We start from the raw sequence: 72,089 nt of genomic DNA on the forward strand, positions 1-72,089 counted from the left end.
CGGCGGTCGATGGAACGAGAGGGACAGGCTGCTAATAAATACGGGAAACGCAGTGCCGTGATGTGAAGCCATACCGGTCGTTCCACATGTCCTCGCTCTCACGCCTAGCTGCAGAAACTCCAGGTCTGCCCAAGGTGCCAACGCACCTGTTTTATATCTTCAACTGATATACAAGTGTTTTCCTTCTATACATACGCTGGGTGAAACCGGGTAGGTTTATTTATAGTTGGTTTCCTTCCTGCACCCCCAATTTTTTTATCCTTACTAAACTTCCAGCCTTTCAAGCCTTTCATGAATCTTGGGTGTGAATAAAAAAATGGCTTGAGAAAGCAAAAGCTTTGCCCTGATGAAAATCGTGGTGTTACTGATAATCATACTTCAGTTTTGGTGAGATCCTTGAAGCAGGGACAGTATCAATTTTTGGCAATGCCACAGCCTAGTGCTTCTATCGTGCTAAATGCAATCCTGCTATATTAAAGGACCATTTTTTCTGCTTTGAGCCTGAAGAAATTTTCTTATAATAAATAACTCCTCAGGGAGGTGACACCGGCCTAAGTAACTCGGAGAGAAATCCAGTTTCTGCTGCTCCCCGAATGTGGGAGTGCTGGCGCTGAGCCACCTCAGAGATGTGAGCTGTACAGAGGCTTATCTGAACTTTCCCCAGTGGAAAAAATGCACTTCTTTGCTCCTGCTTAATAAAACGTACAACGCGAGATGTTCAACAGCACTAGCAACTTGGGTCGCATCTGAGGGAATAACGACGCGTTCGAGCGGTAGCATTGTGCAGCTACTGGGCCAGAGCTTCAAAAACTCAAGTGCCCAAGGACGGACCCCATCTCCCCCCAGGACAGGGACCAAACTGCTCCCCAGCCACGCTCGGCACCGTGCCTCGTGAGCCAACGTCTAGTTTTAAGGTGTTGAATAAGCCTCCGGGCTTCAGCGAGGTTGTTCTGAGCACGCAGGTGAAATGCCTGCTCGTGTACCTCGACGCAGAAGGGTCCTGGTTTCCTCGGGAGCTCCCATGGGGGAACTGCCGGAGAGCGCGTTCACGTGTGTTAGCGTTGGGTGGATCCAACACCACGGACCCACCGCACGCCTGCCTTTCTGCAGCGGCTCCGCCGCTTGCAAACTGCAGTAGAGAAGTTTTGTAAGGGCAATGAATGCCCTCCAGTGGCGGAAAACAGGGAGATAGGTTGGTTCAGTTTGCTTTCTGTAATTGTTACGGAATTGGCGGATGTAGTTCGATTTCAATTTATAGATGTGTCCACTTAACGACGCAGCAATGCGGTATGAGGAGCACCCTTGTCTCTGGTCTTGCCGTTCACAACAGCGCGCAGCAAAGAGCTAAACCTCAGCTGAAATCTTTAACAATAGTTACTTTTATAAAAGGCAATGGACCTTAGGATACTCTTACTAACAAACTTGTGTCGGTAAAGGTCACATAATCGGATTGTCCAGCTTCATGAGCTGCCAGTTGATACGGTTGTTTGCTGGAGCTTGTAGCAGAAGTGGGGCATCCAGGACGCTGCAACCACCAGGTAGCGATGGGGAGAATGGGAATTGTGGGGTCTGAATGCGTGAATCTCTTGCACAGCGAGGTTCTATGCAAGTGGTGGGTTTTTTTCTGTCTTGTTCTTGTTTGTGTTTTTGCTTTTTAAGCAATGCTGTCATAATGTGTACAGGCATATTTGTGGGCCAGAGAGATGAAGGTATTTTTTTGCTGGTTTATAATGTGAAAGCATCCTTTAGAGGGCATCAAGTGTGCTGCAGCCTATTTCCATGTTTGTTATGGAATAACCTTCTTGTAATAAAGAGGTGATGTGGGATGTAAATGTGCTCGAGCACTCGACTTTCCAAATTCGGAACAGGTTTATAAACAGACGAGAAGCTTTTATAACCAAAACCCAAAGAAGGGCTTGAATACCACCACGGTGCTGACCCCGAGGTGCCGGTTTGCTGAAGTGGCTTCCCCAGCCTGCAGATACCTCCTGGTGTGCCAGCACCGGGGAACTGCAGGACGCGCAGCAGGACCAAACAGTCATGTTTATGTCAAAAAGTCTACAATGCTTCAGTGTTGTCTTAGGACAAACGGTTGTCTATGGGTTCATTGGAGAAAGCAAACCCATAAGCTGTTAGCTCTGTTGCTTCTGCATCCCATGTTCACGTATGGGAATAAATCAGTGTGATCACACTGTTTGGTGGTGGGAGCTTTTTCTTGTTCCATGTTTTAGCTTGTTTTGATAGCCGGGCATGTAGCGCGCAGCCGACTCCCAGTATAGGCCGATAGCCTGGAAGCAGAAATTTGGCCTTAAGGACCAAGTCCTGCCCAGCGTATTTTCACTCCGAGTTGCCCCAGAGTATAAACATCTGGAGATTGCATTACCACCAGCATCTTTAAAAAAACAAAATAAAGGGGCGCATATTTCTTTTTGCCGTGTGAAGTGCAGCCCTTACAAACGTTCTGGAAATATTCCCCTGGGAAAGGGCTGATGCTCATGCCTTTTCCCTCTCCGGTTGCCCTCTGCCGTGCCCGCTCTGGCCCTGCTTGATTACTCTGCGGTGGGAAGACAGTGGTCTTGATCAAGGGCTTTTCGGTTGTCTTTGGTAGCATTACCTTGTTATTTGCAACGCTTAAAGTAAGTCTTCCTTCCAAACAAAAAGATGATACCCTGAGCTCTAAAGTAATATTTTGGGGCGATACAGAGACCGCCCTTTTGGAAAAGAGATCAAACATACGCTACGTGAATATCGGCACAGGTAAAAGCAGTAATTTGTACTTTAAATGACCCTGGGTGTTGTCTCTGGAGACGCTGCTTTTCCAGAAAGAATTCTCTGAGTTCATCATCATTTGGTGACTGCCCAGGAGGGAGTGAGATCAGAAACTGGTGCAAGCGTTAGTGCAAGGCACGTCAGTCTCTTGTAAACCGTGGCTGGTTTGCTACATAAGCTTAGTACAAGTTATTTAACATTTCCCGCATGTTCTTGGGTGCCTTTGTATAACCAATTACATAGGTGTTTACTCTTTAACCATGCATGGCTTGTGAGGATTACCCTTAAAATATCTACAGGAAAGAGACTAATAGTGGTCATGTTATTTATGTTAGTTCTCAAGTGCACTAAGAGGTCTGTTTTCCTTCCTGATTTCGGCAGATCATTGATTTTACACTTCAAATATTTTGCTCAGTTCAGCAAGCAAATATCAAGAGGCATTTTTTATTTTATTCTGGGAAATGCAATGATCTATTGGATGAAATAAAAGAATTACCAGGGATATTAACTAAAAGCACTGGTTATCCTTTTGACTGATATGACTTAGCAAAGTTGATAAAGATAGTAAGAGTTGTATAGACCTAATCAGAGCAAAAAAATGGTTTTGGTTTTTTTGAAAATAATTTTTTATTACTTTTTCTTTTTTTTTTTTTCCATTGAGGCTACTGTTATGAATACACACATAAATGTATATGAAGACAGTATTGTTAGCAATTCAAGAGCAGAAAAGACCCTCAGTTAAAGAAAAACATATTTTTCTGCTTTCTTCAGAGTACTTTCCAAAGGCGATTTCCACCTTGATCCAAATGATATTTGTCTGCTGTTGACGGCTGTCACATTAGAAGTCATAAGCAAAAATATTCTTCACAGGTTGTTCTGATGGAGCCGACTTTGTGCTTTCAGGTTGCAGCTGAACGTTAAGTTTTCAAACACCGGTTATAACAGCATGTTCGTTCTGCACCACTCAAATAATACAAGTGTCCAAAAAAGCAATTCCTGTTGACTTTCCTGTTGAAAACTCGTGTTCTCAAACTTCATCAGTCAATATTGCCTCGTGTGCGTTTGTGTGTATCGACAGGGTGTCGGGCTAAGAGCAAAACGCGAGCTCGTGTTGACACAGCGTTACTCGGAGGAAAAGGTACATATCTGCTGGGAGAGTCGTGTTTAACAAGAGAAGTGGTGTTCGACACCATCACTCATGTGAAATCAAGCACCGCACTTAATTTGTTCAAACAGCAGACCCGCAGTCTCCTGTGGAGTCCTGCTGCTCCGTCAGCCCCCTCTGACCGGGCTGGGCGAAGTAGCAAAAGTACTAAAACCAGGAATCTTTGCCTTGTTTGGTCCCAGTAAGCCTGCCCAGGGCCTGGCTCCAGCGGAGACGTGGTGCAAAGCTTTCAGGCGGTGGCATCCCTGGAGGTTGCTTTGGTTTTTCTTGGGGAGCGTTAGCACCGCTGCCTCTGCTCCCCGCAGCCCAAGGGAAGATGGGGGCTCTGAGCATCAGCAGGACCGGGATCCTAGCATCGAGCTCCTGGTGACAGGGTTATCCTCTCGCAGATACACCTTTTGCTCAGACAGCAACACAAAGTTGCTGCAGCTGCCCCTGTCTTCAGACACACCGTACCCTTGCATTCCCTGTCAATGGTGATCGCTGGGATTAGTAAAGTCTAAGCGAGTTTTAGTGAGCGCTTCCCTGCATATCTAGCCAGCTTCAGGGTCACGCTGGCACCCTGATGCCAAAGGTTATGTTGACCCAGAAAGGAACTGGAGTCCATCCAAACTCCTCCGCACTCAGCTCACTGATGTATTCAAATTAATAGGGCAGCTGCGGCAAGGCTGAGCTTTGAACACAGGGGTTTTCATTCCCGGTTTCATGTCTGCGCCTAAGGCTGCGATAGCCATCTCTCGCACAGTTTTGTGGTTTGTGAGGTTTCCCTTGCCCTTTACTGAGCAGCGTTGTGGCCCTTGCACAAGTCCTGGGGTCAGTGTCTGTGGGCAAGAGCACGCAGGGGATCTGGAGTGTGAGAGAAGGCCTTGCTGTTTCAGATCTTTCTTGCCTTTCGCTTTTTTTTTTTTTTTTTTTTTTTTTTAATGTTCTGAAACATGCCCTGTGAAGGAAAGGAATCCATGAGCTCATGCCACTTCTATGCGCACCAACCCTTTTTGAGAGAGCACTGTTCCCCCTTCAGAAGGAACAGTGAGGGATGTGTTTATGAGCGAGGACGGTCGTGCATGGCAGCAGAAAATCTGAGCTCATCCCATCTCTCCTTTCCTAAGAAAGAGCCTAAAAATACTGCCAAAATCGCTCGTTGCAAAACATAGAATATGGCTCCTTGGCCATGTAAAAGCTGACTGGAGCTATGCCTCTGTTCAAAACACTTTCAGATTTATACGCCGTGTGGACTAAATGAAAATACTTGGAAGGAAAAGGGAGGCTTTCAAGGATTACTGATTCTTTGCCTTATTCTGGACAAATAAACCCGTGGGTAAAAAGGGAATGAAATGTGTTTACCCAGATGAGACATTTGTTCTGATGGGGGAGGCAGTTGCAGAGCCAAACCGGCCCTACGTGCCGTCTAATCTCCAGGAGGTCTGGGCTGCAGATCAGACCCATTAGTCAGTCCATAACCCCAGCGAAGCCTCCCGTAGAAGGTAAAAAAGGTCAGACAAGACTGTGGCAACGCTTACTAATCCTTAGCCTGCGCTATGGTGATTTTTTTCAAGTTGGGTCCACGACTTGGAAACCCTATTTCTAACCTCTGTAAGCCAATGCTAGTACACACCAGGTCACCAGCATCTTCAGCGGCTCTGGGATTTTGTGTGCCCTGCGGTGGGGACCGGAGCTTTTTATGCCCAAAAGGCACGAGGAGCAGAGCAACGCAGAGATGGATACCAGACCCTCCCCCCCCCCCCCCCCCCCCTTTTAATTAGAGAGAATTAGTGCCTAACACGGGTTTCTTCTCCCTGCTGGGGAGGCAGCAGCAGGTATGGATGGTGCTTTGAACATCTGCCTGTGGGTGCACGCCGAGCTGCTGGGGAGGTGTCTGCTGGTTTCGGCCTCTGGGATGATGCTGGTACCACTGTAGCAGCTGTGGGATGCTGGCGGGTCAGACGGGTGCCGGCAAAAGTGGTCCTGGGTATGCGGGGGGGCTCAACTTGGGAGCAGGTGCCTTGGGAGCTTTGAAGTCAGAGAGTGGGATGGGTGCGTCGCGAGTCTGGGCGCCCTCCTGTATAGGCAGAAGTGGGGAGGTTGTTAATCAAAGTTCTGGACTCAGGACTTATCTCAAGGGGAAATCCATATTCCTAGCCATATTCAGGCTGAGAGGGGCATTCAGCAAGCTTTGTGCACGCCCCGAATCACTACCAGACTAGGAGGAGAACTTTGCTGCTAATGCAGCAGGTATAACCAAACCCGACCTGAAGAGCTTGGCTCCGCAACAAATACCGCATCCTTCACCATACTGTCATTTGGTTGACTCCTTCCAGCTATAGGTTTCTTAAAATGTTAATGTCTGAGGTTGCCTGCAGCGGGGTAATGGAGTTTCTCAACTCAAATGCATCTGGGTTGCTGAGGCTGTGGGCTTTTCCTGGAGCTGCTCGTTGGAGGTCCTGTCTCCTCAGCTGCAGCTAAAACTGAGGAGGTTCCCTTAGTACGGGAGAAAGGAAACAAAACGGGTACTCAGACCTTGGGAGGTGATCCAAGCGGTACGTAACATTAATGGGAGTCTTGTCCACTGGCACTGGTGGCTTTGGGTTTGGCCCCACGCAGAAGAAGTCCAAGTTGCTCTTTTTTTCTTTTTTTTTTTAATTTGCCTAATGCGTTGGTCCCGGGAGGTCTTTCAATGCCTGCTCTGGTGAAACAAAATATTTTCAGTGCTGTGCACAGTCCTTCCTATCAGCCAAAATAGGCCGCTCCACTGCACTTTTCAGGAAAAAAAAACCACGTCTAAGCTACTGAAAGCATGTGTATTTCTAAGTGGCTATAGGCTTTTCGTTCTCCTTTAGCTATTTTTAAGCATTTTCCCTTCAGGTCATCAATAGCACTTCATACTCGTGATTTCTACAGAGGTACTAGAGGCTTGTCCTGGGCTGGACGAGCCTGGTTTCCCTGTGGGGTAAGGGAGGGCTCGGAAAAGCTGCTGGGAGCCGCAGCCTCCCGCCCATCGCCCCTGCCAGCGAGCGATCCCGCGAAAAGCTGTTGGTGCTAATTTGATTAAAAATCAGAGCGTTATGATTAAACCAATCCATATCCCTTCCTAACTTGGGCCTCTGCTGTTCCTGGGCTCCCTCCACTGTCGCGGCATGAGCAATGATAACGGGAGGGACGCCAACCCTTAGGAGAATCCCAAACCAGAAACCCAGCTGACCGCAAAGGGCGACGTGGAAGACAACCTGCTCCTAAAGCGCGGCTCCCTGGGACCGCTCCGGCCATCGTTAATTACCCCAAAGTCATTTTGCAATTTTTCTGGCTTGGACCTGTGCTTGCGACGGTAGCCGATGCCGGGAGATTTGCTCGCCTGCCGAAGGGAGGATCCTACGAGCATCTCGGGAGCTGCGTCGCTGCCAGAACATCCCCTCACCCCGCGTGGGGTTCGGCTCTGCGGAGGATCCGTACATTGAAACCATCCCGTTCCCCGGTGATGTGGCCATAAATGGAAAAACCTGAAGGGAATGCAGCAGATCTGTCCTAAATTTTACTTGGTGTTCTGGCTCCACTGAGTCATCCTCTCTGCGAGGGTACCGCCGGCAAGCCAGGGGAGGGTGAAGGTTCCGCCCCCCCCTGCTCCGTGAACGGCGTTGAACAATAACATAGAAAATGTCAGGGAGGATCACCCAGCTGGGAACGTTAGTATTAAGTGGAAAACTTTCAGGGGGCTTTTCAGCTCCTTGGCACAGTAATGTGATAAATCATCCGTAAAGTGCTTTTCCAGCAGATGTGGCTGCACAATGTGCGACGCATCTGACAGCAAACATCTGTCCGGGCTGCGGCAACGATGTGCTCTGGTTTTCCTATCATATTGGTTTACCTTACTCGGCTGACGGAGCTGAAATTCCCCTGAACCTTGGCTTCCCCTCGGCTGCTGTGCTTTCCAGCCCAGCGCCCTCCGTCCCGGACACCGCGGCAGGGCTGGTCTTTGCAGACCGAGGGCTGCCGCGGGCACCGGCCGGGGGGAGGCAGGGCTGGCGCGAGGCTTCCAGCCTCAGGGGGATTTGAAGATTAAACTTCAGTTATGAGAATTTAACTTGGCTCGACTTGAATTGGGTTGCGGGTTGCATCCAAAAAGGGAGCAGGATTTACTGTCTTCCTCTGGCTGGGGTAAGGCTGTAATCTCAGCAGCCGCGCTGATTCTCGCTGGACCTTAGCGGACCTCGCACAAGGTGTTGATCTCATTGCCTTTCCACAAATTTCACCTGAATTCCCATAAAAGCGACTGAACACCTGATGCTCGAGCTCCCAGTTTAACTGTAGTCCTGCACGGCAGCTTTTGGCCTTCACTTAGTTCCCATGCAAAGAAAATGGCTTTGTGCTTCAGCTCGTGTTGGTATCAATCACTGCTGCCATGAGGTCGCAAACACTGAGTCCAGGGAAAGAAATTCAACCGGAATGTGGAAACCTGCTAGGCTGGTTAAATCCTACGGAGCGGGAAAGGAGCTCTTCCCGTAGCAGGGGTAGCCAGAAGCGGACTCTGAAATACGTGGGGTTACCCCTCTGCTGCATCTTATTAGTCAAAAAGAATTAATCTGAATAAAAAAGATCCCCAGGAAAGTCAGAAGTAAATCCTTGGGTCTGGAGATGAATGAAGTGCTTTAGAGAAGGCAATGATTTTTCCTCTGACACCGATGGTTCTTTTAGCTTTGATAGCTACTCATGATGAAAAAACCAATTGAATTATGCTATTTAAATCAATAACGATGGAAATAATGGCAATGGATAAAAGTAAATAATACGTAAAGCATATTGCTTACAAATAACAATATCCAGAGTTAAAGGATCTAGCGCGTTGCATGCCTCTGGGCAAGGGGACGGTGTTGTGAGGGCAGGGGAGCGATGGCGTCGAGGAGAAGCTGCAAATGCAACGCACAAAACTGCCTCCGTTTCCTTGCCGGGTGTGCCTGTAAGAGAGCTGCTGCCACGTGGCATTGGGGAAACGTGAAAGGATGAGGAAAGGCTCTTTCGAAGTCTCTGCAGTTGCCAAAAAAAAAAAAATAATAAAAAAAAAATAATCGCGCGATCTGGCTGTGTAGCATTTGTTTTTCTTGGCAATCTTGTAGAGGAGCCAAGGAAATGAATGGGTAGGGTTTTCCTCCTCCTCACCCTGGTCTAGCGTGTTTACTCGTCAAAGCGAAAACAAAGTTGCCAGGGAGCAGTGTGGGAAAACCTAATGGGAACACAGTATTGAAGGCTGCAAGGGACTGGAGGCAGCTATGGGCACGGGCGGTGAGAAGCGGGAGCCGTGTCCTGCCGATTTCCAGACGTGCCGTGGGGAGTTAAGTAGCTCCAACGTCACGAGCAGCGTTTCAGAGGTTCGCTGCAGCAGCCTGCTCCTTTCCTTCCTTTCAAGGGCATTAGATGGCCCTTAGCGCATTCTCATAACAACATTCCTGTCTGATTAAAGACAAAAAAGCAGGCCAAGATTTCAGAAATTGGGTATGACGTGCCGAAAATAGCTGTATCTTCTCTGCGTCCATCGCTCTGTGATCTTTGCTGCTTTGAATGCTTCCAAAAATAACTTGAAAGAGATGCATAGCTCGATCATTGCCAACACGAGCAGTTATTGATCTAAACGACTTCTTGGAAAGAAAGGACGACGATAGAGAAACCACGCTCTGCTATCCACATGTTTAGACCTCCTGCCTCATTTTGCCTGAGCTAACAGGGAAAGACATGTATCGTGGCATGGCAATAAAGAAAAATTCTCTGCCTGCTTTAAAGTTATTGGGCACTTTTACACTTTAAAGAAAAGTCATTAAAAATACATAAAACATTTGACTTCTTTTTAAATATGTTTTGCAAACTAAACCAGCTCGTGGCCTACAAAACACCCCAAAAGCAGCTCCTAGTCCTTTGGTTGACCAGATGCCGTTGACACAATGCAGAGCAGCCTTGGGGCCGCTCTGAATTGCCGTGGGCCTGCTGAAGATCCTTTCAAGTAGCCGGGGAAATAGTAGCTCGTTTCTTGCTCCGGCTGCTTTTCTTATCCCCCCAGCACTGTCCTGCGGGAGATGTTGCAGGAGACGGGGAGACGCGCCTGTCCCCTCCTCCTGCCCGCACCTCGGTCCTCCCAGCACCAGGGCAGAAGGGGTGGCTGGAAAATGCCCTCGCTCCCTTCCCTTAGATCTCATCCCGTGTCCAATAATGAGATTGGTTTCAGCCAGAAACATCCATATAGCCGCCACGTCTATGTTTTAGTTCAAGTTTGGTACTATGGCTGTTTTCTAGCTACATCACCTAGCTCCCTGGGTTTGACAATTTCCTTTCCTAGACTTTAATCAGATGTTGTATAGAAAAATAGGTTTCTTACGAGCAGCTGTGATTTATTTTCATTTTTGCATTGGTGTGGGGTGGATTTTTTTTTTTTTTTTTTTTTTTAAAGGGGATTTTTGTGCTCTTTCTGAGTCTCAGGCTTTACCATCTTTTTTGTGCTACCGGACTGGCATAACAGGGTGGGGGGATCTTTTGCTGTTAGTTTAAAATGCGTGTATAAAATATATTTGTTATGTTAGCTTTTACCAAAAGTGATTCCCAATTTCCAGCATGAAACTTTCAAATATGGACTTGCCCCAAACTGACAGTTAGCTTTATGAATGTGCAGATTAGAATAAAAGCTCATTTGCCTTAGGGAGAATTTGAGACAAGGTCGCTAAGTACTCTCTCTGATTTGTGTCAGAGAAAAACACAGTACAGAATAAATACATATTTTCCAGGAGTAACATATTGCACATGTGATGAAAGGCTGCATTTAATTTGCTGTGAATTTACAGAAGTGTGAATTTTAAGCAGCAGTACGTGCTCTATACGCTGTCAACTTGTACAAATAAGTTAGAAGCTGAAGGTATTTTAAAGTAAGGAAGACTCAGTTGCAAAATGATCGTTCTTTTAATGAGTATAGCTGGTTCTCCAACTTACAGTAAAAATGAACACCGCACATAAACCTGAAAGTACCAATGGAGTTTGAGCCTAAACGCTAAATGCCTTTTTGCATAGAAATACCTGACTGCATCTGCTTGTGCCGCTGGGTAACATCACCCTCTGTGTGTATACTTACACATACATAACACGTTAGATGTATCTGGACGTATATAAAGCAATTATTTCAGCTTGCAAAGCTGGGCAGCTAATCTAGCTTCCTTCCCACAAGAGGCATTTGGAAATCTCTCTGGACACGAGTTTACTGTCCACCCAGCCAAAAACAGTTGGCACGTGCTGCGGGTAGCTCGGCAGCGGCTAAAGAGGAGCTGTGCTGAAGTGATCCCCAGAGATGTGACTGTACTGATACGGCCAAGACGCTGTTTGCTTTCAGCAAGCTTTACAAACTAGTTGGAAATCTGATCCATAAAAAATATTTTAAAAATTGTACGTGAAAACAATTCCATGGGATCGGATCCGACGCCCGTGGTTACAAAATGCAATGGGAGGAGAAAAAAAGAGAGGACACAAGAGAAAAGGCGTTTGCAAATAATAAAACAGATAGATGTCTTCCCCGTTTCCCCACCTGTGCTGGGAGCCCGCGAGATGCAGCCGGCTGCTGACCGCAGGCTGGGCTGTTGATGCATCACGGACAGCACAAAGGTAACGTGGCGTTCCAGCTTCTGGACTACAACCAGCTAAGTGCAATCGCGTCCGTTAGCACCCTCTGGATACAGCCCAAAGCTTCTTCAGAGCTGTCTTGCAAACACCTACTGCCAGCTCATTTTTCTTGCTGCTGTAAGACGGTAAAGTTGGGCCGGGCAGACTGGGAAGGCTGGGGTACCCGCGCGGGGTGGCCGGCGCCTGTCAGTAGTGCAGGCAGAGCAGAAGCTAGACCTAGCCGAAAGCTTCGCAATGTCATTCTTTGGTGTGGATTTGGAGATGAAGGGGAATAAATCCGTCTTGGGCTTCCTCCGTTATTTAGCCTGACCAGGTACCAGTACAGTCATCGGATCTACATTGCCGATAGGTAACAGAAATACTCTCATTTCCCAGAACAACTATAGTAATATGCAAAGGTGTTTAGAATTAAAATTTGTGATATAGATAGTAGCTGGATCTGAGAAGTTGAGCAGAGGGTTTGCAGCCACAAACATAACTTTTGATGACTGTGCATCAGGTTTGTGTGGGTAGCCTGACCCTTTCCCAGTTAAATTGGATATTGTGCCATAGCTCACGGAGGTGTTGCAGGGATTAGATTTCGTTTGTGCAGGACTTCTGCACAACTGCATTTCCACTGATGAACAGTTTTTCTTGTTATTTTTACTCCGTTCTGCGTGAAATACTTTGTTGAATATACAGCAGCTTGAATTACGTTTATATGGAATACTGAAGGCTTTACACGCTGAAAATTGCATGCAAGCAGGGTGATTGTGCTGTTGGGAACCTGGAGCCACAGCACTCCTACACCCGCCCGTCTTGCCTGTGTATATGGCACACGCCTGCGATCTGCAAAGCTGCCTTTTTAGAAATGACTGTTAGTTATTTAACATCGCTACTACATATTTTGGGGAAATAGGGACAGTTCAAGGAGGTGCGAGTATATACAGTACAACATATCTCAGGCATAAAGTTATGAACTTCAGGGATCCCTTGTGTGAGTTTTGAATAGGGCATACTTCACTGCCAAAAAGTCCCAGCAGTGCAAAATTAGATCCACTGAGAGCCGTGATTAAATTTTTGGTTTGGTTTGATTTGGTTTTTGTTTTCCCCACAGCTGTTCAAAGCTATGGGTTTAGTTGTATTTTAACTATATGTTAAGTATACAGGACAAACCTGAATGGATCCAGGTCTAATCATATTTACAAATACTTGTAAATGACAATAATGACTTCATATCTGTGTGCAAGATGTTTTATGTGCGAGATTAGATACGAGCCCCAAATAGTAATTGGTTTCATAATAGCTTTTAATAAACAGATATTTGAATAAAACGGTTTTTAGAAAAGTACAGAATAAAAGCAGAAAATACCTCTTCCCTATTAACCATTGGTATAAATCCCAAGATGTCTTGTTTTAAAGTTATAAATTGCAATCTTCACTCAATTGTTCTATGGAAAATATCACAGTTAAAGCGGAGTACTACTGGTGTCTTACAGAATATAGGTATTAACGTTTCCTCATCCTTTCTCCCTTTTATAGCAAAGGCAAAAAAAATACTTTCTTCATGTTTCCAAAATTAATTATTAAAGGAGGTACTGCGAAATCAAATGACCACTAAAAGCTAGTTTTGTTACGCTATGTCTTAGCTTTGATAAAAACATTTCACTATTTACTAAAGAGGAATGGATTTGAACCGCACTATGCTAGGTCATGACCAAAGCCTGATTTATTTTTATTTGATTATTCAGCTGAGATATGTGTTGACTGTCAATGATGAGTAGAAGCTATGTAAGTGTTTGCAAGCTGATGTGAGGTGGTCACTGATGTTAAGGTTCTTTGTGCCAACAAATTTAATTCTACAGTTCTTTAATTCTCTAGTTTCGGTTCTATTCTTTTAGCCTACTAGGGAGAGACCAGGATTTATTTGACTTTCAAGGAATAGTTTGAAAATAAACAGTTGAACAGAGCAGACCTGAGGGTGGAGGTGTAGTTTTTTTGTTGGGTGAGAGGGCGTCCCGTTAACTCTGCTGCTATAAGGACAGTGAAAAATAAACTCAGTGGACATATTGTTGGGTATAAACCCAAGTATTTTAAAACTCTTTCTCTAATTTGGCATCTGAATATAGGGAAAAAGACTGCTACTTTGGCTGCAGTAATTTTTACATAGCGTAATCTCTATTCAGAATGCAACCTAGAGGAAAACATCCTGCAGACCAAGTCTATCAGAGGTGTGCCCTGGTATTTGGTGTAACAAAAACAGATCCGAGTTCAGTTGCCGCCTCTCTGTCAGGCGTGGAGTCAGTAACCACCTCTTGTGCTTTGCGGTTTCTAGCTGCCAAGCAGCATTAGCATTCCTCCTCCTGACTTTACTCAAAAGTCTGCCTGCCCTGCAGAAATTAATTATGCTGGTGCACAGCATCGGATGGGATTTCTGACCCTATCTGCTACCTCTACACTGAGATTTATTTATATTCCGAATGCAGAGGAAAATTAATATGATGTGTTCTCTGGTAGTTCTATCATTTCTGAGCTTACGGACTTAGAAATGTAGGAAAATTATTTGTGGCTGTGATAGTCATCACATGTACGGCAGGATATACAGAATACAGCATCTATTGAATGACATTTTGTATTAAAGTGGAGGTCTACCTAGAAAGGTGTGTGTATAAAAATAACTCCACAGCAGTGGTTGTTTATTTTGATAATGAATTTTAGTTATGATTTATGCAACTAAGAATGCCTTTCTGAAAATAGAGAAAGGCGCTATTCCTAACCAACCTTCAGTAAGCAATACTTTAAGCTCTGTTTTGATGCTGCCTTCCAAGCTTTCTAGGGAGGGCATGTACATTTGTGGAGGCAAAGGAAGGCATTGTGATACCCAGTCAGCCCAGTAAAGTGATAATCTTTCAAGCCAGTTTGCACACTGATTTTAAAAAGCAAATAAACTGACAGAGGTAGCAATGCATTTTATAGATTCAAGGACCAGGGCACAGATAAATCTTAAAGTGTTATGAACAACAGGTTTCTTAGCTTATGGAACACAAAAATATATTTGTGATGTTAGTTTCTGACAAGAAAATGTGATTTTTTTTAATATTTTTTTTTTTTCCTGAGGTTAGACAATCTAGATTTCGCTCATTCTAGTTAGAAGAAAGCTCAGTCCTTATTCAGGACCCTCTTCCTGAGGAGCCGGAGCCTTGACATGACCACGTCCCAGTCTGCATAGGCACCTTCCAGGTGACGAGTCACTTCTGATCCCGACTGGTAGCTCTGGCGACCATGAAGCACGCGCCAGTTATCAAACGTCACTATGTCTCCTGTAAAGAGATTGCACAAAGTTCAATATTTGGTGTCTTATAGCTGATTCCTTCAAACATGGAGGTAGATTTATATCAACAGTTAGGGAGCAAGAATTTCAAGTAGCTCAGCTGGAGATACACAGCAACGACACAGTAATTTTAATTTAGCTGCTCATCCTCAACCAGAGAGGGCAGGTCCCTTTTGGCCTCTGCTTCTTTTCTGGTACAACCAGGAGTTTAAAAGCAGAGTGGCAGGGGAGTCCACGCTGAGAGAAGCGGGCCTTGAGGGGAAAGGGGACTACAGCAAATTCACCGAAATGATAAAAAGGGTGAAAGCCACTAGGATGAGTTTTATTTGATCAGTCTGGTACTATTTGTACTGTACTCATCCTGCATTACTATCCCTGTTAAAAGAATTTTACGAGAACAAAGTCAAGCCATTGAAAGTTAGGAAATCACATAATTAAAGATAGCACGCCATTTTAATTTTTCTCCCTTGTGTGCCACTGTTATGATAAATCTCTAATTAAATAACCTTATAATCTTTCTTTCCTTCTACCCCTCCCCTCTACCACCATTTTGGTGCGTTAATTGACGGGATGGATGGTACTAATGTAACGTGAGGTACTTTGTTTTACCATTTATTATGTGATCTTATAAATTATTTTATTGCATGTTCCCAACAGAGAGAGATTCATTTCCTCATAGACATTTTAAAGACTCCATCATCATAGTACCTGAGGCAGTCAGATACACTAATGAATTTACTTTTGTAAAATCTCTTGAAAGATGAGGGGACTATTCATATCTTTATTTTATAGCTGGGGAGATGGGAGCTGGAAAGAACAGAAATTAAGGCCAAACGAGTTAAATATATGCACAGACTGACTTTTAAAGAGTAAAGGGCGGTTTTGCAGCATGTTTTATGCTCAAAACACATCCCTGTACAACTCTAGCTGAAGTTTAGAGCACTTCTGCAAGTCTGCTTCCAGATGTCTTGCACAGGCCACCCAGAAAAAGCAGCAGAGCAGAAGTGACCCTCGGTAATTCATCCAGCATTACGCTGGCATTCGGTGTCTAAGCAAAGACAATAACCGAATTCCCCACGGAGCCGTTCAGCTTCCTGCAGCGTTATGCACATTTTGCCTCTGTATCATCTTCTAGATGTTTCGCAACTCCTGCAGCCATTGGGAAGGTGTCCCACTAACAAATTAAAGTGTCATAAAGAGAGATGGATCATTTGGCTTAACATCCGTACTCTGCATCAAACGTAGCAGAGGAAAAAGTATGTGATTGTGCATCATTTAATGACCAGACAGTGAATTGGGATGGCCCAGCAGTCTTACACACGGTATTTCCCATCTGTGGTGCTATTCATATGACAAGTTACAATTTCCTATATGGTATGGGGTTTTGATGTAGTATAAAGATACATTGGACTAATCAATAGATAGACTCTATTCGCCCCACCTTTTTCTTTTTTTTTTTTTTTCCTCTTTGTAGTATAGAAATGGCAAAAGAAATCTATGAGATGAATGTAGTGATGCAGTATGAAATAAAATAGGTGACAGAAGGACTGAAATTTCCTCTCAGAACCAATGCTAACAACGCTCAAGTGTTTTGACTGTTAGGAAAAACATGCAAAAAATCATTGCGAGGAGAAGCAGCTTACTGACCTGGTTTCAGCTTGTAAGTAAACTTGTATTCTGTGCTGTTTAATAAATCATCAAATTCCTTTAGAGCTGCATAAAACGGCCTCACTCTTTCAGCTGGTATGTCAAACACTGTGTCTCTTGTTGCATTATTATAATTGATGCGAACTGCTTGGCCTCTGGAATCCACGCTATGAAACAGAGAAGGAAAGGAAAAAGAATGTATTATGTTGTTACTGAAACATTTTAAGATGGTTAAACAACAACTGAGCTCTGCTGCTGGAATTTCAGTATGTTTCTGTACTGAAGTTCGGATTGTTTTTGGGTTGTATTTTGATAATTAAGCCTAACTAGGAAAAGGGAATAATCAGGAGAAACTGTAGACACTTAATTTGCTCAAAAATCTATGTGCTATACTCTTTAATTGTAGAATCACAAACTTTTTAAATGCAGAAAAGCTTATTAACGTGTGCATTTGATCTTTTTATAGTATATAGTTCTTAATCGAAATGCTTCAAATTATGACCTCTCTTTGGCACGATACAGATGCACATGGGCTGGAATTTAGTAACAGACCCAGCTGCCATTAACCTGTGTCTCTACCTAGGAGTTGCTCTAATTACCACCACTTCTTGCTAGTGCGGCAAACCAAGGAAAACTTTGCTGTGGCGGTACAAAGCACACAGCAAGTCATACACTGGCAAAAAAACCCCCACCAAACACCCCAAACCAAAAAACCAAACCCAATCCAAACACCAGATGCCCCAAGCCCCCAGATAACTACAGACTAAGTTAAACCAGTGTTTCCCCACAAGGTGGCAGGAGCAGACCTTCTCCTACCAACATGAAATCCACCATAAAACAGGGGGTTTATTTTTCGATGTTGTTGAAACTACTCACTCTATAATCCTTTGTTTACATTGCACAGCAAAATCACAGTAGTCCACCCCAACATCTGTATAGTCTACAGCAGTAGAGGACAGGATCTGATATGCTTGAGGGTTTTGTTTCTTCAGCTTGTTGGATACGTGAAATCCATCTACAACTTCACTTTCACCTCCTGAATCTGTCTGCTTTATACAATGGAGAAACTGAACCTGGAATGAATGAACATCTCTTTACGAAAAGAATTAGCCTGCATATTTAACAGTTCATTAGTATCAGTTCCCTTATAGCTGTGGTTCTGTTTTTTGGGTTGGTTTGGGGTTGTTTGGGGTTTTTTTTCAGTGAAAGACTGAGTTCCCATCACTGCAGCTTCACAGCCCTCTGCCACCACTATCACAAAGGCAGCAAATTAAAGTAGCGCATTCATAAATCCATCCCATTTGGGATATCTTCTAACGCTTGCAACCTGCGAGTCAACTGCAAAGCTCTGGTCTCACCTCTTTCCTTTGAGTCCCTCTTTGTGGCAGCCATACAATTTTAAATGCATTGCAGTCTTATCTCAAGAAGGAGGATTAGCTTTCTCTTGCAGAAACAAAACCTGCTGTAAATTATCTGCTCACAGAAGGGGAAAAGGTGGCTGTTATTGAAGGCAACAGGCCCAGCGTCTCTATGACAAAGTAGGATTAAGACAGTTTCATTTCACCTCACAGTGAAAGTGCCAAGGCATAAGACGGAGCCGAAAGCCTAAACCGGGCTCTCGGTTGCCCCAGTGTAAATCTGAGCTACTGACACACGCTGTAAAACTCCCTGTGGCATTAGGGAGTCCAGCATCACACAAAGTGTAAGCGTTCATCTCAGCCAAACAACACAAAATACATCTGTCACACCAAAGGTAAGAGCGTTCATGATGGTGAATTATTTCTGAGACCACGGGGTGGGGGGGGGGGGAGAGACAAAAAAACCCAGGAGGAGAAAAAGGAGCAGAGAACAGGGTTTGTCCCAGAATGTCCTCACCAGCTGGACCTGCGGTCTTTGGTGATGGCGATGAAGGGGGACACTGAAATAACCAAGAGTGCAGAAGGGGGACTTGTTTAGAAAGGACGTAAGGTAGTTTATTCATTTGATGAAGCAGCTTCCCCCGCTCCTGCCATGCTCCTTTTGGCCAACAAGCTGTGGGGAGGACTCAGGGCTCCCACCGAAGGGAGCGCAAGGCCACGAGCTTTTTTCTTTTGTGGTCACGGCCAGCCTCGCGCAGGGCAAGCACAGCTTGGCGCTGCTAAGGAGGGCTGCAATAAGGTACTTCATGGTAAATGACTCTGGAAAAGTTCAAAGGGAGAATTTAGTTCAAATGAGAAATTAGCTTTATGTTCTGGAGAGATGATGTATCTGCTCGATCTAATCATCAGTAGTTTGTTTTGTTTGGTGTTTTTTTTTTTTTTTTTTTTTTTTTTTTTATCAGGATATCTCCTGGAAAAATAGTTGCCAGATGAAAACCCAGGAAATCCTAAAGCTATTTTTATGGGACAGTTCTGAAAGTAATCATCATCCATTTAGAAACATTTCTTCAAATATTTGTAATAAATACATCTTAAGAATTCAAATATTGTGTAATAACTAGATAAATGAAGAAAACTGCAGCTTGAGGACAACGTTCAAAAATAATTCAATGTGCTTTAATACTTTTACTTCTTACAAGCATGTTTGAATGAAAAAGGTTCTGCTCTTTTTCTAATGTTTCATAGCGGAGTGTGAGCTCTGGCACAGACAAGACAGTGAGCTAATTCACATCTGCTCGCTATTAATGAGGCCCTATTCCATTCTTATTCCACATTAACGAACAGTATCTAAATGATTATAAAAGGTGATGTTAGTGTGAAGTATTTGGTACTTGTTTGTGGATAAATCACATTGGCTTTTTGTCTAATTATAGAAATAACTGATACAAAGTACTCCACAACATTAGAAGGGGCAATTTTATAGATGCCAGCTTTTCCAGGGTTATTGTTGTTCCTTTGTACCTGTTTCTACTACTTTCTAGTTCTCTGGCGAACTCTGTGGATTAGACTTTGATATGACAAGGACTAGGTGAAAACATATTTTCTGTGGTGGCTGTCCAGCTTTTCAGAATGCCCCTTTTTTTTGTCTATTATGAAAGGGCAAATAAGTGTCTAATTCCAATCCCTTCACAGAAAACAGAATCTAACTTCTTAATCATATTTTTTCTAATACGTTCCCCTCCTCAGGTGAACAGATGAGTCCTATAGCATTTAGACACCTAACTTATTGAACATAATGAAAGCAGTACCAAAAGCACATACAGGACTCTACTGTTTTCTCGTATGTGTGAATTCCATTTTAAAATTACAGGACACATAATGGGCTTGTTATACAGAACACACATCAGAATGTACATATTGCATACCCATGTGTATATAGACTGCTACATGCAGATTAATGCATCGTTATTTTTACGTTGCTCTTTTAAGACAAAATTCGGAGTGACTGAATGCTAACCGTATTTCCCACTATAGGAGCATTTCCCTTTCCCCTTTTGTGTTGTGAAAAAGTCAGTAGATTCACCGTACCCCAGGTGGATGCTGCAGAACAGGATAATCGGTGTGAAAACATAGTTTCCCAGTTGTATAAGCCACATTGTTAGCATCTGCTTTGTCTTGCACTTGCCAAGTTGGTCTTTATAATGAAAGGGAAAAGAGAAAACATGTTAAAACAGCCAGCCAGCATGCCAGACAGTACACACTGAAACTCTGAAATCACAGTACAAAAGAGTCAGTCCATCTTTGAACGTGAAAATATTGTAGAATTATCAGGAAATAATGATTTAGCAGTGTCCCCCCACCCCAGGAAAGGCAGCTCATTTCAGCAGTCCTAGATTCAGGCTAGAAACTGAAGAGTGCCAAGGGACACCTGGCCCCAGCGCGGTACCCAGAAGAACGATGGCTTCCCACTTTGCTGAATGCAAAGATCCATTGAAGACACTAACCAAGAGGTATCTGCTAGGATAAATCATCATCCTATTTCTGAGGCTTCAGAAAAAAGAGAGTGGAAGTTGGCCCATTTCTTTTTATCAAACGCCCATTTTCCCCTGCTAGGTGGAGCACATTATCAATGAAATATGGAACTGTTAAAAGCTACGTTACTTTCCCCCAAAATGATTTTTAAAGCTTTATGACCTTAGCAATCTTTCCTGTAACTTGAAGACTTGCCGCTAAAGGAAAATGTCTTGATGAAAGACTTCATAACTTCTTCCCTTTCTCTGATGCTCTTTCTGAGAACTACCCCCCGTTTATTTTGTTACATAGTTTCTGCCTTGAAATTTGACAAAATTCAGTAAGAAAATTTACTGATGACTGCAGGAAAAAAAGTCTTTGTCATATAACTAAGACATGAATATATCACGTTGCAGCACAATCAAAATCTGTTTCGAGTGACTCACCATGCAGGAGAATTTCAGACCAAGAACCACATGTTTTATTTGTATAGAGTTCACATGATTGAAGACCAGATATATTATGTTTCAGATGGTGTGTGTCTAGCATTACTTCTTAATAATAGTTTGAAAAGAAAATAGGCTAAAGAACATGCAGACCAAAACGATTACAGAGCGTATACAAACACTTTTGTTCTAGGAGTGGTATTTAGTATAGAAACTGTGCAAAATGCTAAAACAAAATTTCTGAAATTGCTAGGGGGAAAACCCCCTTGAATATTTGCAAATGTGTTTAACTGCCTGGGAGAAATAATTTTTATTATTTGGTACAGCACATATTCATCAGTATGTGACTTCAGTACTTAAGTATGATAATTTCAACCACACTTCCGTAGTTCCCCATTTTACAGCCAAAGAATAGCCTGTTATATCGTCCTTGTCATTAGTGTTGAAGGTAGCTAGGTTCACTGTATCTTTCATTTAAAAGGCTCTGGTGTCGCTTGATGGTTCTAAAACAATTTAACGTATTTTGTCTCATTTATATGCAGTATATACAATTGCTGGAATGGTAGTACTGTATAAAATCATTGTAAAGTTTTGCAGAAGCAGTCAGTGCTTTCGTGCTGGTACGCTTTGCAAGAAGAGCTGGTCCCCGGGAGCTTTCCTTCCACGCAAGGAGCTTCGGTCAACGCTCAAGTTACTGACTTGAAGTCAGAGATGTTAACGGGGAGCTCGGCGCTGAACGTGACAAAAAAAATCTACCTTACTTTGTCAAAGTCTTAACCGAGCTGAAGTATCAACTCTGTCGTGGGGAGAAGGCACAGAAGTAAAGGAAGAAAAGGTGGGTAATGGCAGAGGACTCTTGGCCCTTAGGGAGAGCAAAGCAGAGTTCAGTGGTTTATGGTTTTGTAATTAGGGACAGATTTCAATATCTGTTGCTCAGGCTGTTTGACAGAGGAGGAAATTTGGCACCAGGCAGGTGTAGCAATTTTTTGCATTAAGTGGCAATGTGGTCTCAGTCTCCTTGAGCAGACAACTAGCCTGCCTCTTACCTCCTGAGCCTGGCAAACCCCCGCACCAGGAACTGAAGCCACACTTGAATCACCTGGTCTTGCCCTTTATTAAACATCCAAGTCTCATTCATAAGAAATTTGGGACCTGTATCCTTCTCCTGCAGCTGAAGCCCACTGGGAGGTGCAGGTGGGAGCGCTGGGACCCCCAGGGACGCCCCTCCTGCCCCCCCAAGCCCTGGCCAAGGCTTCAGCACAAGGTCTAGGGCATGAGAAGTTGGAGAAATGAACCGTGGTACAACTGGAGAGCTCGCCTACGGAGTCGTGCCTCCGTAACATAAAGAAAAAGGTTAATTTAAAAGGGTTGAACCCCTTGATGTTGTTATATGACTGATACAGTCCACTTTTGACAGTAATGACATTTTAAGGAGCATGTACCAGACATCTAGACAAGAAAAAAGGCTTTTGTTTTTCCATGTGTCAGGGTTATATTCATTGCTGTTACATTTCAGTTTAAAATTCATGGCCCTGTTGAGGTAATGTTTTATTTGGCAAGCTTGCCAATTCCAAATTTATCCTTTTATTTATAATATTTGGTAGGCCTTGTATTTGGCTGCTAGTGAAATAGCAAGGGAATTACCCAAAGTTATTATTTTATTACAGTTGTAAAAGCCACTTCAGAATTGGATGCCAGTAAGAAATGAACTTCTGTTTTAAAGGTGAAGAGATGGACTGTAAAATACTGTTCTAAGTCTGTCGTTAAGACTGAAAACTCAATGGAGTCTCTGCTACTACGAGAAACATGTAAGAGCAACAAGACCAGCCACTACAGTAACTATAGCTGAAAACAAAACAGGTAAAATTAGGAGAAAAGGTACTATAGGGAAAGAAGTCTTGTCTTCTCTAGAAAATTTTTAGGCTGGGTTCCAGCTATACATGGTAAAAAAACCCAAACAACAAACAAACACCAAACTTGTTCCTTATAAAACACCTCCCCAAATAGCTTTTTCAGGACTTCGTGTGATGAATTACACATTTACACATTTAGCAAACACTAGGTTATTAAGCTGTTTGAATACAGTTCCCTATTTTTGGATATGTTTAGCATGCTACCACTTCACACACAGCTGTATGAAAACATTTGAAACTAGTTTTGTGACTTAATTTTTTAAAATACTTCATGGATAATTTCTTAAACCACTACAGGTAACAATACAAAGTTTGTGTGTGATCCTGCTTGTATTTTGTAGTATTTTAGGATTTCCTTGTTCTCTCTTCCCACTCCCCCCCCCCCCCCCCCCCAGCAGAGTTCTTAAGGAACAAACATGTTCTAAGGAGTTATTAAAAAAAAATTCAAAGCAGTTCAAATTCAAAGCATTATCATCACCAGTATGGTGATGAGAACAGCTAAACGTTGCTGAAGATGTTGGGCTGTAACACATTTGCATGTGCCCAGGGAGGAGGGAGACTTGGATGATAGTTGTGCAGCAAAATGGAGACCAACTCTTTAGAAAAGGTATAATATTTTGCAACCCTACTTTCTATATACAGCCTTTGCAATTAAAGAAACTCCTCTTAAACAGAGATAAAAGATAAACCAACAACTCCTGACAATGCATTGAGAAGTCAATGCTCAGCCGCAGTGTGTCACTTTTGCCTGCAAACCACACGCACAAATAAACAGCTGATAGTTGCTTTTGTAAAAATGTTTCCCATAGACTTCATCCAATGCCAGAAGAACTCCATGGCGGGGCAGGCAGTATCCTTCTAATGACTCAAGTAAACTTTGGGTCAAGGTTCATCTGTCTGGGTGACAAACTCACCTTGTACACCTCCTCAGCAGGATAATTGTGCTGTACAGTTCTGGCAGCTTACATTTGTATGACTGTGAGTGTTATGTTTGCTTTTACTGTATGGTCTTAATAAAGGAATCCTTACAGTGCATCCTGGAGACAGCTAAACGGTATCTGATCTCTGAACTGGAAAAATGAAAGCCAAGACATAAGCAATATGCCCCAAATCAGCTCATTGAGTCTGGCTCTGAACTCCAGAGCAAGCTGCCTTTGTGTGTACAGTTACTTTCTCTCCTTGCAAGCTGGCAACATATTTTGAAAAAAAAAAAAAAAAAAAAAAAAAAAAAGGTGTTTTCAACAGTTTTGGTTCTTCCCCCAAAAGTCTTGGCTCTGCTAACATGCACATTGTATCATACACATCATACCCCTTTTATAACTGTGCCTTTCCTTTAGCACTGGAGCATACATTCTTTTTTTCAGAGCTGGACATTGGTCTGTACGTAGCTTGTTGACTTCACCCTGTGGCAGAGCTGGTTTTTGTTACTTGAAACCCAGACTAGTCTGCAAAACTGGTCTTTGGATGTCAGGCTCCCTTTGACCTTATGCTCTTCAGATTTTAATTTAATATTGCAGATCAACCCAATCATACACAGAAACGTAGTTAGCAACTGTCAAATGACTTAAATCTAACCATGGTGGCTCAACTGGGAAGATGTCAACCAGACTTCAAGATTTTCAAATACAACAGCTCTGCTTAAAAAGCAAAAAAGAAAAAAAAAAAAAAACCAAACAACTAAACCGAATATTCTAACCAAGTATGTTTTCTTTTAAATGCAGAATTCGTAGTCAATTGGAAAATTTCCATAACATTGAAACCCTCTTTCTGCAGCCTAATACATACATGAATTAACAAATAGGTTTTAGAAAAGCTAGAAGATTTACAGCCTTTTATCCTTCCTTTATTGTGAATGCTAATACTTAAGGAAACATAAAAATAAGGTTTAATCAACACCAATAGTAAATCTGATTTAAACAGTGAAAGGAGCTCTAACCATTATTTGCTCAAATGGTGTGGACCAAGGTCACATTTCAATCTTGATCTTGTGTGGAACATTAGTGGGCAGGAGGTTCTTTGTAGGATGCATTAAAACACTTTTAAATATATGTATATCTATCTAGATATATCTCAAAGACTCAGAACTCATCCAGACAAATTACTTTTATTGAAACCATCCTTCAAGAGAGTAAACAATAATTCAAACTGACTTTAAATAAGGTGAAGCATTTAATAATCATTACTGTTTATAATCGTATTAGGGAAGAGTCTCCGTGAGGGGCAAGACTAACTTTTTTCAACTGGAAAACCCCCCAACATTCTGATGACAACGGATAAACTGGCAAGTCTCCCTAGGGCAGTCTGAATCTCCTTAGCTGAACTCAGACAAGGAAGGTATATCCTAACAGTTAATGCACATTTACACAGTAAGGGACTTTTCAGTCTCTCAAACATAGCAGAGTTATCACAAGCTGGATGTTGCAGACAGTTTCAAACAGACAGTTGGCAGTTATTTTAAACAGCAAGGATGATTAAGAGCTGACAGAGTACCAGGCAGAATGGTAGATTTTTATCTTTCAATGCTGCTGAGTTAAATATCAAAAACTTCTGAATACCTTAGTGAAAAACATGTTACAGGGCTCAGCAGATGGACAAGAGGTGAAACAGTGGGCTGCCATGTCAAGAACATTAGTCTAGAAGATTTAAAGATCATTTCCAGTTTTAGGATCTGCAAACTTCTTTTAGACCCTGCTCCTCATCCCTGAAACTTAGGAAAGCAACTAAAGGTTCTGTTGTAACCCAAGCACTAATCCATGGTGTATGTTGAAGGGGTTGTATGGGTTGGCATTTTTTTGTTGTTGTTTAGTTTTCTTTTTTTTTTTCCTCTCCCCTGAGGTATTTTGGAGATATTATATATTTTCTTTTAGTGGTATGCTTTAACAAAGAACCAACATTTTTTTTTTTTGTTATCTGAGGTTTGTTATATTCGTTCCTAACTCAAAACGCTTGTGCAGCTGTCTGGATACAAACAGAATGAATGTTTTATCCTTCTTATACCAAGGAAAGCTGTGAAACACCCTCAGATATGATCAGGATTGGATACCCCTAAGAATCTCCTCGTTATCTGTTATTAGGATCGCATCAAAACAGAAATGGAAAGCAGTAGTATTTTCATAGTGATGAAAGTTTTAAATTGAGACCATAGAAGTGCTTGACATTAGGAATGGTTTTAGCAGTAGAAAATGTTTCTTAGAACTGGATGAGGTTTCCAAGTCAAGCAGGGGGTTCTGCTCCCCTTTATTTCAGTAGGATTAACCTGACTGAATTCCAGCGAACTTTGAAAACCGCTTTTCCTTCTGGCACAGTAAGCAGAAAGAGGAAACCACACCTTAATGAAAGTACATTATCTTAACTACCCTAGTACATTTATATGTTACTCCCTTTAAAGCTTTACACATATTTATCATGGCAGCTGGAACTGACAAAAAAACTTCATAATGTTAATGGTATTTTAAAGTAGTTATTCTCCATATTCCCTCTTTTTGGAAGACAATTAAAAAAAGATTTATAATGCCATTCTCGCAGGCTGTTCTACATGCTGTGAATTCACTTCAGTTTCTGCCAATTTCTAGAAGATTCCTTGAGCCAGCTTTCCCAGTTTGAAGCATGGGGAAAAATTCTGCACAAACAGATTGACTTCCAACATAAATGAAACAAAAATGGAGGATGGAGATTGGGTCAGAAGCAACTCGTATGCTGCTAGAAGTTGCGAGTATATCACAACAGCTATTTTTCTGCCTCTTAGAAATTGTTCACTAAATCTAAAAGCCAGCAGCATCGGTGACATCTTTTTCTATAGCTGATGATGGAAGAATATTTGCAAAATGAAGATGTAACAGTAAGTCTTAATAAGCATCACAGATTGAAGAAGGGACCTTTTGTTCACCTTCCTCCCCTTCGCCTCACAGTTAACACTCTGAGTTAACGTATTTTTCCTGGTCTCACAGTGCTGCTTTTACCAGCCTCACCTGCACTGCATATTCCAGCAGCGCTCCTATGTGCCTTCATGTAGGAGAGTTAAGGGGCAGAAAATCTTTCTTTCTGACCTGCAGTCTTGAGGGAATGTGATCTTTCTGGCCAAGGTTGAAATTTTTTTCCCAATTCTATTTATTTTAGCCTTTTTTTTTTTTTTTTTTTTTTTTTTTTTTTTTTTTAGACAAAGGAGGAGACACTGGTTATTACCCACATGGTTTGTTTGCTTATGTTCTGAACTAGAGGTAAATCTAAGTGAAGGAGAACTTTTGCCATAATTTTTATTATCTTTTATTCTATTATGGGGGAGAAGGGGCCTTTTCAGATGGGAAACTCTGAACGTTCTGGTTTTGGTGGCTATTCAGGCACCAAGAAATCACAATTATGTTTAAATATTACTATCTATTTTTGCCTCTTTTTTTTTTTAAAGAATAAGCACAAATCCAAATAATAGGGGGTTTTATATGCATTGTAAAAAATTATACCAACAGCTGGGGGTGAGGAACAGGGTAATATCTTAGCTAATAATGCTACTCCTTTCCTTAGCTAGATGGAGGTCACCGACTCAGCTCAGAAAGACATGAGCTACCGTCATCATTCGTTTACTCGCCTAGTAGGGGCTTGAGGAGGTAGAGGTTCAGTTTACCACCTCTTGGCATCAACAGCATGATGTTGATCCTGCAACACTGCCGGCTAAGCTCTTACTTTTGCAAAAACGCAGTCTTAAAAAAATGTTTTCTGGGACTGGTGGCAGCTTTACAGAGCAGACTCAGTTGAAAGCAGAGAAATGGGTACTGTGCCCATCTTCTCGGTGATGTGAGACATAATAATGTCATCTAAGTCTTACCCATTTCCATGGCTCGAAATCAGGCTAAGAAAGAGTTTCAGTACAGACAACTTCCTCTATTCCTAAGGGGACTGGATTAGGGATTTTTTTATTTTGTTCTGGGGTATAGGTAAGTACAGCTATCTTGTGGTTACCTTTTATTTGACATCATCTGTTTTCAGGCATTTTTCCTTCTCTCAGCAGATGTTATAGCTGATGCTCTTTACATACCCCGCCCGTGATAGCAAAACAATCCTCTCCTACAGAATATTGACACCACATTTTCTAAAATGCAGAGAAGAAGAGATTTCCCCTTGTTTTAATAAGTTAATCCACAAAAGAGGTCCAGCAAGCTGAAGTGAAATACATTAGAGGTGATGACATAGCTGGCAAAGCAAGGATATTAAAAACCAAACTCACCCATAAAAAGTGAGACGCAGGAACCCAATCCTGTGGCCAAGTTTAACCAACTCTCCCTGCCTAGTAGCAGCTCCTGTTAGCAGCACAATTCCTACTTTCTTTAGGGTGCACAGCCACTTGTACGCACTTTCATCATTGTACATGATTTCTTCAAAAGGTATTTTGGGAAGCTGCAGGTCTGAGCCCCAGTACTGGAGTTCTGAAAGGGAAAAGAAAATAAGCGCTGAGCTGTTTTAGCATCAAAGCTCAGGACATAGTTGAAGTATGAAGTTAATAGGATTTCTATGCATTTGGGAATACACCCTCAACCCTGCAGTCAACCACCTGAAACTGGGTCTCTGAGTTTGTGTGGGTAACAAGCAATCTTTATGATGAAATTCAGCAAAACGTTGCAGTAAAGAAATTTTAACTCAGAAGTTGAATGAAAGACCATTTGAAAGGGATATTTTTTTGTTAACAGCGCATCAGAAATGTGCATACTCATTTTTCCCTCTGTACTGGTGACACACGAGAGTGAAAACTTGAAACTAAGACTGCTTTGAAAGTTTCTTGTCTAGGGTAAAATACCATGCAGCACCCCAAGATCTCTCTTGGAGAGTTTGCTGTATGGATATACAATAAGGAAAAGACTGTATTCCTGATGAAGGAACAGGAGAAGACACACATCAATACAACAGCTTAGAAGCAGAGTAATTATATCAACTGCATCAGTGACCAATCAATTTTCTTTTGTAGATTTGTCTTCATGAAATCATACCCAATTATGTTAAATTCTGCATTCCTTCTCTTTTCCTCTGCAGGTTTTTTTTTTTTTGTGCAAGCATTTATCTTATTTCAGGAAGACACAAAGGAAAGCCCAAGATGTTAACAAATCCAAGCACTGCCAGAAGGTAAAGAAAATGATGAAAAGATTGGGCATGACATAACTTCTTGCTCATTGCTCAAACTAAATTGATTCTAAGAACATATGACAACAGAAGAGTGTTAGAACTGCTATGCCATAGTCAGACCTTTGCTTGCTGAATAGACCTTGTGATACCAGAAGTGGAAACCTGCAGCCATTTCTTAGAGGCAGGTATAGATTTGTAGGCAGAACGGAAAGGGATTTTGAGCCTGGTTTTCCTTCAGACCTTCTGCTACTCCCTTCTTTCTTTTTGTCCCCTCAAACCAGCAGCAGCTGCACAGCACATCATCCAAAGCTATAAAAGCAGTGAAAATCTATGCGGCTTTAAAATTAAATGCTGCTTAGCCTTATCCTTTTATGTATTTACAGCTGCCCAAATACTGCTAAATCTGTACCTTTCTCTAACAGTATATCTACACTTGTGTCTAGAGATGTGGATTTTTAATGCATGACCAATTCTTATTACTATTTTCTAGTATCACAGTCCTGTAATGGTTATTGGCTTTGATTTAATACTGCTTTTTTAAAAATTTCATAACCTATCCTAAAGCAGTCACATTCCAGTTCAGCTGGAGAGTTCCCAAATAGATAAATCACCTAATGCAGAGAGGGAAAACAAAACTAAAATGCTGGGTCATAACTAGAAAACACCCCGAATATTTTCTCTTAACTGTATTCTTTTCTGAGGAAGAATGTACTCCGGTGTCAGACAACATGGCCTCATATCCATTTGTAAAGATCTACAGAAGAGACAAGCATAAACATAGAGTGACAAAATAAAGTAATAATTAAATATGATCATGAAATCTAGGCAGATGTTTCATTTTATGACGGGTTACACAATCCAAATCTCATCTTCCAACATGATTAAGTTCTAAAAGTTATGTCTACAGTATCCTGCATTCAACAAAACTATACACGCTTAAAATTTTGAGGAGGTTGCACCTGGAAAAGGAAAGGCTTGTTATGTATCTACCCGGGTAGATGGACACTAAGCCCCCAGGCACACCGTGGGAAGGCACAGCGACTGCTCGCAGCAGAAGTCCTACTCTGCCTCCTTTAAGTGCCAGGATACGTCCCTCACCTGATTAGGCGTCCCCAGAGGAGAACACTCAACTCCCCCAGCATTGATCTTGGCATCTGGTCACCACTGAAAGCAAGGTGATGGGTGATTCAGCCACAGCTTCAACTACTGTAGCCAAGGTCTTAGGGCAAAGCCCTTGGTTGTCCCCTCTGCTCTGCAGAAGGACACGCTGCCTGTCACTCCTGGCATGTCACTGCAGGTCTCTTGGGTGTGTGCTGGCAACCAAATCCAGCATCCTCTCAACTGCTGCACTAGACGTGAAGAGGACGGCTCCCACCAGGCAGATGGAGAAGAATTCAGCTGAGGTTAGCCAGCCCCTTCTTCCCAGCAAGTACTTTTGCTCTGCTTTGCTAAAACCCTTGTGTCTGGGCATTAAGGCGTGAGTGCACTTGGATTCTGGCTGTCTGTAATCAGTTTCTGGGCTGTCCGGTTATTTATTAGTTCTTGCTTTTATTTTTCTTCTTCTTGGCTTATTTTGTGTCCTTTTCCCTTCCTCCTCCATGAGGCAACCCTAGATTTTGAGACCTTGACTCAAGTAGAGATGGCAAGTCTGGGATTTTTTTTTCTCTCTCATAAGGTCTTGAGCACAAAGGGAAGAAGGAATTCCTGTTAGTGGGTCTAATGAAGAGTGGCTTGTCCTAGCCTGTGTTGGAGAAACTCTCAGTTCCAGTGTGAGCCATAGGAATGGCCCAAATGTTTACAGAGCTAGGCAGCCCCTTCACATGGACCTAAAAATAGCTTTTCCTTTCCTGCCTCCTTTCTATCTCAGGACGTAAGTCCCACGCCTCCCACTTCATTCCTCCTAATTTCAGGCAACATTCACCTTTCTCCAGGTGAGATACAGACACACCGAGATGAAGGATTTAGAACTTGCCTCTCACTGCTCTTCATTTTCAGGACTTTGGATGGTTCATGGCAAACAGGAAGGGAACGTGCCCACACTCACCCAAGGGTGAGCCAAGTCCTAAGACTAAAGACTTTGTTGCATACAAAGAGTAGAAACAAGTTAAGCAAGAGATAAGGCTTAAACACAGACGTGGGCACACTAAAATAACATAACTAGTGACTGTGTGGAAGCATTTTGTAGCATGGTATAAATTCTAACAGCAAAATCAGCAATTGGCATTTTATGAAATAGATAAGAAAAAACATACACAGAATAAGTAAGGACAAAAAAGACAACAAACGCACGTGTCAAATATCGGAAACAGGTAGAAGTAAAGTGAAAGAGAGAAAAAACACACATACAGTAGGTAGAGAAGATACTAATTGAAGGCAAAGTAACCCCACAGGACAACAGGGAAAAATGTTGGGAAAAAATCCAGAAAGCAAGTCCTGGTTGCAAAAAGAAACCAACTCAGTCAAGAGGAGGTGTGCTGTGCCCCATTCTCTCAAAGGGTGGAAGGAGAAGAATAAACCACCAATAAATAATGAGAAAAAAAAGAAGGTATCATACTTCAGGTCTGGCTTACCTTCACCAAGAAATACTCTTTCCCCGTCACCTCAAAAGCTACACAAACCACAGCACCGACTCCAAGACACAACTACTAAACCCTGGGTGCTGCCTCTCTGCTGTTTTATGCTCATGGCTAATTTAGGACAAGCTTGTTAAGGACTAATTGTTTGCCTGTGTGTTGATGGTGATTAAGAACTAATCCTTGGCCACGCATACTGCCAATGAATGTCAGTCTAGTAGAGCCTTGTTTTGAAGTTTCAAACTGTGCCGATGTCTTTTCAACACATCACCAAATCTGCAACTGCTATAGGTGAAGGTACGTATGGACAGACGGCCGCAGAGATTCAGCTGTACCAGACAGAAAAGACAGAGCTCGAGATCTTTTAGCCTTCTGCTCCAAACGCCGCAGCAGCATCCTCGTGCTCTCCAAAGAAAACCGCGCGCGCGAGGTACTGCGGGGTGGGCAGGAGAGCAGAGCTCCGTGCTGCTTACTGAAGACGTGACGGAGCAAGTGAAGAAAGGGGTTCCTGGAGGTGATACGTAAAAGAAAAGAATAAGTCGTTACTGGTAACAAGCTCCGGTTCAAGCTCTGGGAACTACGCTGGGGTCACCTGGGGACAACCAATTAGCCCATGGGGTTACCTTAGGTCAAACTTCCTCTCTAGGGACCATGCTGGGGTCACTTGAGGTCAACCAATTAGCCCACGGCGTTACTTGAGGTCAAACTTCCTCTCTAGGGACCATGCTGGGGTCAACCAATTAGCCCACGGGGTTACCTGAGGTCAAACTCCCCGTTTAGGGACCACGCTGGGGTCACTTGAGGTCAACCAATTAGCCCATGGGGTTACTTGAGGTCAAATTCGTAACTTGGGACCACGCTGGGGTCACTTGAGGTCAAACCTCCTCTCTGGGGACCATGCTGGGGGGGGTCACCTGAGGTCAACCAATTAGCCCATGGGGTTACTTGAGGTCAACCAATTAACCCATGGGGTTACTTGAGGTCAAATTAATGCCTTGGGACCACGCTGGGGTCACTTGAGGTCAAACCCCCTCTCTAGGGACCACGCTGGGGGGGGTGTCACCTGAGGTCAACCAATTAGCCCATGGGGTTACGTGAGATCAAACCCCCTCTCTGGGGACCATGCTGGGGGGGTCACCTGAGGTCAACCAATTAGCCCACAGGGTTACTTGAGGTCAACCTCACTCTCTGAGGACCACGCTGGGGTCACTTGAGGTCAACCAATTAGCCCACGGGGTTACCTGAGGTCAAATTCATGCCTTGGGACCACGCTGGGGTCACTTGAGGTCAACCAATTAGCCCACGGGGTTACTTGAGGTCAAATTCATGCCTTGGGACCACGCTGGGGTCACTTGAGGTCAACCAATTAGCCCACGGGGTTACTTGAGGTCAAATTCATGCCTTGGGACCACGCTGGGGTCACTTGAGGTCAACCAATTAGCCCACGGGGTTACTTGAGGTCAAATTCACTCTCTGGGGACCACAATGGGGTCACTTGAGGTCAACCAATTAGTTATGGGGTTACTTCAGGTCAAATTCATGCCTTGGGACCAAGCTGGGGTCACCTGAGGTCAACCAATTCGCCCATGGGGTTACTTGAGGTCAAACCTCCTCTCTGGGGACCATGCTGGAGGTCACCTGAGGTCAACCAATTCGCCCATGGGGTTACTTGAGGTCAACCAATTAGCCCATGGGGCTACTTGAGGTCAAATTCATGCCTTGGGACCACGCTGGGGGTCACCTGAGGTCAATCAATTAGCCCACGGGCTTACTTGAGGTCAAACTCACTCTCTGAGGACCATGCTGGGGTCACTTGAGTTCAAATTCATGCCTTGGGACCAGGCTGGGGTCACCTGAGGTCAACCAATTAGCCCACAGGGTTACTTGAGGTCAACCAATTAGCCCACGGGGTTACTTGAGTTCAAATTCGTGCCTTGGGACCACGCTGGGGTCACCTGAGGGTTACCCACTGTCTCATTATTTAAACTTTTCATAACTATTCACGGCGGGGTTGCAGTACAGTCTTGCGTGCACCCAAGTGAGTTTGCCATCAGCACAGTCCTTTCAAACCCACCCCGTAATGATGTGTACGATTTTGGAGGTTTTCACCAGAACAATGCGGCGCTGCCCGCTGTAGTTTGTCTTCTGTTGCTTTCTCCCTAGGAATGCTGTTATTATTTATAGCGAGTTTTTTGTGATTTAATATTTCCATTCCTTTTAATGCAAGTAAATAAGGTTTCTTCTCTGCGTGGCGCTTTCATCCAGCCATTCAAAACTGTCAGCTAGAAGGTGTAGGATTTGTGACAAACTCTGTTTGCCTTAGACTTTCACCCTCAGCTCCCTGAACTACATTGCTGAACTTGATGAACATCGTTGCAGGAAAAAAACCCATCCATTTTGGGGGAAAGCAGACCAGTGCCAAGAACAATAAAAAATTCTCTATGTACTAGTATGAAGAATAAAAGAGTCAGGTTGAAAAAACTTTTCAATATGAAAGCTGTGAATTATGTGACACTTTTTCCCGCCTGAAACTGATTTTTAACTCTTACCGAAAGGTTGCCTCATCTGAAACCAAGGCCATTTTAACGGCCAAAGAAAGATGTATACAGAGAAGGCGGCAGGTTATGGCTCTCCGCATGGCTGAGCACCAACTCCTTATCTCTCAGGCTGCAATTGGAGACATCCAGGACTTCCTCAGTGGACAACTATGGATTTTTCCTCCACCGCCTTTCCGTAGCAAGATACTGCGTCTTACCCATACAGCTCAACATCGTGCATCAAACCTACGGAGTACATCAGAGGAAACCGTTGTACAATTAAAATTTCCGGCAGAGCTCTGTGAAGATGCTTGCTCAATAACCTGAGGCCAGTGGTTTCTGTTGCCCGTGTCCATGAAATATTTTTCATCAGAGAGTCCAACTGGAGGAGCTCTCTACCACTGGAGCTGCCTCACACCTCTCTCTAGGAGTTTCACTTGCTTGTAAACTTGGTAAACCTTAACCATTTGGGCTGAGGTTTTCCATGGCAGTATCTGCTGAAAATAGTTTTGAGAAAGCTTCAGCAACAGCAAAAATGGATCAAAAGCCTAGACCAGTGAAAAAAAGAGTAGTGTGGCCAAGTGAAAATTGCTACATTGGCTTAGCAGAGAAGTTCTAGTGCTTTCATTCTTCCAAGTGTCAAGTTTGGCAAATAAGTCGGTCACGCGTTAGGAATGTACATTTGCCATTCCTGTGAAACTCGTCAAGTTTGGCCAATGCTCACAGCTTTGGAAAATATCACCTTGCTCCACAGGCTTCTTTTTTTTCAGTTTGGCAGTGAAATTGTCCAAATATTCCTTTCACATTGGGTATGCTCCAGACCTTGGGTGAGGGATATAGCAGGACCATTGCAAAACACAGATGAGGAAAGTAATTTCCATGTAAAATTAGCAGACTCACAAGGAACAAGGCCAAATATAGCACCATCTGTGTGCTTCCAAAATTGTGTAATTCTAATCTCAAACATCCTGGGACTTCTCTTGCCTGTTGGATTCAGACTATTCTGAAGAAGTTTGAAAAGAGCCATAATATAATATGATTGTTGTTCCTCAAGTGATGGGACCTGTCACTGACTTTGCCAAACTGATGTGTAACTGAGCTCAATATTCATACTTCCCATGATTCCACACATAATTTTGCACAAACTCAAATCGTGTTCATATCATACCAGTAGCATACAAGAGATCTAGAAAAAAACCTACTGATAGAGTCATTTGTCCACATGGAGAAGGTAGGACAAATCGAAAGGCTGCAGGAAGAACTGTGTTCACCATCTGTATCAAACTACTTCAGTCAGGTATAATTTTAAGATTTTTATACATTTGCAAAATCAAATTTATTTCTTTTAAGAAAAGGCAGTGCTGTAGCCGTTCATTAGTGCAGGCAAAAATATATAATAACTAAACCCTGTGATTATTTTGGCCTCAATATTCATAGGCCAAGGTCACTTTGTTAAAATAATCAAGATTTTATTTTTTTTCCCCCAGACCAATCGTGCCAGGACGAATTTTGCTAGACAACACTGAAACAGATAGCACCTAAGTTATAATGGCTCCAGTGCATTCAGCCAAGAACTCAAGGGATCGGTAAAGTAGACAGAAAGGAAAAAGGCAGGAAATTAATGATGGAGCCCAAAGCACAGCTTCTCACCAGGACGCTTTCTGGAGTCTGCCAGTTGTTAATGCAGTTAACTTTAACGTAAATTGTCTGTGCTACTGGCGGAGGACACTGGACTCCACAGCTGTGGGTCACATTTGGTACTTTACAACTAAGAGTGAGTTTCTTCTGCGGCTGAAAGAATTCCAGAGAAGAATGTCCTAAAATACTGCACAGTGTCCCTGGACTGCTGAACCCATCCTGGTCTTTTGTTTATTTGTTTATTCATGGCGGTTTTAAAATAGTAAAGGGAGATTAAAAGAGTACAGAGTTTAAAGCCCAGTGAAATGGTTGCCTGTGCACCTGAAAAGCAAGCTGCTACAGGGAGTTGGTAGTGATTTTATTGTTACAAATTGCATTTGCAAGCATTGTTAGTACATTAAAACTGAAAGGCCTATGGGTTTAGTAGTGTAAATGAATCTTAGGTCAAGATATAACTATTATTAAGCTGCCTTGCTAGAAAGCATCATCGGTAATTGTCTTCTCCCTTGTATTTGCACTACTGCTGCTTATCCGTGTATATTTGTGATAGCACATACACACACCACACATACCAGTAGCTATATTATTGAAAGAGTTGTTAATAACAGGTGGTACTAAGATTTCCTCAGAAATAGGTTTTTCTATTGTAAAACGCTGGTTTTAATGCTTATAACTTCAGCAAAATATAATGTTCTTTCTGGGCTGACCTTTTTTTTTTTTTTTTTTTTTTTTTTTTTTTTTTTTTTTTTTTACACTGAAGGTTCCCTTACATTGAATTTATGAGGAGAACAGTCAGTCAAAAGGATCAGCTGTATCTTAGAACGAAACGGAGCACGGGAGTACGCTTTTTGCTCATGTTTGAAAAAAATTCCAGCAAAGGCTCTAATTCCTCTCATTTGGGTGACTGAGGCGATGTCAGAAATACGTTTTGGTGAATCCCACCACCACCCCTCCCAAGCTTGTTGAGGTACAAGTCCACGAGGAGACTTGGTCACAGACCGTCCTACAGCTTCACAGCTGAAAGCGTCCCCACCGCTGTGGGAGGTCGCCCACGGCTGCAGCGATCTGGGGAGAGAGACGAGAAGGAAAGATGAGCTGAGCCACTGCCGTGCTCTCTTTTAGAGTCTCTGTCCTGGGCCCCAGAGGAGGAAAGATGGGACCTGGAGGTGGGAGCAGCTGTCAGGGAGGAGAAAGAAATGCATCACCTGGGGAAAAACTCAGGGAAACTGAAGTGGGGACTGGGTGGTAGAAAGAAGGTGGGTCTGGAGACCGAGTTAAAACTGCCGTGGGCTGCCGGGGAAGCTGGAGCCGTGTGAGGGGAGCTGGGGTACCCGCTCGGCAACAAGAGTTAATAGTTTAGTGATAGCAGCCTGGCGCTGGGAGCTGAAAGCAAAGTGGGAGAGCTACAGGAAACACTGCGGCTCTTCTAACCGAATAATCGGAGCGCAGACCCCTTTTTTTCCCCTTCTGTATAAATGGCCAGAAACTGCCAGCAGGGAGCCAGGATCAGTGACCCCTCTCCTGTATCCTCTGGGGTGAAAACACTCCCCCCGGGGAGCAGTGTCGTTTATTCCTGAGGGGTGTCCAGAGCAGAAGGTGCCGAGGGGAGGGATGGCCCAGGCCCAGAGGCACCGGCTGCCGAAATCCCGGGCTCTGCAGAGCCGTACTCCCTGCGCCAGCCGCTCGACGGACCTCTGCCCTGCTGCCGCCTCTCACGCCGCCTGCTGCTGCCCGAAACCTTCACACGGTGTTTTCAATTCTAAGTCAAGGGAAAAAATCATTTTATCATTGAACAGAGAGCATGCAAGCCTTTATAACCCCTGACGGCACTCTGTGCCCTCCACTGATTCCAGCCGGGCTGGCTGCGGTACCACGATCAACTGCTGTGGCTTGGCTCTTTTCAGAAGCAAAATAACCCTGGTGACTGTGATTCCCCAGGCTCTTTGATAGCAACTTTGGGTCTTAGATATTTCAGACTTTTTGTTGGGTATTAATGATGGTACATGTTAACTTGCAGAACGAAGAAATGAGGGGTGATTTACTCACTAGACCTGCAAAGCAGGGCTGGTGGCAGATACAAAAGACCATTTCGACAGATACAGCTGCCTTTCAAAGTTACTGTAACACACAGAAATAGATGTGGGGTAATTACTTTCTGTCCTGTACTAAAGACCTATTTCAGATTTATAGTCCCCTAATACAACACTGCCTGCCTCCTTGCTCTCTTCTCACTAATTTCCACTCATAATATCTCATAAGTTTGCCAGTTTACTGGTTTTGCATGCATAAACGAACACACACACATTCAAACCAAAGACATTGCACAGTAATGGGTAAACAGGACAAAGCTGCTATTTATTACTTTTTTTTGGTGCATAAATTTTGCATTGCTTCTAGTTTTTTGCAAAACTTGAAACATTAGTGTTTTAAGTCAAGCATTCTCTTAAATTTTGAATCAGAGCTCTTGTTCTTACAGTAAAGACATAACTGGTTTCCCTTGTTTTTATGTATTTAGTCTGAAGCTGCTTATTCTTAAGAGAGTGCACAATAAAGCACAAAAAGATTTTAGCTATTTCACAGAATAATCACATCTAGCTCACTTGGTATTTTAGCTAGTACTCAGTTAACTTGTCCAATCATCAATCACAGAGATTATGTACTAGAAATGAGGCCATAGAAATTTGAAAAATGCAGATGGCATCATTTATAAAACACCTATACTTCTTTTTATTCTAATATCCCTTCAACGGACAGGACTGATAAAAACTATTACATAGTCCAAGCAGCTTTCAGAATGGGAGCTCTGGGGGATTTCACCTGATGACTGAGGGCTATGCTGTACTTCAAAGAGATGTAAAGGGCCAGGTTTGGGTTTGGGGTTTTTTTCCCTCTGGATATAGGTAGCAAGTACAAAATGCTCATAATAAAAGCAAATCAGAAACTACATAGTTACAACATTTTTCAATAGTTGCAAAGTCTGCAAATTTCCAGCCGCTACTATTCCTCTCCCCTTTGGCCGGGGCGAGTTAGAGACTGTCCAAGAAACACAACGCACATATCCAAATATAAGCTATCCACATAGACCATCTTTCATACTCTATCCTGTGTTTCAAAGAAGCTGTAGTATGATTGACAAGCTGTTGAATTTCACAACATGTTCACAAAACGAAAAAAGTGCAATCCTTGAGGAGAGAGATATAATCTCACCTCATTAAATTCCTTTTTGAGACCACTCCGTGGCCTGCTACTCACTGCTCCAGTGTGTTTAACTCAATATACGTCCTTTCACACATTTGAAAGATGGGGAAAAAATAAAAAAGGAATGTTTTCCTTTTTCTCTATTAAAAGTTATGAAATTAAAATAATTTTAGGTATGCTCTGTGAACTGCCAAGAGTATCCTTTGAAAGACAGATTTAAGCTTCACTGCTGGTGCGGGTAAATAACCACGTGAAAACTAAAGGAACATTTTAAATTTCAACTTTTCCTTCCTAGTCTTTCTTGCTAATAAATATTTTCCTAATCTTCTTTATATAAAACAGGGAGTAAAGGAATCTTAGTATTTCAAGGAATATACCAACAGATTTTTTTCCCCACATTGGGAAATAAATATATGCACTTGGAATTTAACTGCAACTCCAGGCGCCCCAGGCTTCCCCGACTACACGGACTGTAGAGTCCTCTTGTTCAAATTCCCAATTCCTACTGTGCTTGCTAGAAGTTCCACCTAATACGGGATGCCCCTGCTGCAGCCAACGGACACGGGCCATGGTGTTGGGTTTTGGGGTGGTTTTGGCTTTTGTTGCAAACACCTGCTTTGCCACAGCACTGCAAAACAGCGCACGCTCAGCATACCCGTCTGGGACCGTCCTTGATTTCGGTATAACAAACCTGCCGACCCTTACAGCTGACCTGTGGAGAACATTCAAGGAACAACGACCCGTTTGGTCTTCTTCCCAGCCAGACCCCCTGCAGTGGAGGCCGTCAGCTGGCCTCGCATCTCCAACTCTATGGAGCCGAGAGAGACAAAAGCTAAATTCAAAATATTTCTGTAAGTAACCTGCAAGAGCAAGCTTTTCTCCGTGTAAAAACCATCAATGATGTGAATCCTGCTAATGTACTGGGAATTTATCCTTTCCTAGACTGCAGTGTATCTAGGAGTCAACACCGCCTGCTGACTGAAGAGAGGTTTAATCTTTACAGCACCACTATGATGTGGAAATTGCAAATTTCAAGGAAACTGAACTGTCCACTGATACTCTCCAGGCAGCTACTAAAACTGAGAAATGGTTAAAGTAAAGCAGCTTCTTAGGCTTTTTTTTTTTTTTTTATTTATGTTTAGCTACTTTTTATTAAAAAAAAAAAGAAACAAAAAACCCCCAAACAACAAAAAACAACCAAAGACAGAAGGTGGTAAATATAGTTAAATCCTGCCTGGCAAGGCTACAAACTCTGTCCTTAAAGTTCCAGTTCTCTCACATGAATTCAATTCCAGTGACAAGTGCAGCCAGCATCCTTAGTGGTTTGGGTTTGTTTCTCTTTTTAAAGGTGCAGGCTGGTACACAAATGCTTATAAATCCTACCTCATGTTTCAGAGAAGAAAGGCTCCAAGTTCCCAGCCCTTCGCTGGCATCTTGATGCAGCCAAGAGCTTAGTCTTTGAGCTGCTGCAGGAGTAACCTTTCCCCCTTGACATTTGCCAACGTACTCTGCAATGACACTGTGTAAATATGCCAAAAGCTGGAAAAGCATTGTGTACAGCTCCAAGTATTACTAATCTTGGGAAATGTACAGAACGCAGCAGCAGTTGGTATCTGGGAGGAAAAAAAATCCAGTGCAGCTTGTAAAGTTATTGCTATTAAAAACATGCCCTCACTTCATGTCTTAAAATCTTCCTTTTAATTTGAAACTTTTAATAGTTTGTCTGAGCTCAGATTTTTACCTATTCTGGACAGCAGTAAGAAAACCTGTTCACATATGTACACATGCATTTGTATAGTGATGTATCTACCATCAACACGGAAAACATACGGTTCCTTCTCTCTCTCCCCCCCACCCCGCACTCAATTTATTTGATGTTTCTAGACCACTAATCATCTACAGTGCTTTCCAATGGGCACTCTGTAGTCTTTCCTGATATGTGGTGCCCCAGAATGATACACGCTACAGAAGCCTTACTCCATCAAATGGAGCAGAAGGACTACTTCATCTCTGCTGCACGTTAGACTTCTCTTTGGACTCAGCTGAAAGCAACGTCTGCCTCGATCCTAAACCAGCCTGCCAGCACAGGCTCGCATTCAGCCCACCCAACCCGGGTGATTACTTCCCTACCTTGCACTCGAGCAGCTGCTGAGCTGCAGTCTCCTACAGAAAACCTTGAGGCAATGACTGAGGATGCTGAAGAAATATGAAGGAAGCGGACTGCAGAGAGTGGCTTGGCTCACATGCTTTTACTACACTGCTGTTAGAGACTGAGTATTAGGCTAGATGAACTAGTCACCCGACCCAGTCAAGAATTTTTCATGGTTTTACCATTTCTCCTACTTGTCAAAGTCATTTACAGTCGTAACCCTGGTCCTTCAACACACTTCCAGTCAACCCCTGGATGGTGTCATCTGCAAATTTAATGTGGCTATTCTTTTCCATCATAGTCACTTATGAAAATAAGGAACAGTATTGCATAAAGCACAGACCTTCGCAAAGCCTATCTTGATATAGCATTCTGTCTTGATGGTAAACCATTACAGCTACTCTTTGACTATTTTTTAAAGATGACACATTTCCTTAGCACATTCATGAAAATATCATGTGCAACAGGGTCAAATGCTTTATGTTAAGAATATGAATGTGACCACTTTGTTTAATACTAAATATGCTAAAGAAAATTATGAAAAACAATCGAAGAACAAACTTGCATACTTAGTGCACAAGCCAAACCACTGTCTTTACTGCACTGCATAAATCTTTCATAATATTAGAAAGGCATAATCTCCGTGAACAGAAAGAACCGGAAAAAAAATTTAAAGCCATGACTAAACTAAAGTGATTCATTTGCAGCAATAAAGCTGTACAAAATGGGGAGAAACTTGCAGCTTTTACATACCAGCTCAAGGCTGTATGCATAATAAATGTTTTTACTATTAGCAAAGAGGAAATTGGCTGGCAATCATACTGCCTTTCTGCAGTTGACTATCAGATGATTACTTATACCAGGTGCATATAGTAAGCTGCAGAGAGTAGTTTATATGGCAACTTCCTCATCATATTAGCACAGAATTTCCTACAGCCTTTTTAATCTTTATGCTTTACATATTAGTAAGTGTGGCTTTTTTTTCAGAGAAAACTTAGAGTTTAATTCAAATATATTGGTGACAGTTTTAATCCTTCTAGTAGCTGCAATAGATCTGAGGTCTGATTTCTAACACTTATGTCTGCCATACGCATGAACTACTTTTAAACAACTCATATTTGTATGAAAAACGGTGAAGAACTTCGTCTCCTGACTGGTCCCAGAGACCATCACAGCCAGGTAAGTACAACAGTAGTAGGAGAGAGGCAAGCAATAGGTCTACATTGAAATAAGCAGTATTTATAAAGATATCCTTCTTCTCAGCCCCAGGCGAAAATGTTATCTGCTGTCCAATATTTACAATTTGACAAATTATCAGGTCCATAATTCTTTGGAAAAGAGACAGAAAAGCATATATCATAAACCAAAAAAAAGATCCTGTAATGTGAAGATATTTAAGTTCTTCCACTTACTTAACAATATTTTTAAAAAAATCTGCATGAAAGTCTTAGAAAATTGTGTGCCCCACAGGGCATGTTATTCTCTAATATACCAAATGTCGTGGTTTAACCCCAGCCAGCAACCAAGCACCACGCAGCCGCTCACTCACTCCCCCCCATCCAGTGGGATGGGGGAGGAAATCGGGAAAAAAAAAGCAAAACTCCTGGGTTGGGATAAGAACGGTTTAATAGAACAGAAGAGAAGAAACTAATAATGATAACACTAATAAAATGACAACAGTAGTAATAAAAGGATTGGAATGTACAAATGATGCGCAGGGCAATAGCTCACCACCCGCCGACCGACACCCCGCCAGTCCCCGAGCGGCGATTCCCTGCCCCCCCCCCACTTCCCAGTTCCTAAACTAGATGGGACGTGCCATGGTATGGAATACACCGTTGGCCAGTTTGGGTCAGGTGCCCTGGCTGTGTCCTGTGCCAACTTCTTGTGCCCTGGCTGGGCATGAGAAGCTGAAAAATCCTTGACTTTAGTCTAAAGACTACTGAGCAACAACTGAAAACATCCGTGTTATCAACATTCTTCGCATGCTGAACTCAAAACATAGCACCGTACCAGCTACTAGGAAGACAGTTAGCTCTATCCCAGCTGAAACCAGGACACCAAACAACAGGAACTTTATTCCCATTTTTCTCCACAAAACCCCTTCAGCCTGAAAATCTATCAAGAAGCTGCACTGAACAGGGACTGTGGTCTTTCCCAGTATTTCCTGATGGTAATTGATCCCACTCATGTTCTTCATTATTTTATCATGTCAGCATAGCATGTTTTTTCCCACTGTGTAACCAACAGTTAATATAGTTTCCATTGTACTACAGTAGAAATCTAAGAACATAGGCTCTGAAAGCTGAAGGGGGAAGAAAGATAGGAATGAGCCATTAGTTCCTGGGCAGCCTTAGGTCTCACTTGCACAGCACAGTTGCAGTTGCCAAATTAAAAACCTTTATGTTTACAAATATAGTTGAAGAATTCATAAGGGATAAAAATAAAGGTATGCCAGAATTATTTTGTATCTTCATTGATCATTTACATTATGAGTAATAAAACCCCAGATCTATGTGCTTTTCAAAATAGGAGGAATGAAATACTTTTGAAAGAATTAATGAGTCACTGCCTCTTTCAATTTTGGAACAATAATTTGGGGGGGTGGGGGAAGGGAAAAAAAATTTCCCATTTCTTGGTCATACCAGGTTAGTCATAAAAAGCCACCTACATTAGAGTTTGCACAAAATGAGAAGATGACCTTTGCCCAGTTCCTGCAGATGGTGTGCATGCATCGACAAACACTTGGAATTATTCAGCATTTACTATGCAGGTAGGGACTGTGCTGGTCAAAACTTTCTATACTGAAGTCATGTGGGAAAAAGTCTAGACATCATAGATTAACTTCGTCTAAAATTATTTTGTCCACAACGTGTGTTTCAATATTTGTTGAAGGCCAAGTGTATTTTTGCTGTACTGTGAATTATATATGGCAGCCTAACTCGTGGGGGCAGCTCTTATTAATTATCACTACAGGATAAATTCAAATGAGCAAACTCTTTTAGTAAAAAACAACTTTTAACTTCTTCCCCTGAAAATTATCATGTCTCAGGACCTAGTAGAAAAACTGAAAGCACCATTGATGCTGTTAACATCCTGATTCAAACTTCAGTGGAGCTGGATATATATCCAATATCACATCGTCACATTTCAAAGGACAATCATCATCTGAAACGTTTAACCTTAGGTTAAAACCTTAACCAAACCTAGCGTTAAAAATATTAAGTAGCAGGAGGTGCGCTGCTGAATTGTCTTCTCCGCCACCCAGTGGGAAAATATCATTGTGAAATTATTTAATAATTTTTCCCCCTCACATCCTGTTGTTGGGATGCCAGCGTCTTGGAAAATGTGCCTCAGCAAATGCAATGCAATGCAGTGAGAGGCTGGATACTGGAAAGCACCTGGTGTACTCAGTGTCTCCCACAAGCTTCCTCTACCACACACAAAATCTGAGTTACAGAGAGACTGCATCAGGTGGTAAATGACTCCTGTGACATTTGTTGGGGAGAACACAAGTAAACAGGAGGGGAAAAAAGAGTACTTTCGAGACATCAGAGCTGCAGAAGTAGAAGATGGCTCTTTTGCTGCTCTTTTGTAAGTACCTTGTAGGCTGGGCTGAAACGAGCCTCGGTATACACAAATAGTGGACTTCTTTGCATACTACTTGGATAGGATCTGGCAGTGTTTTTAAAAGGCAGCTCTTGACATATTGCCATAGAACTATTTATAGTCCCTTCCATCGTGCAGTGAAAATCTGACCTACTCTTCTTTTCAGGTTTGACACACGCCCGACATCTAGTTTTTTTAATCAGAAATTATGATGAAAAAACATCATAAAAGCAACATGAAAAGCAAATAACCACTTGCAAAAAAAAAAAAGAAAAAAAAAAAGGAAAAAAAAGCCACAGCTGTGACAATGTCAGCAGTGAAGGTTAACCTCTAACTACAGCAGTCTGGTAAGCTTGTTCTTACAGTTGTTGAACCAGCATGCAGGGCTGGCATTCCATATCATGGTCTGTAACACTATACTGCTGGGATATGATTAGCTACTTAAGGCCATGTAATTTGCAGGGTGTAACTCCACTGACCAGAAGGAATTGAATTCTAAACCTACCCCGATACACAATGAGAAACAGGTCTTAAACAGCTAGCAAGCAAACTCACATGCATTATAACTGCAGCCTTTTTGGCAACTGAAACCTGAGAAAAGCTGGGAGAAGCTGTCCATCACAGCAAGCCAGGTCTTCTCTGAGAATACGAAGAAAAGCAGGATAACACTATTAAACAGAGCCAAAGTTAATGCAGGCCCTTATTTAGTGTAACTTTTATAAACCTATTTCTTCAGATCTACCATGGAAAACAGAATTTGCAAAAGCATTGCTCAAAGAATAAAACATCTCTTTGGTGTACATTTTGCCTGGACGGCTCCACTGGACAAGAGCAGTAGCAGAGGGGAGAACTGGCCTCCAAAACAGGCATTGTATTTAGATGCTGAGTGTAAGCACTGTGTAAACGTGTGGTTGTGAAGGCAAATCACAGTCAGTTAGACTTCATAATGGGGGAAAAAAAAGTAGCATTACATCTGAAAATACCGAAATCTCAGTTATTGACACCTTTGCTAATAAACATAACCAGAGATCTAGCCTAATTTGCCTGGGCATTAATTAAAGCAATGTTCGATTTACATTGATCCCGTCAAAGGCTACAAACCATCTTGCTAGCTTCCACAGCATCTTCATTTTTCCAAATAAAAATTCTTACTACCTGAGAAATCAAGTCTAGTCTCCCTGAATGAGGTTTGCATCTTCACCATGTTCATTCTGGGACCGTGCCCAACCTTCCAAAATAGTAAACAGTGTAGTTTATTCTTGCCAAAGCTAAAGTAGATATGAACTTTTATATCACTAGAGGAAAAAAGTTCCATTCTGAACTATGAAGGGTCTGTTACACGATCCACTGAAATGAATACAAATATTACTCGTCACTTAAAGTTTTAAGCCAAATATGAAAGGCTGAATCTTAAGAACTGACTTTAGGAGAATGGGTGCTAGGAGCTAAGGGATATTTGACCTCCAGAAGTTGGGAAAGATAACTGGCCCCTTCGGTTGTCCCTAAAGTGCCAAACAAAGCTCCGATGCAGGAGATGCCTAGGGCCACATATTTTCCCATTTCTCATCTTTCACAGGAAAAAAAAACCCCGAAACAAATAAAAAACACTCAAAAAAAGGAGCATAAACCAATTGTGGATTTACCTTTTGCTGAACTCTGAGGAAACTGATACCTGGATCTGAGTTTCACACCGTCAGCCTGCCTCTAGTTTCTTTTTTCTAAAGTAATATCCTGTTTCAACGGATACCGTCTTAAGTCTGAATACAGATCCACAACCTTCTGCAACAGCAGATCTCACAGGAACACTGTCAAGAGCAAGAGCAGAAATCTTGCAAGTTTCCACACATTTCATGCTCACAGTCTGAAAGGTTGCCAAAGAAATTATGATCTTGCATCATGACAAACCTTGTGGGTTTATAATTATTCACTCAAACGGGTAAGTGATTTGTAGTGGGTAAATGTTACGCTGTCAGTTGCACAAAATGCTTCACGACCAAAAGACAGTTAACTACTGCAGTAAGTATGGGACGCAGAGCAAACACAACCTGAACTTCAGCACTAGACAGCCCTGTGCTACACAGTTACTTTTTAACAGAAGGCCATGGAAAGGGATTTTTTTTTTTTAATTTCAGTTACAGCTCCCTTGCAATTCTAAATAATCTTCCTAAAAATAAAAATTTAAATCATTTAAACAGCGCACACACTTGCATTGTCACATAGACCACCGCTGGTCCGCAAGGCTCATTTTTGAGACCTACTAACCCTTTCTGGATAGAAAAAGCTTTTAGGAAAGTAAACACAGGCCAACCACTTGAACTCCTCTGAGGTCGAGAGCTTAGAAGAGGGAAAGGGTAACCACGGGCTCCTGTCGTGCCTGCACAGCCTGACACTGAGCACCAAGAGCAGTTGCCATTGCTCCGGCTGGGTAGACCTGGTCCTCACACAGGGACCTCTAGCCAGGACTGTCAGTGGCAGACCCCCTGCATTTGAAACAAGCATGACAGATGTGGTTTTAATTCCTACCTGGTAAAAATAAATCTTCTCGCATTTCTGCTCTGGCTTCCTCAGAGAAGCATCGTTTTTTCAGCCACTCAGCTTCATATTCGCTTGCGTGTTCATCGGGCCATGTAATAGAGATCTTCCGACATAAAACAAAAGATAAGTTTAGAGCAAAAAAAAATAATCAAAACCCACCACCTAGAACAACCAAAAAACCCTTTTGAAATTGCAGAAATTGTAATATTTAGGTCAATAATATCACAGTTAAGCTTTCTCTGGAGCACAATGGCTTGTTTAAGAAATGAAAACCCAACCTGAACATCATCCAGATTCTGACACCTTTTATCAATGGCCATTTTCACATGAACCCATGACCTAATTTGCTGTTTTGTGTGGGCTGCTTTCATTGTGGGAGCTGCACTTAGCAGAAAGAGGAGAATCACAGAAGCTGGCACATACCAGTGGGTAGAGTGCTTCACCATAGCTCAAAAGAGAGCAGAAATATCTTCCAAAACACTGCCAGCTTGTTAAAAAAAGAAAAAGGACAAGAAAGGCAGGCAAAAAAGAAATGCTAGGAGAAAAATCCCTCTCCTCACTTGGAAAAGTCTTCCCTCTTTCAAATAAATTTTTAAAAGGTGTTGGGTTTTTTAATTCCTGAAAAAAAGCACGGAAAGAAAGCATATGGCTTTGTTTGTCATGAACTGGAAGAGCTCAGTGCAGCACACACCGTCAGCTGAATTCTCAAGGCTACTGAGCAAGCATCGATTCCCATTTCACATAATTCCGCTCGTTCACGTGATGGTAAAATCCCAGTATCAGTTTAGGATTAGTGCTGTGCTTTAATCGGCTCCTGAGTAAAAGTGGAAGCAGACAATCCCTCTGCTATCGTAATACATCTGCCTATTCAAAGCATGAATTTAGACGCCATGAATTTTGGTAACAAACAATCAACTCGGGAGCCCAGAGTTCCTCAGTACAGACCCTTACCGTGCGGCCGAGCCATGCTCCCGCACAGGTCAGCCTCTGCAAACTCACCCTGCAGCGAGGCTGCCCCAGCTGCTACAGAGTTGACTGCTGCGTCTTTAACGTGTTTAAAACACCTTTCAGTGTAAAATGAAGGAAAAGAGTTTGCATATCAAAGGAACCACGTACTGCTTTTAATTAAACCTATAAAATCTAAATGATACATTAGGTTTTTACATGGCAGGAAAGATTAAAATTATAGGGAGGGCAGTTCCTGTCCTCTCTTGCCCAACAGCTCCCTCTTTTACATGAACAAATGTTAATGTAGATAGGTAGATATGGAAATAGATACAGACACTAGGCCAACTCCGAGTACTGGGTTCGGCTTTGGTTTGAGCGCTTGCTCTAGGATGAAGTCTTTTGCACATTGGAAATTAGCTAATAAACTGATATTTTTGTTATGGACTAAGGTCATCATCACTTTGCCATTTGTTTTTCTGATTTTCAAGCCATTTGCTTATAGAATATAGAGGGGAAAAAAGCGTAAGTGGAATTAAATGTGTGGGGAATGCCTGTATTTCCTTTTCAACACCTGGTGATGAAGAAACATATAGCAGAATTTTAAAAAGCACACTTACATTCTAAAAACCGCAGCCTGGGTTTCTGTGGCCTCTGCATAACACCTCTAAGTGAAGTTTCCTATAAAGACGGGAAGATCCGAGTTCCCCAAATTGTGATTATTCCTAAACGCTTTGCAAATACACGATAGGGTCTGCGGACAAACGAACTGCCATTAAAGTATAACCTGGGACTGCCTCTAATTTACAGATTAACAAGCATCGTCAGACAAGTTTCACGGGAGGGCAAATGCAGGTCTGCTTCAAGTACCTTTTTTCTGTCTGCCAGAGTGACCTCCTTCACCACGATGTTCACGTCCAGCTCCTCGAAGACCAGCCTGCGCGCCCCGGCCGAGCGGAGGAAGCAGCGGGGACACTGGCAGTTGTCCCTCAGCCAGACGCAGGGGTAGCGGCTCTCGCTCCCGTCCTCCCACTCCACGCGGACGAAATGACCTGCATCCAGAGCTTCCACCTTCTGTATCCCCGGGGTCATGCTGAGCGGCCGGGCGGCGCGGACCCCCGGAGCAGCGTCCCGCCAGTGATGCCGAGCGGTCCCGGCCAGCGGGCTCCTGCCCTTTGGCAGGCAGCAAGCCCTCCCTCCGGGGACTTTGGCCCTCGGCAGGACGTTAGCCACCGCCCGCCACATGTGGGTTCTTTACCGAGATCCTCGGAGGGAGAACGCCTTCGTGGAGTTCCTAAAAGACCGTGAAGAGCAGTTTATTACTGAAGGAGTCCGTGCAGCAAGAAGTCCGTTTTAAGGTGATTCTCCCCTCCCTGCCTGCTACCTAGACCTTTAGGAACGTTCATGACCTGTCGCTCACATTTTTTGAGGCGCGGGGGGTGTACTCAGATCCATCTATTCAAAAATCCCTTAGTTTAGCAGGGCTTCAATTTGATTTGTCATCTTGGCCGTCTTTTGTTTCTGCAGTCAGTTCAACACGTACCACACAAATAGTCTCTTTTTAAAAGACAACTCGAGAGGAGTTCCTCAAATCAAAAGTAGGAGCTACGACTGACCATGATCAAAAACTAAAGCTTCGAAGTACACGTACCTTAATTCCTGCTGCGGACACTATGGAAGAGAGAACGTAGAATCCACCTCCCTGCAAGGAAAAGCTTTGTAAACATGACTTGAACTACAGCAAGAGAGATCTGCAAGAGCTCCTTTCTCCTTTCACAGCCGGACTGCTTTCTATAGATATACTCTTTTATTTAAAGCTAGTTGCATACTGTACTACAGAAAGATGATACATCCAAATCTTAAATTAGAAAAGAAGTTCTGGTCTAAAGTTTTTCTCATTCAGAAAAATACTTGACCTCCCCCTGAAATGATAAATCATTACATGTATTTTTAATAGAGTGTTTAACCATTTCAAATATTGCATATTTATTCAGTATCTTTTTTTGTTGTTTTTGTTCTTAAGCTCCCAGGGCAAAATATTGATGCCCTGCCAGGACCAAAGTCTCCCCAGTTGTCTTTGCACAGGAAAACCCTCATTGTTTTCAGTATTTTGACTCACCGAGACCTAATGAAGCTGTCAGAAGGTTTTTTAAATTTTTTTCCTTTGCTACAAGTTAAAACTAAAGTTGTACAGGACCCTTGGGTTTCCTTTGGTTTTTCTTTCATTTGATTGAATAGAGCAAATCAGAATATTGATTTCTACTTTCTCTTGTTGGCACACAATAATTACCAACCCTCACTTGCAATGCAGTCCAAGCCACAGCAGGTTTCGTGTGTACAGACTTAAACCTCTTTTATATCCAGACTGAATATCTTTCCTTTTATATATATATACACACATACACAAACATACATATGTAAATATATATTTGTGTATTTCCACCTTAATTCCAAAGCATTATTCAAGTAACTGAATTTTCAAGTACACAATTTTCTCATCTTACTTAGGTGGCTTATCAGATAATTTAAGTATTATTCACATGCTTAGTGTTTAATCTAAGCAAAGGCTCTTCTTCCTTTAACTTTAGCATGGAAGTTATAACTACCTGGACATTGTATACAAACTTACTATAAATATTTTTCTTCAAAATGGCAAAAAAAGGGACAGGAAAAAATATTTAGGTGTCTCTCAGGGAAAATTCATCACCAAGTCTGAAGTCCTACGTGAAGCTTGCCAGATTCAAAGGGCTGCTAGGCACCTATTTTACCATTCAATTAAGAAATCTCAACATGCTTCTAAGAGACTCCTCACAACACTAGTGGTAATAGAAAACCACGTCAGAATTTTCTTTTATGGCCGGAAACTGAGGTGAACTCACTGTCTTCCTATCACAGATATTGCTTAACTGGTATTTGTTCATCTGGTAATGGATAACTGAGCCACACAAAATGCAGGGCAAGCAGAACATCTTCTAAATCTGTGACAGTAAGTTTTGTAAATGCTTTGGAACAAAAGATCAACCTAAAAAAACGCAGATGCAACCAATTCTGCCAGACACAATTTCTAGATAAAAAAAAAAAGAATTATAAAACTTCTGGAAGCTACTGAGGCGAGTTTCATGTCTTTTATGTTACAACGGCAAAGGCTGTGAGCCAAATGGGAACTTTCACCTTTGCTTGCATGCGAGAGGCCTGTACAGCAGGGTTCACCTCGCCCAACTTCGGACATGTACCACAGGGACCTACACCTGAACATCATCCGCACCATCCCCAGCACTCCTAACAGCCACTTCTGGATCACAACTCAGCTGACCTTGTCAGAAACCTGCTTTAGAGTGAGAGGAACTGAGCTCTTCTTTCTCTGCACTGACTACAAAAAGTGCCTCAGTAACTAGCTCCAACACGAACGTTACACCGTCAGTGTTTACATTCAGCAAGGCTACTTCTCATGGCATTCACTTTATCACGAACTGACGCTTCTGTTTACAGACCACCATTGCTACGCACAATTCACTAAACGCGGTACTGCTGGGAGAATCACGGATGGTGGCAGCCCTCAAGTCTACTACCAGACAGAGAAAGCCTACACTGCTGTCAGTGGTACCCGTTCCACGAGACTTCAGGCTTTGGTGTCATCAGTCAAACCTATTGTTCATCACAAAGTACTCCCTTGAAATACTCCTAGTCCTAATAGCCAGAAGCTGAAAGAGCCACTGCATCCCGCAGAGAGAGGGGAGGATCCCCCCCACAGGCTGCAGCAGCAGCCTTCAATACATTTAGGGTAGGAAACAATTCCACTGGATGCTTTGCCATATTAATAAAAATCATTGTATGTGGCTTTTTTAATATGCAGATCTACTTTGCCTATGGTTACTCTGCCCCAAGACTCCAGACATATTCAGCTCTTTCATTTCTGTCTACTGAATTAAATGAACTTGTACCTGCAAAACACCACTGTTAATGGTGGTTTGCATTAAACTTCTCTTTCTGTCTTTGCTGTAAAGCAATTGTTCAGGTTAGCCACGTACCGAGAGAAATCTTGTAACAATAAAAAGGCTGTTTAATGTTTTCCCTGAGTTAGTCATATCATGGTGTCATTATGAAAATGAAAACCCAGATGACAGCGATTAAAAATATCTGCTACAGCATGTCCTCTGGATGTTTTTCTTCTTAGATACACAAATTAAATAGATCTGCCAGTCTAGTTTTTGTTCTAGTTTTGTTTACACACAGCATCCCAGCAGAAACTTCCCCCTTCAGAAGGATTTTTTCCAATTTGCATCAGTGGAGTGGTACAGTATCCTGGGTCAAGTTCTCCACAGAGGCCACGCAGCACGTCTTCACCGGGCTCCTCCAGTAAGGCGTTTCACACCAACTGGGGATTTGTCCTTACTTCTGCTAGAGTCCTCAACCTTCCCAGCTGGGACCTGTGTGCCTGGCGAGTGTCAGGCACGTTGAGCCCCCTCTTCCTCACCTGCACCGTGCAAGACCTGGCTGTCCAGCTGCAGGTCACAGACGCAGCACCCAGCCACTCTCACCATCCCAGGGACCACCAGCCTCCTGCGCTCCAAACCAGCAAGGGGGAAGAGGGTAACCAGCTGGAGCTCCTGCTGGAACAACAAAGGCAGCTCGGGGCTGGCATTCCTCCTTCCTGGAGCAACGGATGACAGAACACATAGAGCTGGGACAAAATGCTCCTCACGTAGCACCACCAAGTCCCTAGCTGCCACGTGGACAAGAAACCCCTGTCTGATGGCTCTGCCGGTTTCCAGCATGCTCTAGGGAAAGGACAGGTGTCCATGGACTGGGTGGATTTGTCTGGAAACTGTGTGTTATTCTTGATTTCTAATTAAATGATTTTTCTTTATGTTGAACATGTATAGGATATTAAGGTGAGGCTGCATATGGCAGTGAAGAACTCGAACTGTTCCAGAAAATCCTGCAATTGCACACTTAAAAGTACCGCACAGAAGCTAACTACTACCTTCCCACTCGACGACGAAGAAAACGTTCTCCCCCCTTTACTAGTGAGTATATCTATAGATGGCGTAACTGGGCAAAATGACGATTTCCATTCCTGTTCATTTGCACAACTATAACTACTGGGTTATACTGCCTTTTTCCCAAAACCTTTATGTTAAGACACAATACTAAATGCTAGAGAAATACAACTTTATGTCTCAAAAACCCTCGAGTCCAAGACAGCTGAGCTGCCGGTAAAGAAGAGCAAATCCAATGCCTGGTGCTAATGGTGGCAGGCCACTGCAGAAAACACATCTCCTATTCTAGGAGGCTACTGAAGATGCTTAATGGAATTAATCACAAAACATGGATTTTCTTATCTTATTCAGTGTAGTTTTTCAATTCTTGACAGTTGTTTAGAGGTCTGCCTTGTTATTGCTTCCCTTCCCCCCCCCCCCCCCCCCCCCCATTTTTACATAGAAGTAGGATGCTAATCTCAAATTAATGGAAGCTAAATTACCAACAAGCTTTCCAGGAGTTTTTGTTCTCTTGCCCCCTCAAAATATTCAGACAGACACTTATCACCGTGCTGCTATTTTACACTTGAAATTGCATTCTGTAATAAACTATGAGCAGACCTCACTGGTTCACCCCAAGTTAGCATGCTCATAACCACGGTCAAATCAAAGAGCAACTGATTATGCAAAGCAAATTCTCTGCATCACAGCTCTCTGCATTTCTTCTCTCTGAACTACTGTTACCTGCATAAACCTGGAAGACACCACATGTAACTCTGCTCTCAGTTCTCAGACCTCAGATTTGTGTAGTTTAAAACAAATGCTACCAATAGCTCCTATGAGTCGCACCATCCCACGTGAACATCGTCCCAGGCTCAGGCTCATGGATTTTCTCTCCGCCTCGGCATTATTCACCCGTAATCCTCAGCAGCATGACGAGGGTCAGCCTGGATGCTGACAGGTGATTACAATTTAAGGTGATCCCCATCACCTGGAGGCTGTGCTTTCAGTCTTCCCCAGCTCTCCAGTTAAAAGGTAATACTCAACTATTCTCTTTCTCAAAAATCTGTCTCCTTCAGTTTCCTCTGGCCTCACCCCACTAGACATCATCCAGACTCCCCCGTTTGCTGACATCAGCAGCACGTTCGTTAGCTTTACCTGCAGAGCTACTTAAAATTTAATTCTGGTTAATGGTACTTTAAGGCAGCTGAGTGACTTTGGGTAAGGTAGGCTCTCCTCACACAAGGTTAAGAAGCTACAGAGAAAAGAAGGGTATAATTTTGCGTCATAACCAAGTTTTAGCTACGCCTTAAAAACGGCGTGCTGCATCAGAAGCCGACCAATGCCACCAGCTCCGCGTAGGATGTAACAGAATTCAACGCTGCTGCCAGCTGCGCTGGTACCGCGGATGCACGAAAACTTAGACAAGAGCCCGCACTGGCCTCACTTTGAACGGAGATTTTGTAAGTTGTAAGCACTGCCCGAGTCAGAAATTAATGCAAACTTCAGAAACAGAATAACCCTAAATAAATACAGCGCCTTTGACTGCAAAGCTGAACGATACCATCTCGTGTACAAGTGTACCAGCGGGTCTCTGCCGGAAAGCGCTTGCCCGATGCCGTCACCTCGGCGTAGAACAGAAATAAAATCAGCCGCCGTGTACCGCGAAGGGCACAAGCCCTGCACGCCCACATCCCTTCGTGACCTGTGGGTGAAGGACCGGGAAGAGACCCTGCCTGCAGGATCCCCGTTCGGGAGTCCGCCTGCCCTCCCGCTCCGCCTTTCAGTCGTCTCAATTAGCCTCATTAGAGTAAACGACGAGGCAGCTCATTCGCGCGGGCACCTTCTAGAGAGGAGACGCCACGCAAACGCCCATACGACCCGCTTCCCCCGGAGAAGCCCGGCGGTCCCGCCGCCCTGCCCACGCTCCCGAGTGGGGCCGGCAAAGACGATACGGCCGATGGCGCTGCCGGCCCCAAACCGCCTCACGGCCCCCGGCACCCCCCCTCCCCTCCTCCGCTGCTCCCCGGGGGCCGCGCTCCCGCCCTCCGGCCCGGCTCCCCTTCCTTACCCGCCCGCTGCCACCGCGGAGTCCCTGGTTCCCCCCCGCCCCGCCCCGGCCCCTCACGGCGGGGCTGGCCCCGGCCCGGCCCGGCCCGGCTCGGCTCGGCTCGGCGGGGCCGGGGAGGCCCAGCCCCGGGGAGGACCCCGCCGCCGCCGCGGCCTGCCGGCTGGCAGCAGCCCACGCACCCACCCACCCGCCTGTGGTGTCTGTCAGGGAATTCGGCCCCGGGATCTCCTTCAGGCTAAGAGGGGGTGTGTGTGTGTGGGGGGAATCTGTCATGAATTATTTAGTCCCCCGCGAAACGCACCGGGGAGAGCCGGGCTCGGTTCCTTCCTCGCTGCCACCGTGCCGGCCTCGCGCTTGGCTGAGGGATGGATTTTAAGGCGGCGTTTGGCCTTGGTCTGAAGATGGAGGGGTGGAAGAAGCCATCGTTTCCCGTGGCGGCTGCTTCTCCCCTGTGTGTAACAAACACTTCCCAGCCGCTTCACGCTCCCAGTTTTTGGGGAGGAGAGAGATCAGACCAAGAACCCTCTCCGGACCACAGCAAGGACCCAGGAGGACACAGACCGCCCCGACTATCCTCACGACGTGCGATGAGCCGCGTGCGCTTACCACGGAAGCAGAGAGAGAAAGAAAGAATTAAAAAGAAACACAAACCAAACTGGGTTCTTTATATGCCAGATGTAGCCGACAGTAAACATCACCGTATACAAAACATGGCCTTTGCAGGCAAGATTCAGTGGGACTATGGCCAAGCACAGCCAATGTTGTGGCATAAAACATCCCCGCTGTTTCAGAAGGAGCAGCCCTTGTGGGTGTCCTCCAAGCTAATGGTGCAGATGTGGATCACAAATAGTGTGGCCAGCAGGAGCAGGGCAGCGATCGTGTGAGGCCGCGCCTCGAGTCCTGTGTTCAGTTTTGGGCCCCTCACTACAAGACAGACATTGAGGTGCTGGAGCGCGTCCAGAGAAGGGCAACCAAGTTGGTGAAGGGTCTAGAGCACAAGTCCTATGAGGAGCGGCTGAAGGAACTGGGGTTGTTCAGCCTGGAGAAAAGGAGGCTGAGGGGAGACCTGCTCGCTCTCTACAACTGCCTGAAAGGAGGGTGTACTGAGGTGGGTGCTGGGCTCTTCTACCAACTAACTAGTGATAGGATGAGAGGAAATGGCCTCAAGTTGCGCCAGGGGAGGTTTAGATTGGATATTAGGAAAAATTTCTTCACTGAAAGAGCTGTCAAGCATTGGAACAGGCTGCCCAGGGAAGTGATCGAGTCACCATCCCTGGAGGTATTTGAAAGACGTGTAGATGTGGCACTTAGGGACATAGTTTAGTGGTGGACTGGGCAGTGCTAGGTGTACAGTTGGACTCGATCTTAGAGGTCTTTTCCAACCTAAATGATTCTATGAGATGATTTTACTGTCAAACAAATCTCGTGAGCGGTAAGCTTCAGGAAGACGAGCTTCCTGGGAATAAGTTTAAAAACAGCATTAACATACGCTCATTATTTAGTGCCTGATACCTTCTGGCCGGCAAATATGTTGACGCTGCATTTATCTGAACGGTGTGTTTCTCATGGTTGAAGGGATGGAGGTTCTAACAGACAGAAACATGGCTTGTGTAGCTGAAGGCAACGGTGGGATGTAGCACCTACCGGTTCTTGGCTGGAGCAGCCCATGTTGGTCTTCAAGTTTTCAGCTTGTACTGGACTGGAATCCCCACCTTCTTCAGTATGCATAATCTGGAGGCATGACTGACATCAAAAAGAGCTGAACTAAAAAGGAAAAGGACAACCTTTATTTTCCTCCTGATGGGAAGCGTTTCCCCAGCTGTGCAAGAGGCACCTGCTCCACCGGACACTCAGTGGCCATACTGTGGTCTGCAAAGCACCCGGAAAAGTCCTGGCATCTCAGTACAACCAATAAAGGGGAAAACCTTCAACATAAATGTTGCCTAAGCAGCACTTTTCAGAGACAGTAAAGCATTCACAAAAATGAAATGTTGGCTAGTTGGATGGAAACGAGTACATGCAGAAGTGAAAATATTCAGTGACTGTTTAGAGACTGTCTAAGCATTTTGGCAGTTAAAAAGGGCTAAGGCTGAGTCTGTGACTTGTAGGAAATTAAATATTTTTGTTGGTAGTTGTCATTCAACATCTTCAATAAAAAACGATCTTCACGTGCCAAAACAGTGCTGTAATACATGGAGTGGGATGCATTACTTTCTTTTAAGGGAAGACTGGTAGGAATTAGCTGCTTTCTAATTAGGTCCCAAATCCATTTTCCACCTTTCTTTCACATCCTTGCCTTGGTTTTTTTCCGCCATTTTCTCTATGTAACACACATATTCATGGTTGTCATGGCTGTCTTCCTGTTTGGTTTTTTTTTTATAAGTAACCAATGTATACCTCCCCCCTCCACTTAAATATGTTATTTGAAACCAGGAGCTTAAAAACTCTAAATTATTTTCAAGGTTTGATAGATTGGATGTCTGGCAGATAATTAGGTTCACTTCATATGTACTGTTTACAAAATATATACTGTTTACAAATTGCTTTACTTATTTATTCCAGAGTTTTAATTACCCTTCATAAAAAAAAAAAATAAAAAAAAATCTGTACCTGCAGATATTATATAAAGAGTACATACCTTATTCCTTGTGTCAATTGCTAATCTGCAAGTAGTAGCTCTTAGGAAAGGGCAGTGTGAACATTCTGACTATGCTGAATGTAGATTGTTGCTTGAGAAGCCACAATTTTTAAATTTCCTGACTCTTATGCTGTTGGCCTTGCAACCTATTACATTAACACTAGGTTTCTCAAGTATTTTTGCTTCTTTGTTTTCTTTTAGAACCAGTGCACACCCTATTAAATGCATACTGGCTAAAAGAAAGCATTTATATTGTATACATTTATAATTAATTTCTTATTTTTACTAATTAAAAGGAGAATCAAGTGAATCAATTTTTTTCATGTGGAAAAACGAATCAAGTTGTGTCTAAATAGTGTATTTAGAGATTTTTAATGAGTGAAATCTGTTAGTAACATAAACTAAATATATAAACATACATACAAATCCCCATCAGGCTGAAAAAAAAAAGAACCAGAAGAAATTTTGTTTAGACCTTAGGAAGAAAAGCTGTACATAGACCAAGAACGGAGATTTTTTTTTTAAGCCAAAAGGGAACATTTTGAAGTATTATAAGCATAATAGGGAGGGAGCGAGAATTGAAACGGTCGTTAAGTCTCATTCTGTAACAAGAACACTCCAAGGTGTTTGCAAGACCGGGTCTCTATTTTTGTAATGAGTGTTACAGAATACGCAAGTGGAAAAGTATCCTATCCGAGTGGAAATAAAAACAAACTGCCTTCAAGATGACATAACTCAGCAAAACATGAATCATTAGTGTTGTGCTTGTATTTGCTGAGTATCTATAAACGAAAGAATTTTAAAAGAGGCATGGCAGAAGTGCTATATAATACAAATCTGGACCTTATTTATTTTACGGTACATTGACGTGCCTTTTTACTGTCATCGTTTACATCAACATCGTTTTGCTGAATCCTGTAGGGCAGGATCAGTTCACAGATTCCCTCTGGGCTTCACGCTGTCACTGTCATTCGTACGGGGAAGTACGATGCCATGGGGGTTATGCTGTAGGTTTCCACGTGACTACTCGTCTATGCAGTAAGTAAGTTATTGCCAAATAAATTGAAGGTTGGCAGCAATTAGTAGGTAAAGGCATTGCAAAATTTAAGGTCACAGGCTAACATGCAAAGAGCATAAGAAGCAGAACATCCTTAGGAGGCAAACTCTGATGTTTGTCCAATAAATCTGTTACCCTGACATGACAGTAAAAGGCTACGAACTAGACCAGTATTCCCAGTGGAGTCAGACATACCAACAATAACAATGTTTTCCTGGTCCTGTGAGCTTCGGCTCTGCACACGTGCTGAGGACGTACAAGTAGCAACTCAGAGCAGTCCTGAGACATCTGTGTGGCAGGGCAGACTGAAACGTAGCTTAGAAATGTGGAGGAATTAATATGAAATGCAGTAAGACTGTGTAAGTAAATAAATACCACGCAGCCTACATATGGTTGTGGAACCAGACGCAATGGAAAGGTGATTAGGATCGCAGCTACATACCAGTATATATGTAGCGCAGGGGGATGCCTGGCTTTTTGAAAACCCTAATTGCCCCAGAAATATAAATGTTAGAAACAAAAACTGGGCCTGGTTGCAAATTAGCTTCTAGGGTAAATGAGCACAGGGTGAACTTCAGTTCATTCTTGATGTACACAGTCAGAGTTATTCCTCTGCACTCATATTGGGGAAAAAAACCCGAGCATGGTTTACCTCTTGTTCATTGACTCGTTTTTGTTTATTTTTTCCTAGGGTTACTCTTCTGAAATTAGAGGTTATGCAAGATATTATTTAAAATTACAAACCTAATAGCATCCCGACTTGTGTGCTGACCCAGTTATGAACTAGCTTGTGTTTTGTTGTGCCTCTGTTAAGAGTCCAGAGCTAATAAGTATATTACTTTGTAAAAATGCATCAAAACATAAAAATAATTTGCAAGCTATTTAACATATGCACTCATATTACTCTGAATTTTAATACAAATCTCAGTTAAATCACATTAAATTAGAAACATTCATACTCGTAAAAAAGGACAAAGCCTGCTATTAAGAAAAGTTGACTGCTCTTGATTAACCAAAGAGCTGTCAACACAGAAAGTGTATGGGAAAGAATTCTTTATCATTACCCAGGTAAAGGCATAACAAGCTCTTAGATAAATTTAAGTAAAAAAGCTGAGAACCTAAGACCAAAGGCCCACTGAACTAATTGTCTTGGACCTAACACTAAACTGAAAATCCTGGTCACGTTATTTTTTGAGAAGAGGTGATAAGTAGACAGAAGAAAAATCATCTTGAAGTTTGGACAGTCTGTCTATAGTAAAGTCTCTATTTTTTACTCTAAAACTAATTTATGTCAGTAACTACTGTCACAGTGAAGTGTTTGCAGCATGGAAAAAGTATGGAAAATATGATGCAAGTACATCGCTTTTTCGGTCTTCCTGCACTTGCCAATACCGAGCGCTAGATAATGAATCTCTCCCTAAGCCAACTTTCTCCAAGGACTTTCCCCCCCCCCCCCCCCAAAGAAAGTTCAGACACGAACAATTACTACTACATAAGCAGTTTCTAAGCACTTAAAAGAGGTATACATACAGCCTAAGGAAGTCTGTCATCTGCAAAAGTATGATACGCTTGGCATTGTCTTTTCTTATGAAAGAATGCTAATGGCATGTTGGAGACCGTCAGCGATACCTCCCCAAGGTAAGGCAGTTTTCAAGGACGACTGGCTCTACAAGCCATGAATGACTCTGTCCAAGCCACATCATTAAAAATGTAATGATTATGGAGACCATATGTTTTTCTTGTTACAGAATTAGTCATTAAATTCTGCCTTTTCCAGTTGTAAACCAATCTTGTAGGCAGGATGACAACTTTATGAAGAAAATAAAATAAGCACAGAGTTATAGTCTTTTTATACGTATATATTCTAATAAAAGATTTTTAAAAAAGCGTGTAGCGGGGTCAGTATTTTTGCCAGTTTCACATACCTCGGGGAGGAAATATAGACCCACAAATTGTTCAATTTTTGCTAATGGCTCGCCAAAAAAACCAAAGTAATAGAAAATAAATTCCCCAATGGGCTGCAAGTAAAAATGCATTTTAAAAGATAGAAAAATGCCAGATTTTGAACATACAGGATTACTTCAGGAATAACGGCTGTCAAATACATTTCACTCAACAACACCTCAGTGTTAGCTGAAAACTTCTTTACCAATCCCAAAAGCAATATCTGAGAAGCATGAACAAGAAACTGGTAATAGAACATAAAGCCCATCTAAATAAACAGCTGCACCAACAGCAATGGAGGCACCCAATAGAATTTCTCCACAGAATACAGGTTTTCTAGGGAAGATGGTAACCAGAGCTGATGCTTTCTCTGTAGCTCACAAGGTTGTTTCTATTGACTAAGGCAAGTATGTCTTTTGCTTCCGAGGTGCTCATCTTGGCAACCCGCATCTGAGCCCATGACAACCCGTAGGAGCGACAACTTGGCTTCAGACAGTTCGTACACCCAGCTTGGCACACGTAGGCTTTTTCGAGAGGCTTACCATGTTTTCGAAAGCTTCCCTCGACTTCTCTGGATGGTCCTGGGTAGGTCAACCTGTGAAACTTGGAAGTTGCAGTTTAGAAAGCCACAACTTGCACCACCACTCCTCTAAATTCATAGCCATTGGCTTGTCACAAGGCAAGCACAGCCTTTTCTTTCCCAAGCTTTTATTGGCGCTGACGTGAGACACAGAGTTTGCTGTCTATTCACACCCTGAGCACCTTCCTCTCCACGTGTGTGTACATCAGTAGAGGCGAAAATGTCCACGGCAGAACACTGCCTTCAGAAGTAAGCTACCTGGAGGGGAGCGGAGGCGTGTCTCTTAATGCCTTGTTTTGACTTTTGATGAGTTAAATCACAGGCTGAGTGGGAAAGAAAACTTAAGCATTAAGTAAGCTCTCTGTGACTATTCCAGCTGCGTGACTTTTTTTTTTTTTTTTTTTTTTTTTTTCAGAAAACATTGTCATCTGCTTTTCAGTACCATCAACTCTTTAATAAATTCAGAAAGCAACATGTATTTTGAAAATCTCCAGGACACCTCAAAAAAGACCAAGTCAGCTTAATCTTAGTTCGAACTCCTGCATTAAAAAAAAAAAAAAAAAAAAAAAAAAAAAGAGCCTATTACTGATGCAATATTTAAACACAACAGGAGGAGCTATTGGGTCAAAATAGCTGCTACAATCATCCTTTTAAAGCTCTCTGCTTTAAAATCCTTGCTGAGTTCTCAACGATAAAGAGGCCTTTACTATTTGAAATAGGCTGTATAAAAAACAGAGGATCTTTATCTCTTCTAATTAAATAAGTTTTATCTGATAAAAAAAAGCAAAAGCAGAAAAAAAAAAGATTGCAAAGCGGACTGCAATATAGTTTTCATAGTTTTTAAGGAACTGCTTTGAATTTAAAACTTTAAACTGCTGGATATCACCAAGCACCCAGTTCTTGCAGGCACTGCAGATTTATAAAAGCCATTTAATCTATCAGCTCTGACTCAAGATTGATACATTTAATGGATACATTTAATATATACATTTGCTTAGAGCAGCCAAAATGATGTAAATCCAATTCTAGGAGATTTAAATGTCCTAAAAGAGTTTTGCGCTGGCTTCACCAAAACCACCTAAGATTTACCTGTGTTTACTAAACACATGAACTTACACGTAGACCAGGCTCAGATGTACACATTTTCTTTTTGAAAAAGAACATTTAAAGCCTTTCTTAATCAGTGTTACAGAGCAGAATTCTGATTTTGTTTCAGCTTCAAATATGAAAATGTTTATACTTTGCTGCAACATAAATCAATGGAGATAATTATCAAAATATTCATATTTATCACATGAAACATTAGCGTGGATTTTAAAGAACCGTGGTTTTGTTTCATTAGATGACAACTTACAGACAGGGGTATTGAGCAGAACGCCTTACACTGTACGTCTCCACAGCTCACGTCATCTCTTGCATTGAAAAGTAAGCGCTCTGCAAACATTTACTCTTTTGGTATGCTGCATACGTTGGGATAGCTTGAGCTTGACTAAAAGTTTGCTACTGTAAAGAGAACAGCCAAGCTGCTTAAAGCATATTCGAGAAGCTGTGTTTTACCCTGCTGCTAGTATTTTTCTATCAGGATTTGAAGACTGTTCTCATATGGCTAAAAAAACTAGCATGGCCTGCCATTTTAGTTTCTTGACTGATGTTTACAGCTCATGTTGTGACCAATGGCTCAGAAAGTGGGTAAGCAGAGGCTAAAACCCCTTTTAAGAAACGTCCGGGCACAAACGGCACCACGTGACATCTTCGGCACCTACTTCTAAACGGGTAGGATTCGGAGAGAAAGGAGAGATTGGATGTGAATGAAACCCTCAGGCGCTTCTAGAGCTTGGTCTGTCCCAGAAATGCTATCATGGTTTGCTGCGATAGTGGGCAGACCAGACTCGGTGACTCAGATGGCCCTTTTCGCTCTTGTGTTGTTCCGTCTAACCCTAGTAGCAAGGGCAGTATCACAAATAAATTAATCGTTAAGAGCTAGAACCCGTCATTCCTTCTAACCTGACAACATGCTTGAAAATAACACCGAGTGGTTCCACTAAAGTCAATCAATAAAATGTTTTGGTTTTTTTCAGGCAGATCTTCAAAGATACCGGGGATCTAAAGGTGCAAATTGACATCTGAAGTATCCTGCTAGGAGCTACACCTCACCGCCTTTAGCGAAAGCGAGCTGCCTGGATGCCGCAGAGGTTCTGTAAGCACGTACCTTCATCGGACATTTCCTGGTGCCTCCAGCGCTCTGGTCCCAGGTGACTTACGTTGGCCCGCTGCACTGCTGAGTAACTTACCAGCTGGATGGTTTGCAGGCAAAAGTATAGGGTTAAGGAGGTCGGGCCTCAAATGTGCATCAAACAGCTTCTCTTCCAGTGCCATGAGGTTGCTGGTTTCTTAAAAAAGGCTTACAAACTCAAAAAAATCCGCCCTGCGCGCCCTTCCGTACCATTGCTCTTAATGAAACTTGCTTACCTCTTGAGTCTGTACATTTTTATTTGATTTTACTAAAAAGCAAGTTATTTCGTTTGGCAGGATCTACATACTCGCAACTTTTTGCTGAAAAGACATATTACAACGGCATGTTTTAAATCAAGAGCATCTCAAGCAGAACAACAAAAGGGGAAAAAAAAGTGCTTTAACATTGTTGTCAAATATTTATTAAAACAACACACGAACTTTTTTCACCCAAACAGTGATTCTGCCTGCAGTATCTGTAACCCAGTAGCCACGTTACCCCAACTCGACAGTTAAATAGCAGTGAGTCTGAAAACCCAAACAATCCTCCCCCTCCTTCCCACTAGGCACTTTTGCTATTGTCTGGGAGCACAAATAATTTTATTAATAGCTTAGCTAGCAAAAGTACAAAGGCACCGACAAGAAATGTGTCACTGTGCTGGCACAGACAAAACCTTTTTGTCTGCTTTAGAGAAACGCTCCTAGAAACCAGTTTGGGGATCTGAAACTACAATCGCCGCTAGGACTCCTTCTTCTTACTATGAAGATCTGCATCAGCATTCTCAGGATCTGACATCAGCCTTTTTTGGCTGGCTCGTGGGGTTACGATAGCTCAGAGTCACAGACAAGCAAGCCTGGAAGAGCACGAATCCTGCCAGAATAGCGCCCGTCTTCCGAAACGCGAGTGGGAATCACAGCTTTAAGTCACGTAGCAGAACAATGTTTAACGCGCGTAGAATACATACCGTTAACAAAAGGTTAGGAAAGGTAATTAAGAGGGCCAGAGGTCTCGCCCCGAAGGGGAGCAGCAGCACCACGAGCGATTTAAGCCTCCGTCGACACGCGAGTCCGGAGGTGGCTGGCGAGCACCACGCTCGCTCCGCGTCGGCGGCAGGTGAGCCGCAGCGGAACGGGCGATCCCTAAACCGACGGAGCGCGAGAAAGCGCGCCTCGCTTCGTAAGCGAAGACGAACGACGTTAACGGGAGGGTGGCAACTTCTTTAAATCCGGGCTATCGGCTTCGCCGTACCCCTGACCTCCCGGCGCGATTCGCTTAGGAAGTCGGCTAGAATAAATAAGTTTTGCCGGGACGAAGGACGACGTCTTCGCTCGAGGAGGATGCTCCTTCCAGGGGGAGCCCGGGGCTGCTCCCTCCGGCGCCTCCCGGGCCCGGGGGCCGTCCGGAGCCCCCTCAGGCCCGGAGATAGTCGTTCTTGAGGCGGCTGAGGCGGGCGCCGTGGCTGCGGACGGTGAGGGCGAGGAGGTCGTGCTTGTCCCGCAGCCCGCTGGAGATGTGCCGGGTCTCCCGCAGCAAGGCGCGGGCGTGCAGCAGCAACCCCAAAAAGCTGTCGCCCAGGCGGGCCTCCTCCCGGCCCCCTTGCTCCTGCCCCTGCCGGAATTTGCCCTCCAGCTCGCTCAGCGATCGGTCCGAGCTGGAGTAGGCGTCGCTGATCTGGGCGGATTCGCGGCGCAGGTAGGTGCTGTAGCTCTCCTCCCCGTCCAGGTCGTAGGAGATGCTTTTGCCGATGCCCTCCAGCACCCGGCCCGCGTCCTCCACCTGCCGGCCCAGCACCGTCAGCTCCTCCCGCAGGCTCAGCCCGGCGGCGCCGCCGCCGCCGCCGCCGCCGCCGCCTCCTCCGCCCGCCGCCCCGCACCGCCGCTGCTCGCTCACCCTGAAGAGCAACTGGCACCGCTCGGGGTCGTCGTTCTCCTCGTAGTCCCCGTCGGGGACGAAATAGTGGTGCAGGCTCCCGTTAGACATCTCGGGGTACAGCGGGCCTTCGAAGTACCCGCGGCACAGCCCGCACACCCAGCCCAACCACAGCACCCGCACCGCCGCCCGCATGCCTGGGGGCAGCCTCAGGGCCGGCCGCAGCCGCGCTCCCCCCGCCCCATGGAGCTCTTTTTCCCGGCCCCCGGGCACCCAGAGCCTCCGGTCGAGCGGCCGGCGGCGCTCTGGGGCCGGGGGGCCGGCGCAACCGCTTTTAAAAACCGGAGGAGGAAGCGGCCCCCGCGCCGGGCCGGGCCGTCCCCGTCCCCGTCCTTCCCCGTCCCCCCCCTCCAAACCCGCCCCGGGCATCGGTCGGCGGGTACCGCCCCCGGGCACCGGCCTCCCGCCGCCCCTTCCCCGGGCGGAGCTCCTCTCCCCTCGTACTAAACGCACCCCCCAAGCCTGGAATTGCTCAGCTTTTCTCGTTTTCCCGTCAGAAACGACCGCTTTGAGGAATTGTCTGCGTTTCAGAGCGGTGCCCCCCCCCCCCCCCCCCCCCAACTCGGGTACAGGCGGGGTGCGGGGCGGAGGGAGCCCTCGAAGCCCCAAACGGGCTCCGGGCATCGCGCTTGGCCACCCGTTAAAAACCTCGCGGGGTCAAGTATAAGGTGTAACGCAATAAAGCCGGTAGGGTGAAGGTGGGGGGAAGGAAACTCAAAATCGGTTCTCAAATAACACGTCAGATGCATCTGATGAAAACCCCAATACGGTTCGTCCTGCGGGGCTGACTATGTCGAATTTTAAGCGTCTCTCTTTCATGAAACAACGTTCTGCGTGGAGCCGGTGGCTGGGTGACAGCAGGGTCGAACCTTGCGCGTAACTGGTATAAATCTGTCCTTACTGTTTCTGACTTGTTAAATCAAGGTGAGATCACGAAAAGAAAGGGTCCGTAAAGTTACCAGCAGCTCCTTTCACATCCTCTTTCCCCTTGCATGGAAAAAAATCACCAGCTAGCAGAGATTATACCAAATCCCACGGTCATCCGGAGTTAAAACTCCCACCGCTGTTCGGGAGGGCTTTGCGTGCAATAATATTTGTATCGCCTCTTCAGTGTAAATATCTTAGCTATCATCCTGATACTTTCTGCATGTTGTAAGTAACTATGGGGCTTACAGCTAACTTTAGTGGGAAATAGGCCAGACGCTTATGTTGTCTCTCTGCTTTTTTCACTGTTACACCCGGCACTGTAGATCAGAGCCTTATGGGGCTCAGGGAACTTTGGCTCTACCACTTCTTACGCTGCCATGACTTTAGCCCCCTGCGTTTCAAACGCAGAGTCTCGAGCCCTTGCCTCTCGGCTCCTTTCTTCTGTAATCATAAACTATCCTCCCTCTGGGCGCAAGAGAAGCAAATACCTGCTGTAGAGACCAGCTCAAGCCTGCCGAGCTCCACGAGCTGCTTCTTTCTTTGCTCGCGGTTCCTTGAGAGGCTCCAGCGAGGCCCCTTTCTCCGTCTACCTGGCTTTGGTGGCCGGATGCTGATTCCGTTCCCAGGTGCCCCCGCTACCAGTGGGTAAGGTCGGTAAGTTCCTGGGAGCTCAGTGATGGGCTTAACGACGTGGCCAGGCCCTTTAGGGTACGACACAGCAGCGCCGTATGCGCGTTCTCGCTGTCAGTGTGGCCTTTAATACTGAATGATAACCTGCGCTATCGGCGTTCCCAGCTGTTGACTTTAGAGCCCGCTGAAGCGCTTTACGTAAGCGCGGGGGGCTCATAAGACTGACAAACACCAAGAAACAAGAGCGAAAAGTAAACCAACCAGTCGGCCAACCAACAAAAACCTGTCCTGGAGACAGCAAGGGTAGTAGCTGAACCGTTCACTTACTGAATTGCTTCAAGGAGACTTTCCAAGTCTCAGAGTCAGTTAAGACCAGGCGCACATACACCTCAAGGTGAGCAATGTTTGCAGAGTCCAGGCAACTTCTTTTGCATGGCTGAAAACCCAGGCCAGACAAGCCATCCAAAGAGAAACACTCCGCACATTTGGAAACGTTTTAAATTTGTAATTAAGTTCAGAAAACACTCATATAAATAGGCTGGATTAGGCTAAGCTTTTGTGCTTCAGCTTTCTATAAAAGGTTTAAAGCTTATTCAACTGAGCCTGCTTGGCGTTTGTCCTTGGTCCGTGTTTGCCAACAGGGGCTCTTTCAAACAATTTTATTCCCAGGATGCTCTTCTTTCACCTAATATTTTATTTGGTTCCCAATTCTTTGCCAGCCGTAGTACTTTATCTACATAAGTTTCCACCCAGGCTGGTGTTACTGCCAGTTGACTGGTTTGGCTGATACTTGGGTTGTGGTGGACTCCACTTTTGAGGTCTCTTCATGGAAGTACCGCGCTGTAAATCACTCCGCTATAGCTTTGTCAGCATGGTTGTGCTTTCACCAGTGCCACAGTGGGTAAGAAATGCAGCCTTAGTAAATACTTTTTCTCCGTCTCTTCATACATTAAGAGACTAAGAGGTGTCTGTTGCTCCCTGCTGCAGCTGCCGACTCCCGGCCACTGCTGTTTTCAATCCAACGTGCATTTTCCAAGTTTTATTTAAATTTAACATCAAAATAGTCTCTCCCCAAGTAACCCACTTGGAATGTCTGCTTCTGAGGGAAGTCTGCAATACGGGATCTGCAGCCTTGGTGACTCAGTGGGCAAAGCTCTGGTAAAAGCTGGAACTTGCTGAAAGATACGCAACAACCTGATCCAAGGCGATACCTCTCGTGGCTCAGGATTACAATGCAACAGAACCCCAAGTTTTAACTGAAAAGTGTCAAACAATGGAAAAGATTTAGGCTCACACTGACAGAACAATACTGTGCGTGACTAGCCGTTATTCATTCCAAAATCACAACTAAAAGACAAAAATCTTAAGACTGCAGTGAGATAATCTAATATGAATACCCTTAAACTGTCCATCAAACCATGTGCATACGAATGACAATCAGATTTTTTTTTTTTTTTTTTTCCCCGAAAGACGCACACCGAAAGTAACGATTACCTTTATCCATCAAGACCTGGGTTGAAGGGTCAGACATTTCCATCACAGTTAACGGCAACAGGAACACCACAGAAACGGCTGAAACAACAACATAAAAATCAGTGTCAATGTAGAGTTTTCAAAAGTAATTTCTGGCATTATCTGGAAGGCATGGAGGGCAATAAAACCAAAGGAGGGCAGAAGGGAATTTCTCAGGAATACGAGAAACGCGGGGTGGAGAGAACCAGGGAGGAGAGCAAGCTGTTTTCTGCCGAACGCTGTATTTTCTGCTGGGAACCCATAGGGGTAGTTGTATGAGATCGGATATCTGGGGAGCTCTTGGGATGCATCCAAGAAACAGCTGCTCCTTGTGGCATGCTCCCATGAAGGCCCTCATTGAAATCCTGGCATTGTCAAAAGGCCCATTGATTTCAGCATGACAGCGTTTTACCCTCCGTGCCTGCTCAAGCATTTAAAAATCCCTTTTGCATAAAATGAGGAAAAAGTACTGGAAACAAGAATAAAGCAGCATACCGATACTGTCTTTTTACAAATACTTGGCGTGATACACTCTGCTGTGGTAAAGCCATTGTTTTCCCACCCAACAGCATCAGGTTTATAGCACCGTAAAGAACTGCAGAATTTACTCCGCATAACCTCTTAGGCAACTACACCAAAATCAGCCTGCAGTCCAGAAATTGCCTATAAAGTGATGGCAAATAGGCAGCTCGGCACTGGATTTCGGGTGGCGCTTGCATAACCTTCCTCTGCAAGCAGTGCTTCCTCCTTGGTTCTTGGCGCACACGTGCTTGCTATTTCTGTCGCAGATCACGGTGAACTTTGCAGCATCAGAATGTTTCAGATGTAAATGGCCATTAATTTGGAGAACAGATATATGTTATATGGTCCTAAAGGCCCCACAGGCTTTAGGGTATAAATGTTGTTTTCTGACTACTGGCTTCTGTTTTCCTGCTGTGAAATGTTCTATAGCTTTACATAAAGATACCTTGTTTAAACATGAGACTAACAAGTACGTGTGTGTCATTTCTAATTGTAGGGTGCAGCGCTAAATGCTTAAATGGCATCAAGTGAGGTGGGCATGAAATAGCCCGTGAAAGAATAATGCCGTTTTTTTGTAGGAAATTTGCCGTAAGAACGTAGCAGAAATTCTGCAGAATAAAAAAAGATTTGTAGAATGAGACTTTTATAATGCACCTAATATTCATTATAACTTTGGAATTCAACAGAAATTAGGAATGAATATGCTGAGGGACGAACCGTACTGAATATTCCAGGACCAGCATGCTTATCTGCGGTTACACTGAAATTTTGAAGGTCTCAGAAAGGTGCATTTAATTCAGAAGTGGAACAGCCGAACAAGAGATTTCTCAAATACAGCTTTGTTGTCAGCTTATGTTTAAGGCTGACAGATTCTGATAACACTTTTCTTCTTCACAGAATTCAGGCTGAAACCACGGCTGTGTCTGAGCATAGAGTCCTTTAGCACTGGCTCCTCTTGGATAAGCAACACAGAAAACAGAATTCCAAATCCACGAGTAGTTGTAGGAAGTATTGGGTATGAGGCTGAACGTGAATACGACTAACAGAAAGGGTCTGTCAGGCTGGTTGTCTCAGAAGAACATGCAATTAGTATTGAATCTACTTCAACCTTAGCCAACACCAAAATGAGCTCAACCTTGGCACAAAAATACAGAAAGAGATTTTACCACAGCCCCTCTCTGTAGTGGGTGCTGGTTTCCTTTATGTAAATATAATTTGCTTAAAGCAGAAAATCGAGGATGTGCTCAGGTTATCTTGGAAAAGAGAACTGATGCATCTGCATGCTTCCTAAGAAGGGAAGAGGTTAAAAGAGAGATGAAGAGGGGTGAATATTTACTGGTATTATACTAGTGAAGTTGCTGTCTATTGATGAAAAACCTCAAACTCCAAAAGGGACATCGCTAGTATTTCTTCAGCAAGGTCCTGAAGTGGAAATAATAACACTTCCTCGGTGGAAATGAAAACACTTAAAAAAGCATCATCATTGGCCAGCACATGGAGAAGTTTTCCCATTACTGTAAATGTGGTTTGTTACAGAGACAGCGTATCGTGCTGTTAAAATGTTGATTTGATCTTCAGTCCATTCTGTGTTATTTTTAATGCTCTACGTGAACGTGAAAAGGCTGTATGTGAAAACATACACTTCGCAGATGTCACAGAAACATAGTTCACTAATTATTCATGATAATGCATTCTCCTTGCCTGTAACCTGTTAGGAGAAAAATAAGATTTATTTTATGACTTAAAAAAACACCCAACCCCTTTTCTTCTCTTTCCTTCTCTCCCTCCTTCACAAAATAGAAAAAGCGTAAAACCTGACATGTTCTGCTCAGGCAGGGCTGGAAAACAATTTGAATAAAAGCCTTGGAAGAAGTCTAAGAGAGTCTGGTGGGGAAATGCTGATGTCATTTCCAATGAGATTAATCCATTGATAGAATTGCTCAGGATTTGCGGCCCTGTGATCTAATGTATTCATTTGAGGCAGGGTTTTGAAAACATCTACATTTTCTGAAAGCTGAATTTCAACCAGGCCTATTCTCTAGGTCAGTTCCCCAACAATTTAAGCAGATTTTACCTTGCATAATTTCCAGTTTTGCCACCTTCATAAGGATGGCGTTTTCTGATTTACACATATAATCTCAGGTATTAAGATCAGGGACGAATTCCTGAATAAAAGCTAGATCCTGACACATTTTATACTGACTAGTCATCAGATTTCCTCTTCTCACCAATCCTTTACAGTCCCTGCTCTTGAATTTAGAGTGGGAGCCTACACGTTCAGGCTAACCAACTGCACGTAGTTTTCTTAAACATGTCTCCACAATGGTTTAGCCTGTCCGTTCTCTGCCTCAGATAAAACTGAAATATTTATAATAGTATCCTTTGTGCAGACAAAAGTGAGAAAAGATGGAAAATGACCGCCCAAAAATAATCCTAGGATTTAACGGGTTTAATCTCCTCTCACCCATACCTTTCCCAATGTAGCAAATAAAGAATAAAACAAAACGTGCTGCTATAGTAAAGTTCACTTGTATTCCCAGATCTGGTTTTTAGGAGTTGGAAAACGTCCTTTTTGTATCCTAACACATTCACTCGGATTTTATTTAGGTGTTTTTAACAGTGTATTAAATTTAAAACTAGACTGACTTTGCATTTGAGCAACGTAAGACCAAGCATATGGTTTCAATTGAAATATACCAACATCTCCCTGTTAAAAAAAAGTAAAAATCATTCCCTTTAACAAACATTCTTATAAAATTCTACTTGAAGAAGCAGGTGAAGGGGTACTATTTACAGTCAGCTCTCTATTTATTTCTGTGCAGTCATGGTTGACTGTTCCACAGGTTTTTAATGACTCGGTGCACACAGAGCACTCATTCAGCAGCCCTAACACTGCGTTATTCTCCCATGCCCGAGGTCGGTGCAGAATAGCGATAGGGAATTTATACCTCCTACTACAATTTATGACTTTTATTCAGAACGGCACGGCTTGGGAGCCGGCATCCGAGATGACTC

General features: G+C 43.5%; 2 protein-coding genes across 2 annotated transcripts; both read right to left on the minus strand.

Annotated features, from left to right (window-relative positions):
• Positions 1 to 12,845: 12,845 nt before the first annotated feature.
• On the minus strand, positions 12,846 to 49,341 carry BBOX1 (gamma-butyrobetaine hydroxylase 1). The gene is made up of 7 exons (XM_049820917.1): positions 48,923 to 49,341; positions 47,096 to 47,210; positions 27,979 to 28,177; positions 19,979 to 20,084; positions 17,409 to 17,605; positions 16,533 to 16,699; positions 12,846 to 14,874 (listed from the first exon to the last, which is right to left on the minus strand). The coding sequence occupies exons 1-7, from the start codon at positions 49,295 to 49,297 to the stop codon at positions 14,714 to 14,716; spliced, it is 1,320 nt and encodes a 439-aa protein (XP_049676874.1). The 5' UTR covers positions 49,298 to 49,341; the 3' UTR covers positions 12,846 to 14,713.
• Positions 49,342 to 63,799: 14,458 nt separating this feature from the next.
• On the minus strand, positions 63,800 to 65,703 carry FIBIN (fin bud initiation factor homolog). The gene has a single exon (XM_049820666.1). It carries the CDS (start codon positions 65,616 to 65,618, stop codon positions 64,965 to 64,967), a length of 654 nt encoding a protein of 217 aa, XP_049676623.1. The 5' UTR covers positions 65,619 to 65,703; the 3' UTR covers positions 63,800 to 64,964.
• Between the last annotated feature and the right edge of the window lie 6,386 nt (positions 65,704 to 72,089).

The sequence above is a fragment of the Accipiter gentilis genome, chromosome 17 (assembly GCF_929443795.1).
Source record: "Accipiter gentilis chromosome 17, bAccGen1.1, whole genome shotgun sequence".
NCBI lineage: Eukaryota > Metazoa > Chordata > Aves > Accipitriformes > Accipitridae > Astur > Astur gentilis.

Coding starts and splice junctions, on each gene's coding strand:
- BBOX1 (XM_049820917.1), bottom strand. CDS start 49,297: ATGTGGCGGGCGGTGGCTAACGTCCTGCCGAGGGCCAAAGTCCCCGGA. Junction 28,178..47,095: donor AGAAGATTTATTTTTACCAG/GTAGGAATTAAA, acceptor TTTCCCTTTCAG/AACTCCAGTACTGGGGCTCA. Junction 16,700..17,408: donor TGTAAACAAAGGATTATAGA/GTGAGTAGTTTC, acceptor TCTGTTTCATAG/CGTGGATTCCAGAGGCCAAG.
- FIBIN (XM_049820666.1), bottom strand. CDS start 65,618: ATGCGGGCGGCGGTGCGGGTGCTGTGGTTGGGCTGGGTGTGCGGGCTG.